This window comes from Setaria italica, chromosome VI (genome assembly GCF_000263155.2).
Source record: "Setaria italica strain Yugu1 chromosome VI, Setaria_italica_v2.0, whole genome shotgun sequence".
NCBI classification, from domain to species: domain Eukaryota; kingdom Viridiplantae; phylum Streptophyta; class Magnoliopsida; order Poales; family Poaceae; genus Setaria; species Setaria italica.
In genome coordinates, this window is record NC_028455.1 from 4,713,756 (window position 1) to 4,784,703 (window position 70,948).

Consider the following 70,948-nt stretch of genomic DNA (forward strand, 5'->3'; position numbering starts at 1 on the left):
TGTTATATTTCATGTATAATTCTATGGATGATCAGAATATCTTTGGTTCGGTAATACTCCATGTAGTACTTGTGTGGTTTTCTCAATCTGGCAGAAACCGCCATCCAGTTTCATTTGTTGTCCATGCAGAAATTGCAAAAATGAGAAGATTTACTCATCCAGAAAGACTATTCACGCTCACATATACAGTTCTGGATTCATGCATAACTATTTTGTTTGAACCAAGCACGAGGAAAGAGGAGTTATGATGGAAGATGATGGTGAAGAAGAAGATGACAATATTCCTGATTGGATTCAAGGAAGTGCCTTTGTAGATGCTCCAATGGGCGAGGCTAAAGAAGTGATGGGCGAGGCAGAAGGTCCTATCGATAAGCTAGGTCAAGTGTTGCGAGATGCAAAGGAAGACTGCGAGAATGTGAAAGATTCAAAATAGTTTGAGCGTATGTTAGATGATCATAAGAAATTATTGTACCCAGATTGCAAACAGGGGCACAAAAAGTTGGGTATCACACTAGAAATGCTGCAATTGAAGACAAAAATGGAGTTTCTAACAAAGGTTTTGATGAGTTAATGAAAACCATAAAGAACATGCTTCCCGAGGGGAACGAATTGCCGTTCTCAACGTACGAAGCAAAAAAGATTGTTTGCCCTCTAGGTTTGGAGGTACAAAAGATACATACATGTCCTAATGACCGTATCCTCTATCGCGATGAGGAATACGAGAAATTGGAGGCTTGTCCTGTGTGCGAAGCGCTACGTTATAAGAACAGGAGAGATGACCCCCGGTGATGTTAAGGGGCAGGCCAGCAAGAAGAAAGTTCCTGCGAAGGTAATGCGGTATTTCCCTATAGAACCACAATTGAAGCGTTTGTTCAGAAATAAGGCACATGCAAAGTTGATGCGTTGGCACAAAGAAGAACGTAAGCAAGATGAAATGATCAGACACCCCGCTGATGGGTCCCAGTGGAGAACAGTTGATAGAGAATTTCCTGAGTTTGAAAAGAATGTAAGGAACATACGGTTTGGTTTAAATACAGATGGATTCAATCCATTCGGTGAGTTAAGTAGTGGTCATAGCACTTGGCCTTTGACCTTATCTATGTTCAACCTTTCGCCCTGGATGTGCATGAAGCGAAAGTTCATTATGATGCCGGTAATTATCCAAGACCCAAAATAACCTGGCAACAACATTGATGTTTACCTAAGACTGTTGATTGATGAACTTTTATTATTATGGAAGGAAGAAGATGTACGTGTGTGGGATGAGGATAAAAAGGAGACTTTCAATCTACGAGCATTGTTGTTCATAATCATCAATGATCGGCTGGCACTTGATAATCGGTCCGGACAGACAAACAAGGGATATTGAGCCTACACGCACTATTTAGATAATACTTGCAGCATGTATTTGAAACACTTTAGGAAGGTCGTGTATACATGCCATCGTCGATTTCTTCCTGCTAAGCACCCGTTAAGAAAGAAAGGGAAGCATTTTGAAGGGGAGAAAGAAAAACATACTAAGCCCGTTCACCATAATGGTAAACGTGTGTTTTCTATGATAAAGGATGTGAGGGTAGTCTTTGGCAAGGGCTTTGGTAGCCAACCTGTTTCGAACAACGAGGATGGACATGGACCCATGTGGAAGAAGAATTCTATATTTTGGGAGTTACCTTATTGGAAAGTCCTTGAGATCCGTAATGCAATTGATGTGATGCACCTGATGAAAAATCTTTGCGTGAATGTGCTTGACTTCTTGGGTACATGTGAAAAGGCAAAGAATACAATTGAAGCATGTCAGGACCTGAAACGTATGAAACAACGAGATGGCCTACATCCGGAAAAGAGAGATAATGGACATTACTTGTATCCTGCCAGTTACACTCTCAGCAAGGAAGAGAAGGAAAGCATGCTTGAGTGTTTGAATAGTATCAAGGTTCCATCGGGCTACTTCTTGAATATACAGGGAATAATAAATTTTAAAAAGAAGAAATTCATAAATCTAAAGGCCCATGACTGCCATGTCCTGATGACACAATTGTTGCCTGTTGCATTAAGGGGTATTCTACCATAGAATGTGAGAATGTCAATCGTGAAGCTATTTGCATTCCTCAATATGATTTCTCAGAAAGCAATCCATCCAAACAATCTATTAAAGCTACAGAATGACATGGTGCAATGCCTTGTCAGCTTTGAGATGGTCTTTCCACCTTCCTTCTTTAATATCATGACCCACCTTCTAGTCCACCTTGTTGAAGAGATTTTTGTTCCCGGTCCTATATTTCTACACAAGATGTTCCCTTTCGAGAGGTTTATGACAGTTCTGAAGAAGTATGTTTATAATCGTGCCTGTCCAGAAGGAAGCATCGTAAAGGGATATGGAACAGATGAGGTCATGAAGTTTTGTGTTGACTTTATTGATGACCTAAGTTCGATTGGAGTCCCTGTATCACACCATGAGGGGAGACTCAAGCGAAAGGGCACACTAGGGAGGAAAGCTCAGATGGACATCGATGAGAGTACATTTCGTAAAGCACACTTCACGGTCTTGCAACAATCATCCCTGGTGGCTCCGCACTTGGAGGAGCACAAGACTATTGTACGGTCCTCAAACCAAGGGAAGACTGAGGTCTAGATTACACGTCATCACATTGACACTTTCACCTCTTGGTTATGGCGACGCCTGATGGGTGATGACACGATTGAAGAGCAACTAGCATGGTTGGCTAGGGGTCAATCTATCTCAGCATCGACATTCCAAGGATACGAGATAAATGGGTACACATTTTACACGATAGCCTAAGACCAAAAGAGCAGAAACCAAAAATAGTGGTGTCCGTCTAAATGCAATAGACAACAATGGAAAAAATGACAGATACTATGGTGTCCTTGAGGAGATATGGGAACTCGACTATGGACCTTTGAAAATCCCTCTGTTTCGGTGCCAATGGGTGAAACTTATTGGAGGAGGCGTAACGACAGACAATTATGGGATGACAATAATGGACCTCAACAAGATTGGATACAGAGATGAACTGTTCGTCCTAGCCAATGATGTGACTCAAGTTTTCTATGTGAAGGACATGTTAAGAAAATCAAAATAGAAGGGTGCTAATAAGTCAGATGACCAGCCAAAGCGCCACATAGTTCTTCCAGGGAAAAGAAAAATCGTTGGAGTTGAGGACAAAACTGACATTTCAGAAGATTGTGATCAGTTTGATGATCTTCCTCCATTTTCAGTTGAGGTTGACCCAAGCATCTTGTTAGCCAAAGAGGACGCTCTCCGTACTTACGCCGTGATCACAACCAAGGGACGTTCATCAAGAGGAAGGTTATTAACGTTCCATTAGATGATGTTGTGTAATGTATTAGAACCATTACACTATGTTTTGTGGTCAAGTGACAAATTAATGTAATAACGCATTGTAATGATATGTAATGTATTGTGGTCAAGTGACAAAGTTTTGTAGTCAAGTGACAAAGTAATATTATAACGTTCTATGGAGTTATTAAACAAGAACTAATTGTTGCATGGTTAAAATATTAATTATTTTGATTTTTTAGCACCATTAAATATTAAATAATAAATTTAGATACAATTAAACAAGTACATGACTAGGTCATGGTAAACATGTTAATAACACTAAAGGCACTATTTTTCTAGATTTTTGCATGGTCAAAATATTATGCTAATTTATAACCTATTACTAACTTAATATTACTAATTTTACTATGTTTAATATTTAACTGCATCTAATATTTTTATTGTGTAGATCTAATCAATATGAAGATAGCAAACTTATTTTTTGCAATTTTATGAACATTATTTGATTTACTATGCAATAAATAAATATAATACCAATTTTAAAAGAAAGGAAATAAAATATTTGTCTTGGCGGGAACTGAAATAGTGAGCTGCAACCCCTTTAGTACCGGGTGGTAGCTACACCCAGTACTAAAGGGGTGTGTTTTCGTTTCACACGCGGCGCACCCCCTTTAGTACCAGGTGGTAGCTACACCCGGTATTAAAGGGGTGGCCTTTAGTACCGGGTGTAACCATCACTCGGTACTAAAGGTCATTAGTACTGGGTGGGGGTCATGCCCGGTACTAGGGGGGGTTTAAAACCCCATCCCTTCCTCCCCAACACTTAGCCACGCGTGGATGACGGGGGGTTTAAAACCCCATCCCTTCCTCCCCAACACTTAGCCGCGCGTGATCGTCATCCGAATCCGCAACCACCCCTCGTCGCGCGTCGTCGCCCCCATCGTCCTCCTCGTCCGGCGCCGCCACCCCTCCTCGTCCGGCAGCCCCGTCGCCCTTCTCGTCCGGCGGCCCCGTCGCCCTCCTCGTCCGTCGTTGTCGCCACCCTCCTCGTCCGGCGGCCTCGTTGCCCTCCTCCCCCGACGCTTCCGCCACCCTCCTCGTCCGGTGGCCCTGTAGTGGATGCTGAGGTTAAAGCTCACTTTACACCAAAGCCTCCTGTAAAGAAGGATCCACCACTTGATAAGGTTAAACTTCAGGTTTTCATTAGAAGCATGGAGAAAAAGGAAGAGAAACCACCGCTATCTGACTACGACCGACAAATAACAAAGGCTTTTCAAAATAAGAAAAGTGGGTCAAGTATTCCACAGTTCGGAATCCAATCCAACCAATTGATTGCCCCGCTCCAGGTGCATGGAGGTTTTTTAAAAGAAGATGTATAAATTGCACCAATGGTACATGGAGGCTTCAGCCAATGGTTTACTCATGCTCGAAGTTCGGATTGAAGATCAACATTATTTCCGTGGGGAAGACATTATAAATGTGCCACTGGAGGAACTCTATTACCTTTACAATCAAGACGCACTTGACAAGTCACTCATCAGTTACTGGGTTCTGGAAGTCTTTAATTTTCTCTAACATCAAAATCCCCGCTCTAGTCATTGTGCGATGTCTTAACTCCTATTTGATTCTGTATCATGCAGGATGGAGATTCAAACATGCCGAAGGAAAGGATACTATGACATCGACTTCATGGACCCGAATATTATAAACGAATCAACTCTAAGAGATAGACCAAATCAGATGTTTAAGAACATATATAAGTTCCTAGACAACCAACATTACAAGAAGTACATACTTCTACCGTACAACTTCAAGTGAGCGTGTTTTCCAATCTCTTTTTTTCGAACTAGCAGTTAAATATAAGACTAACTAGATTTAGCTATGCATATATGTACAGCTTCCACTGGCTACTTCTTGTTGTCATGGTTGATCGAAGCGCGGTCTATGTCATGGACTGTTGAAGGAAACCAAGAGATCAATACAAAAACCTCATAGATATTCTAAACAAAACATGGGCTCGCTTTCGTCGATATCACGCAGGTGAATTCAAGGAGGAACTTGATTTCAAGCCTGAATTCCTAGTATGTGTTGAATTTCCACATCTCATGACACTTCCTTGAACACAACAAATATTTCATAATTTCTTTTGCCATATATATAGTGTTTGAGACAGGATCCGAGGAATAATTTATATGGATACTAAGTATGTGAGTTCATCCATGACTTTGTAGGTCCGAAGCGTGTGACCGACTATGAAATCAGAGTACGTAGATAAAATTCTTAACAATAAATTAAGTCTAATTGTGCAGACCTATTGATCTACTATATAATAACCTTTACCAATGACACAGATGTGAGATATGAAGGAAGCACTCCTCGATACGAAAAAAATTAGGACAATTCAAGAACAACTCAGTGGATTTCTTCTGGACAAGGTAGTAAATCCAGCGGAGGAGTTCCATAATGATGGATCAAATCTACATCAACGTCAGGACTCGGGTTCAGAATAGTTGATCCGAAATGTTGAACTTGGAAAATTGATGCAGTGTAATATTCTTCATATATGTGTATGCACAATATATCTATCTATATATAATATTATCTCAAATGTAATATTATAGATAAATAGAACTTTATATATATTAGCGTATTAGAACTAGTTTACATAAAGGAAACAAATATGAAATACTAATATAGCATAAAGAAACAGAAAAGAAAATGAGAAAAGAAACAGAAAAAATAAATAAATTAGTACCGGTAGGGGAGACGAACCGGTACTAAATTGGCCTCGGCCACGCGCGACGTGGCAGCCAATTTAGTACCGATTGATCTTCCAAACTGGTACTAAAGGACCCCCGTTAGTATCGGTTATTTCAACCGGTACTAAAGGCCCCCCTAGTACCAAACTAGCAATACCGGTTGCAAAACCAGTACTAAAGGGGGAGTTACGAACCGGTACTGATGGGGCTTTCCCCAGTAGTGGCACAAAGGAAAACAAGTAACATGCATTTGCTAAACTCCACTAACCTGAAAAGTAATAAATCTTGTAGGCTTTGACTTATTCCCATCATTTAGTCACTCTATTATTGAGGCCATGTCTCTGTGCATATGCACTGAATATCACAGTCACATGGATCCTCGCTTTTTAGGGGGGAGTTTCTTAACAAAATTTGGGTTGAAAAAGATTAAAAAAAAACAGATTCAAGGTTGTTCGCCAACTTTGTGACAAATATAAAAATAGACGTCCTAGAACCAACTCTGAACATGAGACCAGTTCTGGATAAATTTTGAGTTGAAAAGATATAAAAAATGAATTCAGTTCTTTTTCCGACTTTATGATAAACAAAAAAAATGTACTCAAACCAACTCCAAACATCACAAACTCACAGGAATCCACGTTTTTTAGGAGGGCTTTATGAAGTTTATAAATAAAATTTGAGTTTGAGAAGATACGGAAAGAAAATCGGTTCAGGGTTGTGTACCAGCCTAGTGATAAATAAGAATATAGACCCAAACCATCCATAAGAATATAAATACAAATACTGACTGAACCAACATCGTGATAAATAAACAATGGATCTACACTTAATCATGACTAACCAGAGTACATCATCAAAATACTGCTGAAAAATGTGATTTAGCGTGATCCCAGTTCGAACTTCGTGATTTCTTATCCCACAATATTTTTTTCTAGCAGTTTCATTTGTTGATGTGTACAGTTACAAGAACAACTTAAATACTTGATCCGTCTAAAATATAGGGTTATAAGTAACATGTGAGCTCAAACTGCAATCTTAAATAAAATAATCATCTAGAAGCACCTGAAACATATCAGTGCAGAAGCAAACAAAAAGATAAAAAAATTAAGGAGTAAAATAAAATGAGACAGCAACAAACTGTAGATGGTTACATGATAAGTGATCTCAACCCAAAATCATTACATGACAGAATTGGCATCTTTGTGCAGGTGTGCTATATATCACTAAAAGCCACCGTGCATTTCCACTCATGCCTTTGTCTTTTAGTGCTTGTTCTGTGGTAATTACACAATTGCAGTACAAAAGTCCATCATCTTTGTCCAAGATGCGACAGCCTTGATGTGCTTTTAACGCATAAAACCAGTTTGTGTCAACAGAAAGCCATAGGTAAAACGAGTCAAATTTGTAATAATGGTGTTGAGTTGGAACATATCCTACCCAGCAAAGTGAATTTGATAAACGGTGAAGCCTTTCAATGTATATGCAATATTACAGTTCCTCTATAAGAGGACAATAATTTGTTGAAGTGGTTTGCTTTGTCATCCATTGTGAGATGCACGAGAACATTCCATGGCTGTCTAATTGTTAAGGCAAAAATTAGTTGTTGTCAGACTTCATATATTTGTCAGGTATCCCGAGATCCAACTACAAGTTCCACAAATGTTGCATCTGAATTGTAAGGTACAGTTTCAGTAATTCCACAGATGCTGTAATTCTGGGGGGAAAAGAGTAATTTGGCTGCAATACAGAACATATTGTAATTCTGTTAGATTGAATTCCCTCATTCTGTTATACGCACTATTGTGGAAACTAGGATGAGGTCAAACTATCCCTTGTTCTAAAATGATGGAAACAAGGCTTCGGTCCTATACGGGAAAAATACCATCCCTGCTTTTTAGTATCCATGACAAATACTAAAAACTTCTTCGTTATTGTCTAGAGTAGCACATACTTATTATCATCCTGAAGTCTTTGAATGAAGGTAGAAGGTCTATTGGAGCATGGAGCATTTGGAAACACCGCGATGCTTGTGTTTTTGAGGGATCTACTCCTAGCATCCAGGGAGCTCTACAGGCCTTCAAGGATGAATCTCAATGGTGGCTATCAGCTGGAGCCAAGGGGCTGACAACCTTGGATCTTGGTAGGATTGTAGTCTAGTGGTTGGATCAGTTTTTTTTTTCTTGATCAGACCCTTTTAGTTCGTTTTTCTGTAAGATTTATCTTTCGGTTTAAAACTCACATCTCTCACTCTAGTCCAAGGTGAGGTGGTGTTATTGTAATTGGACTATTCTTTCTCTTAATACAAAGATACGCAGTTCTCCTGCGTGTTCGATAAAAAAAAGGTAGAAGGTCTATTGTAATTGTTCCCTAGTTATGTACAATATCCTAATCCACAATGGAAGATGAGCAGCTTATTGAAATTAAAAATAAAAAAGAAACAGTTAGAAGACTAATTCTTTCATTACTGAGGAGTGAGGACAGTCCCAGACAGCAAGTCTGCCAAGAACAGTTATCCCATACATTTAGCTTTGCCTCCAGTATCTGCTTTCCTTTCTGTCTATTATACAGGCCCAGGAATATGAGCAACAACAATGTCACAAACATAGTGAATCTTCTCCTGCCATTGGTTGTTGCCAAAATCAACTTGTGATGCTTGTCTGCCTCCTTGATTGTCTCAAATCCTTGGGAAAATATGCTATGCTAACTGGCCCGCGTTTTTTTTGCCCCATTCTGATGTCCTGTTGCGCACTTTGTGCAGGATTGGTTGATCACCTTGTATATTATCTAGTAGAACACAACAAATGCATAATGTTTAATTTTGATGGTTGCAACAAGTTGCATAAATATCTGATATCAACTACAACCAAGTGGATGATGTATATGCTTTAGGGCTCCAAATGTTAATGCGAAACCATCTCTGTTGTGCACTTTGTGCAGGGTTGGTTGATCACCCCTGTATTATTATCTTATCCAGTAGTATATTACAACACCAATATATGTAATTATTGGGTCGCATGTACCGACCAGTTCAACCTAAAAAACTTAAGCTGATAGGGAAATGATGGCAATTCACTTATACCTCAACTATAAAATGGCCCGCACTAAGTTTAAATTCAAACTATATCTTTTCTAGTTCTTGTTGCGACCGGTGGTAAGTTTTCAGTCATCTAAACATAACCAAGTGATTTTCTGTTTCTAATGAACTTATCTGAAACTTGGTATACTTTTTTTTCTCTGAGTAGTTTTTTTTTTGTCCATTCAGGGATTACCCATTTATTATTATTCTCATGCATACATTTAAAATTTTGTCTAGGAAGAAATTAGGGATAAATCCTCTTATTTTGACTATATATTTTTGTCAGAAAAATACTCATATAGCTACCATTGAAAATTCAAAATCCACTCATTTAGAATAACACTAAAGATCTAAGACCACCCTTTAAAGAGCATGTTGATCATTAGATAAGATTGCCCAAAAGAAAGGGTGTCATGGTGGCAATTGTCGTAGTCTGTTAGATAAATATGAAGCCACGATGCTTTGTAGTTATAATATGCGTGCTATTTGGTGTAGGCGAGATGTGACGAATTTTCTTTTGCCCTTTTTCTTATCCTATATATGCTGATGATAGTGCATGTGAATGTGATGGAGATCCCTCCTATTAAGCTTGTGACTTCCAAAGTACCCAATATGTTTGTTAATTAACCGCTATAGTTTACACCAATCGTGCAGAAGGAAAATCATAGAGTCTACATCCTATCTGGAAATGTGTCGGATAGGTTATCACACTACATAACAGAACGGCTACGAGTTAAAGAAATGTATGACGACTTACAAAATATTTTTTTCAGTTCGGAACTTGGAGGTAGCTGTTGATGCATTGCATCTTTAAACGCCTTCCAATGCCTCCATTTGCATCACCGCTTGGCACGTGCTTCTCAGTTTAAGAAGCCATGACACATCACAACTTTTGTACGAGAACAGCTAAGTTTCCGAGAATGAGAGCCAATCAAGTCCCCGTCTCTTGATTTCTTATTCACCATGCAGTTTGAATGTCAAGCTCTACTCTAGTAGTATAAGTGTACCTGAAAAATCTTCAGAAGAAACCTAATCCTGCACGCATACGATCCGAACAGTAGGTGAGAAATTCTTATGCAAACTCGCCACTTGCTTCTACACATTGGCACAATTGACTGATTGCGACTTTCCTTCGGAGTGCCCTTTTTTTTCAAGTAATGCCCATGAACTCTAGAGCTCACTTAAGGAGAAAATGGGCACCCAGGTTTGGGCCCTGGTGTCTGTTGTGCCTGTGGTGCTCAATGATACCATCTATGAACTGAGCAAAAGCTCAGACTCGGGACACTTTTTTTCTGTTGAAAGCGCATCCAGTGATTATCAGATAGAGCTTTAAAAGGAAAAGAGAAGATCTCAGAGGTAGTCATCAGATTTCTGAAGTTTCAGTGTTCGCAAATAGTGTATACCATTCACAACATGTTCTGTCACTACAGTTTTCTCAGATTCTTTGTATCTTTTCGTATCAGGTACGTGTCATGAGGACCAGTTCAATAATGCAGCATACCAACAGACATTGCCTACGATCTAGGCTCCTAATGAAAAGAACAACTTTGTACAGCATACCAACAGAAATAATGTAACTTTTATCATCGTACAGTTCTAGTTGTCTTGACCCTATCAAATGAAAAGAACAACTCTGTACACATTGTGAGCTAGCAATGCAGCCAGCTGCTACAAGTAACTATCATAATCTGACCTTATGTACTGTATAACTGTATATTCAGAAGAAGAAAAAAGCATTCAGTGGGTTGCAGGGTTTGAACATGATGTCAAGCCATTCACATGACACTTTGCGTGTGCATATGCAACTGGATCCTTATCCTGCAGGTCTAGAAAGGTTATTAGTTCCCTGCTGCTGTGTTCTGTTTCACTGAAATTCCAAAAGTCACCAGTGCATGAGTTCAATAATGCAGACTGTGACTGCAATTACAATTGCCCTGCACCTGCAGCCAGGCCACTGAAATGGACAGGAACTTATCCTGTGCTTTCTGAACCTTATGCACCCCATCCTATAAGGCCAACTGTTTTATTATCGACAGCTGCATCAGCTTGAGCCGGTCATTTAAATAGTAAGTTCAGGAGATAAGCTTACGTATTAGTAAACCGATCATTGTAAAAGCATGGTTTGCTTATAACTTCTAGAGATTAACTATAAGCATGATATCATCGTGCATGGTTCAGGAAAGTGATAGATGGCAGTCTTGTGGCCAGGACAGATCATTGTCAAGGGAATCAAAGGATAGGCACAATAATGCAGCAGGAAATTATCACTAGACAGCAAGTATATCATTTAAATTGTGGTTCACACATCATTTTTTACGTCCCCAGGACACTGCAACGTACAAAAGGACACGTAGGCTGCTGATCAGAACGTTTTTGTTGCCTAGTTTCCATAATTAATCTTGGGGAGTTCTTAATGGAAATATACCTGTCAATCTGTGACCAAATAGCATAGGTCTTCAAGTGGGAATTGTCATTGAGCCTATGCCATGTAGAGTGCCTGTACTAGAGGTATTGTTAAAGACGGAATCCTGTCAATGTGTTTATTCTTGCAGCATTATCCTCATTCTTGAGGAAGGAATATTATTAGATGGTGTGTGAAATTAAGCAATTGGTTATGGTCCTTCTAAGTCTCTGCAATATGATTGCCCCATGGGATTTGGTAAGATTTAAGGCCCACAATTTTCTCGTGATCAGCTATCTACCTACTAGATGGCATCTCCACGTAATGTTGTCGGGGTAAGGAAGCTGAGGCTTGAGAATGCATTGTTTCAGAGCTAATGACAGAGCATCCGACGCTCAGATTTTCTTTGAATCTGTAATACCGATTTCAGGCTTAAATGTAATTGCAATTTTTTTTTACAAATGATCCAACACAGGAGTTAAGTTTTGATCTCAGTACAGGAGTTAAGGAAAACGGTTTCAACAAACAATTGTGTTTTTCAGATTAATAATCCTGTTGAAACCGTTTTCCTTGCAAAAGGTAATACCAAGCAAGGATTCTTAAAAAGAAAAGAAAAGAGAGTCCAAGTATGTTTTAACTTGTAATGTTCAACTGTTCAATTTATAGATGTTCTTTTGCCCCCACAAAGCATTTTATTGGCCAAACTCCTCTGAAATATCACATAAACAAACAGAGGGGGTAGAGCATACTTCGCGAGACTATGGAACAGCTATGAAGATGCCCTTGCAGGCTTGCAGGAATCATTGTCTACGGAAAACAAAATTATAGAAAAAAATATTTATTTACTCTCTAAAACTAAGATGCTTTCTTACTAATCCTGAAACCATACCCTGTCTTGGTTCATGAGTACTGATCACTAGCTAGTAGAGTATGGAATCATTCTCCCGGCACAATATCGGTATTAGCTACTAGGTTTTAGCTAACTAAGATGAGTACTGTATCGTTTCATGTGTAGTAGTAGCACTAGCTGTACTGCCATGTAGTTTGCACAAGTAGTTTAGTTAGCTAAAACCTAGTAGCGGTTCTAGTGGCTGCCAACACAAGATTTGATTATATTCTCCATATTCCAAAAAGCAAGGGCTAAGAAAATGTCTCATATATTGATGATTTTTTTGAAGAAAAATGTCCGCAAAAATAAAGGGGCAAGTTCTCCTATTAAAAAACAAAAGGGGACTGATAACATTATATTTATATATTAGCAAAAAAAATGTAAAGATGGTTCTTGTCTAGTATATTTTTATGCAATGCTAAAGCCAACAATTCCCTCCAATGGAAGCAATAAGATAGAGAATTAGGCACACACAGTACGCCCAAATCAATATAATAAACTGGTACATCGACACTTAGGGAGGCTCCAATTGCTCCTTGGAGCATTTAAGAGATTGTGCAGTTTAACAAACTTCCAAAGAAACAGACAAGATAGAGATACCATCCATTGGATTTTTGGCCTAACATATAAAAATGTCTGTTGCTTTGCCTATCTTTTTCTCCCTAGAAGAATAAAGAGAAAAGGATGCATGTTTTAAAGCTGGCTTTTGGTGTTCCTTAGATATTTTAATCACGACCAAGTGATCCAAAGAGTAGCTGCATTAGCAGAGAGGAAGGACCATAGTTTTGTGATCAGTGTGGAACAGGAACAAATCAATGATGATCGTTCGATTTGAAACATTTGCAGTTATAGAAATATTGCACAGAATCTTTTGAAAAAAGGGGTGAACAATATGTATTGAATTCTTTTGCCAGGATAAATGCTACATTTGGAGCAACGTGGAGATGATAAAATGATTCCAATGCATTATCAAGGACCGTGTTGGTGGTAGTGCGGTCTATGGACATGAGCACAAACAACGGACACCTTCAGCTGAATAAATGTACGCGCAATATTTAATGAATTCATCCTCTTTGATACATTACCGGTAAGTTTCCGTTACATTTTGCTGCAATAATTTTATGTCCAGTCTAGTCCATTTTAATACATAAATAAATGTAATTGAGCATTGAAAAATGGTGAGTTATTCGAAAGGGAAAAATGTGTTTTTTTATCTTTTAATAAGTATTGTAAAGTGTGACTTTCATCCCCTATTTTCAATTGCTAAACCGTGCACTAATCATCCCCGCCTCAGCTTAACAATGGTTTAATGTCATCGGATAACGGCTTAGGCTACATAATCATCTAAAAAGTCATTGCTTAGCCATTTCATATGATGAGTCAAAAATATAAAGCTCACCAAAAAAATTCAGAAAAAAATCTTTAAACTGGTTTTCCTATAAAATTTAAGTTCCATGATAAAATCCTGTAAAATCGAAGCTGGTCGCACACGACCGAGGAGGCTACACCCTCTTAACTCTTAACCCATGCATGGGAAAGATGCATGGCAGTGGCATGACAGCAACGAATAACATGGCCCGGGTGACTCCCATCATCTTCAATCCAAAGCCATCATGGTCGCCAACAAAGTTGGCAAGGGTTTAGATACCGGCAATAAAGGGTAAAGTGAAAAAAATTATGAAAAAAATAATAAAACCGATTCGCACCGAGCTATATAGGAATTAGTCGACTCAGCATCGGTTTCTCATATCACCCATAAAAATCAACCAACGCCTTCAAAAAATTTTGAAAAATCTATGGAAAGCATAGAAGCATATATCCAAAGCGACAAGTAAAAAGGACTACAAAGAGGTTGTGTGACACATGTAGATATTGCTCCATTGATAGCAGCTGTGCACGTAAGTATCACCACGTGGTGTGCTCTAAGGTGTAAGGTTATGTGCACATTCTCGTATAGGCCAACACCAGGTTTGACTTTCCAATGCAAAGCTTACATTTGTCAAATTGACAAGTAAAACTTTGGTGCATTGATATGTTACTTCTACCAGCTAGTGGTGGCAATGACTCGTCTCTTTCCATTTCCGGTAATAATTGGTTATCAGGTCTGTAGATAGTCATCTTCTGGTCAACGTCAAGCCCCCACATGCGCAACATAACCCAAATTAAACAATTAGTAGTGCCACATTGACTGTTATCATCTGAAGCATGCGTTGACCTAAATCGTGTTGATGTGACATATCAAAGCAGGTAATTGCAGATAAACATGCTAACAGTATAATGCAACTTCATTGCCGATTTTGACATGGAGAAACTTAAACAAAAGGGATGCAGTATAGTGTATAGAATCATCTCTCTTTTGTTTATTACTTAACTGTAAAAACTACTTAATCATCAGTAAGTTTTTTTTTTTGCTTTGGAAAGAAAACCGAAACATATGAAGTCTATATGCTAGTGAATCTTGCAGAAAAAAGCTTTCCAATATCGGAATATTATGCACAAGGAACATTAGGAATAATTTTATCTCTTTTCTGCAACTATGTATGGATCCTACACAACTAGTAGACAAAGGAATGGCTGCCAGTTGTTGCTTGGAGAGAAGCAACACTTTGTTGTCTGGATCAAGCAGCTAGTAAACCCTGATTGGGATTCCAGTCTTGGGCTCCACTGTGGACCCCCTCCCCTAACCTAGCTAGGAATTTGAGCTCAAATGTACTATTCCTAGAGACTAAGATAGCCACTGGCTTGTCTCACGTCGATCGGCACTTTAGGCGCATGCAGGCACTTTCAAATGCAGATGGGATTGGTTCTCAATAGCTACAGCAGAAAACGACGCCTGATCTCATTCGTGTAAAACACGTCCGCTAGGGAATACGAACGAGGAATAATATGGGTAGCAAAAGTTAAACAAGGGAATATGGATTTTCATCCGCTAGGACAACCACGCAAACCTCATATTTCTTAAAGAGTAAGGATACGCACCAATGGATGGGTACTATGACCTAAATAGCGCAGCATGTATGTGTGCCACGTTAATGCTTCTTTTTACGGTTTTGTACTTTTCCTCGAGGAAATAAAATGGCTTAAAATTGCGAGGATCGTATATACCTTGTGCGCGTATATATGGATATCTCTTTCCCAAGTTGATGGAATTTGGCAACCTTTAATTTGGATGCTATCAAGGGAACAACCTTACGTGGCACATTTTGATGGCCAGTCCGCCTTTTCTAAGAACAGTTACGTGGAAACATCATCCTGTTCTCTATTAATTAATACAAATCCGGCAATCTCTGCCAGGTCCACAATTTTAAAAAAAAATGTGGGAACGTCATCACTTGCGTATCAAAAATCATCAGTCTGTCCTACATTTTGACCCTCTTTTTCCCCCCTGTTAGGAGTAACATTTGATGATCTCAAAAGCCATCATTAGTAATAACCTGCACGTATGTTCTACCACTCATGCATGGTCAAGAAGTCTCGTTTGTATCGTCCCCCCCTCTCTCTCTCTCTGTAAGGATCATCTATCTTTATGTGGCCATAGTGCTTTCAACTCTCACCTGCCACGGGTTAGGTGAGTGAATCGTTACTTCTTTTTTCACTTTGATTCTGTAGGGACTAGGGTGAACCAGATCATGAGTTTTAGGATCGGATGACCTCACTACAACTTGTCGTACCAAAAGACAAACCAAACATCCTGGAAAATTTCTGCACACGTGTTAGCTCCTCGCCACATTTGCTGACACATGACATCCATTTTACTTAGACTGTAACTGTCCCTCTGATTTCGAATAAGACATTTACACGGTATCTGATATAGCATTTTTGACTAATGCCTTCCTAATAGGAGCATCTGTGTTACTGAAGAATTTCTCTCTCACTCTCCCCTCAGTGTCTTTGCATTGTGCTCCTCCCCTTATCTTTTTTCCATTGTGCTAATGCGCATCCATGGACAATCCTTTTCTTTTAATCTTCTTTTTGATTTGAAAAAAAACAATAGGATGGACAGGAACAATGACATTCATTATTCATATTAGAAAGAGAGAATATACCTCTTTTAGTAAAAGCAGAGCTCTATCAGAAACCAATGGTGCTTATGGGAACTAGTTCTTTTATTCTTATTTTTTAAAAATTATTAAGTGTCCCTGGGACTATTCATTTGCCGCGCTAACCTTTATTCTTCGATAAGTTGTTCTTGTCGATGGTGAAGTTATGGTCAGGGTTAGGTGAAATTGTGACACCGGTTGCAGATTGAGGATGGGTTGCGAGCTGCGACGATGGCGCAGAGGAGGAGGAGGATGGGGCGTAAATATAATGGCCAAGGTGTGATAACAGTTGGTTGAGATTCCTAGATGGGCCGACGTGATTGGCAACCGTAATGACCTTAACACTTTGTGACCATTCATCTAATGAATTTGGTAAAGTACTTATGAAGGAGATTAACATGTATTTGGCAAGTATCTTGCAGCTGTTGATTTTTACTCGCTGTAACAACTAATTCGTTGAGCTCGAGCTTTGAGTCCAACCCAAGTATATGTTTTCTAGCTGGACCAACTGCAGAGCTCAAGGGAGTACTCCATAACATATGCCATGCATCACAAGCTACAACTTTGAATCACTTTATGCCAATTTATTTTAATTAAATTGCAAAAATAGTTTTCCCTGCTTTTAGCTGGTGGTTGAATTACAGCAAAGCTACGATTGATTAGCACATCCATCACTGAAATCGTTTTAGCGCCGTCTGCTTAAAAGCGAGGTAATCGTAGCATACAAGCTGTTAATATGATATTGTTTCTGATCAACTTTTGTTGGGATAGAACTTTCTTTTGTGCCATACAGTGTTCAAAAATGTCTATTATTCAAAATCACGAGGAAAAGGTTGAAGTGATATGCTTGTATTCTCGCCTAGAGAATTTTAGGAGAGAATCCTACAAAATGGAAGAATAATCTAGACAATAATTTTTACACTTGTCTATACTCCCTTTGGTATTAGTATCGATTGTGCTTCATAGGAAGATCAGTTTACATTGGTAACTTGTAATAAACGACCAATTACCACCAACTATGGCAGACTTCTTTACCTTCCTCTCTAGATGGATAGATGCTCCAGATCTTGCAGCAGATTGTCATCAGCATAGTGGGAGGTATACATTCGATAATCTACACTTATGTCAATGTCTTCTTTTTTACAAGTTCAAGTCAGAGACACACACCATATGCATCATGCATGTTCAAACAAACTCATGTGGATGCGCACTAGCACAAGTTCAAACACGGTTGGAATCTACACTCATCTAGTGTGGGCACACACACGCTCTACCAACATGTGCACTCAAATATTGTGGGCACAAGCTCTCTACCTACATGTGAGGAAAGGTGAGCACCAATACCAAGTTTGTGTCTCGAACCCAGGTGGAGAGGATCCATCGATCCATAAAGCTAGGATGCCAACTCATGTCAATGAAATTCATTGATGCATATAGGACTTTGCCTCCATAGAAGAAGTCTCATTCCTTGAAGGGTGTCTGAGATGGATTATTGGTACTTTTTTGGGGACCATTATTGGTACACTTTTTCTTGATTACCGTCGATGTCTAACATGTGTAAGCATGGCCGCCCCTTGTAGCTGAGTTGGTACAAGGTAACATGGTGCTTGCAAACCGGATATGGATGAAATATAAATCATACACTGATGATAAATGTAGCAGTCGTGGCCCCAGTGATGAAAATTTCGGCTGAAATTTCGTGAATTTCACAAATTTTCATTCTTTTCAGTGGCGACCGAAATCATTGTTCACCCAAAATTTCAGTACTGTTCACCCAAAGGCCACTTTTTAAATCCGAATTTCAGCTAAAATTTCACGAATCTCAGTGATTTCGATGAAGACCGAAAAAAGAGCAAAAATAGAATTGAGAACCCTGGTGGCTCTAATATATCTAGAGGAAGCAAAGGAAAGCACTGAAGTATCTAAACTTGTGGAAATCAATTAATACCAATCCACTGCTCAATCGCTGCTACTGCTAGACTGAAAAAAAATTGTGTTTGAATCTCGCAATTAGATTGATTTTGTTCTTGAAACCTCACCGATAGCTCTGGCTTTTTACTTTGAGAATTTTTTGAGAATTTTAGTAGCCTCAAAATATGTCGAGTAGTTTTTTTCCCGTGAAAAGGAGTAATTAACCGCTGTCTTATCTATGGTACTTCTTACTCCCTCGCTTTTGAAATAAGCGTACTTTTAGCATTCAAACTTTGTATCAGCTAGATGGGACCCATCTAATTAAACCAACACCCACACTAAAAAAATACCGTGAAGTGAAGAGAAGTGCCTGGCGCCAATCAAGCAGATAATTAGAGCATCTCCAGCGGTCTCCTTTTCCCCAATCCAACTATCGTACTGGGAGAGTTGATAATAAAATAGTGCTATAGCAGTCCCCCTTTAACTCTCCCTTTTCCCAATAATTACTAGGACAACCCAATAATGCACCCCAACTCTCCCTAAATAAAGGAGGAGTTGTGACTCTCCCAATACGATAGTTGGATTAGGATGAGATTTTTGGGAGACTGGAAAAGGAACTCTCCTAATAACGGCTAAAGTGATATTAGGATATCCCTATTACCTAGTTATTAGGAAATATTTATTGGGAGACGGCTGGAGATGCTCTTTAACTCTCCTCTCCTTTTATGATTCCACTACATACCCATTTATTTAGGATTTAGAGAACTGAACAAATAACACGGCTTTCAACCACAACTGCAAGTAATAAAGTAATAAATAAGGGGCCACAATATCATTTCTTAAGACTAGTGATCATCTAAAATTGCTAGAGGCGCGCTTATATCGGGACCGAGTGAGTATCTAGCTAGGAAGCTTAAAAAAAAGATGCATTATAATCTAAATAAACAAAATCGAAAACATACGATGGAGAGAAAAACACAAGTGAAGAAATGGCACCGTCAGCGATGTAGTATAAGATTCTGACAGCGAATGAAGGAAGTGGTAGGCATGAATTCTATTCACCTCTTTTTCTATAAAGTCGGATACTGTTCTGCTGCCATTTTCGAGCGAGGGAAAGGAGTTGGCTGTCGCTACTTGATAATCACCCCCCGGTATGTCAACTAACTATCTTATAGATATCTTGGTTCAATGGTACGTACCTTGTCCCTCTCGTCGGTATGTCGATTCATTTTCGTAGTTCAGTGACATGGGAAAGACATCCGTGTCCTGCGACGGCCGTCCACAACTCGTTCCCCATGCAGTCCCAGTTTATCCGCATACGCACTCCCGGATACGACGTGGGTGCGTGGCTGCACGTACGTGTCGCGGTGCACGTGTCAACACGCAGACGTGTTGTAAGTACCTCGTGCCCCCAAAAAAGAAAAAGAAAAGAAAGGCATAAAACCTTTTGATTTCATAGGCTTCTCGTGAAAAAACGTGGGTAAAAGAAGTGATCCGTGTGGGGCAGTAGTAGTAGTAGTGTTCCCAAACTCATCGACCGGCCCCGTACCTCCCGTTTGGCCAAGTGCCCTTATCGTCCCCGGCCCTCTTTCTTCCCGTTTCCAGGAGCCTGCCCTTATCTTCTACGACCCCTACGGATAAACGGGCAGCAAAGCGATTAGGATTAATCACCCCCAACCGCATGCCGTAATCGCCCTGGCCTTCATGTTATTGTTATCCTCTAATCTAATCCCCCCTCCATAATCAGTGGCCCCAACCCAACCAGGATTCTCCCCGGGAAACGGTTATATATACCGGCCGGCGCCCACCAGCCAACCCCGCAGCGAAGAGCACCGAGCAGCTAGCCTCCCCAGTCGATTACATTGAGATACCCCACCGTTCCTCCTCACAGATCCTCGCCGGCGAGGGAGAAGAAGAGAGGAGGAGGAGAAGATGGTGGGACTCCTGCCGGTGACCAATGCCGCGGCGGAGACCGACGTGCTCCTCGACGCCTGGGACTTCAAGGGCCGCCCCGCCCCACGCGCCTCCACCGGACGCTGGGGCGCCGCCGCCATGATCCTAGGTACGCCGCCGCGCATCTAGATGCCATCGAGTTTTTTTTTTCTTCTCTTTTTTTCTTTTATTTCCCGTTCGGTTCCGCCGCCGCCTCCGCCTGTCGCGTCAGCGCCGGCCGCGGCCACCGCGCCACGCTGGCAGCAGGCAGATCCGCGGCCCTGATTGGCCGGCCGGCCATTGCCGCCGCCGCTGACTGGATGCTGACCCCCATGGATGATGGTGTTGCAGTGGCGGAGCTGAACGAGCGGCTGACGACGCTGGGCATCGCGGTGAACCTGGTGACGTACCTGACGGCGACGATGCACCTGGGCAACGCGGAGTCGGCCAACGTCGTCACCAACTTCATGGGCACCTCCTTCATGCTCTGCCTCCTCGGCGGCTTCGTCGCCGACTCCTTCCTCGGCCGCTACCTCACCATCGCCATCTTCACCGCCGTCCAGGCGTCGGTCAGTCATCTTAGTCTTCACTCTCCTCCCTCCCATCTTCGTCTCCCAAAAGCTCGGGATTCCCTTTATATTCTTTTTCTCCCTCACCATTGGATCCCACTGCTCATCAACTCCTACCCCAATTTAGGATCAGTTTGGTAGGACTCTAGCTCCGATTTCTCTTGCGGCTCTAACTGAAGCCCTACCAAATAATTTGGTAAAAAATAGGATTACGTGAAAAAACCATAGAAAAAAAATTAGCTCCTCGGAGGAGCTGAGACCCTACCAAAACTAGCCTAAGGTGATCGACGGTTCATGTCGGTTGCTGGATGGACAAAAATATCTAGCTGTGTTCCCAATCCTGCTGCCACGGTAAAATCCAAATAAAAATTGGAGCTTTCGATCGAGAATATGCTCTTATTCTTGTGATGACAAGAACGGGCACCAGAAGAAGACTATTCAATTGCAATCATCATCATGGTCGTCATCTCCCTCACTCAGCTCTCCCCCTGGGACAGTTCCAAACAATTTCTATCTGCACACGCATGATCAATTAGTGCTAGTATAATCCAGATAAGATAAGATTATATCACAGCGCAATACAAATACAGGTTTACTAATTACCGGGGTAAAAATTTAATTTTGGCAGTCAGTCGATGCCCTCAAGATTTGTTTTTTTTTTCTGACAGTGATTCTTGGTTTCACAGGGGGTGACGATCCTGACGATCTCGACGGCGGCGCCGGGGCTCCGCCCGGCGACGTGCCCGTCCAACGACGCGTCGTGCTCGCGCGCGACGGGGCCGCAGCTGGGCGTCCTCTACATAGCCCTCTACCTGACGGCGCTAGGCACGGGGGGTCTCAAGTCCAGCGTCTCCGGCTTCGGCTCCGACCAGTTCGACGAGACGGACCGCGGCGAGAAGAACCAGATGATGCGCTTCTTCAACTGGTTCTTCTTCTTCATCTCGCTCGGCTCGCTGCTCGCCGTCACCGTCCTCGTCTACGTCCAGGACAACCTCGGCAGGCCCTGGGGCTACGGCGCCTGCGCCGCCTCCATCGCCGCCGGGCTCGTCATCTTCCTCGCCGGGACGAGGAGGTACCGGTTCAAGAAGCTGGCGGGGAGCCCGCTCACGCAAATCGCCGCCGTCGTCGTCGCCGCCTGGCGCAAGCGCCACCTCGAGCTCCCCGCCGACCCCGACATGCTCTACGACATCGACGTCGGCAAGGTCGCCGCCGCCGAGGAGGGGTCCACCAAGAAGAGCAAGCGCAAGGAGAAACTCCCCCACACCGACCAGTTCCGGTAAGCTGACCTGGCTTTGCCTACCACCTCATTACTACTGCTTACCAAACAAACATTTTTCACTGTTCCCTTTCCATCACATGAGCATGCTTTGCTTGATTGCTTGCTTAATACTTACCTTTCTTATTAGTTACTATAAATGCGTTAATCTCTATGCTAATACTAGTGGATTAGTACTAGTGACCAATGTTTTAAGTGAGGGCATCAGTCAATGAGTCAAACTAGGATGGACTCAAGCCAGATAGGGTTAGTCGCCTGACCATGGTTGTTGACCTCAGTTTTAAGTTTTAACCAGGGTCAGAGAGAGACAGCCAGACAAGAAGAGAATTTGCCAGCTAGGGTTCCTCCAATAGTCCAAACCTAATGCAAGTAGTAGATGCATGGATGGATGGATTGTGCAATCGAATGCACTGTTTGTCCCCTCCATCGTTTTTCTCCCAACTTGCATACTCACATGGTGTACCACGGATGAATTCAAGACAAATTCATAGTATAGGTCACTAGAGCTGGCAATTGTCCCTGCTAAAGTCCACACATCTTGTAGGGGCCCTAGGGGGGACGGCTTGTTCGTTCTGGCCGCCTTCTCTTCCGAGCATTTACAACCGTCCTTCCCGAGTCGGCCAAAACCCTTCGGCGATGAGTCACTGACAAATGGTCTTTTATCGTCTCGAGAGGTCAACCGCCATTGGAACTAACCTCCTCTTGCCCTGTCACCCATCCGCCGTACACGTCTTGCGTCCGTATATGCATAGCACCCCGCTTACTCTTTAGCATAGTCTTAGCGAACATCTTATGTTATGTTATGTCTCCGTGTAACGTATGATCTTTAGAGAAAGAGGATAAGAACCGGAGAGGCAACAAATGGCGAGTTTTGGCAGCATCCAATCCAATAATTGCCCTATTCTAATGCCTGGGAGGTGGGGGGTCACGGACTGTGCTCCCTTGCCCCTGTCCCCCGGCCATCCTTGGTGTCCTCCTCTGCCCGGTGCTCTGCACTGCAAGTCTTCCAACCGCATCCAGCACTACCTGATAAACACTGCACAAGGATTCAGAGCAGCATATCTGCACAAAAATACAGAGCAGCATTTATATATATACAGATAATAAATATCTAGATAGAACACCTGCTGAAATTCAGAGATGCAGAATACAATATAGTCCTAGTAGTACAGAACGGGAGGATGTGGAGAAACAGGGGTGAGGTCGGCAGGCGAGGCCAAAGGAGTTTCATCTTGCGTGTTGTCTAGTAGCAGTCTCAGCTTTGGCCTCGCTGTGAGCTTTGAGACTCTTGTGAGAAAGCTGTCCCTCACCTACCTGCCACTTTCTGAAGACTAGACTTGCTGCACCACTGATCTCTCAGTTTTTGGAATTCAGACTTTCCCAGATAAAGATGCATTAAAAATGTGCTGGTACAAAGTGTGCATTCTTGCAGTTGAATATTAAGCTAACAATAGGGCTGCAACATCAAACCTCCAATGGGATGTGGATAGGATTGTGTTTGTAGCAGAATGGGATCTTGAAGTGGGGTGAGAATCTGCATTCAGGCCTTTTAGTCTACAGGTGTCATCTCCCCTCCGGCATGTATTGGCATTAGTTCTGAAGAAGCTTCAACCTTTACCCATCTGGTTTCCATTGTACCCCTATATTGTCGTTTCCGTAGAAAAACGAGGTTTCTTGTTGGTGATTTGATCATGACATGAGTAGGGGATGACCAAGTTACAGCAAAAGGTAACCTACTTACTGTAGAAAATTCCAGTCTCAGCGCTGTCACCTTTGTTTTTCACCTGGAAGTCAAGGTCTAGTTGAATGAACCTTAAGGTCTGTCCATTTTCCTACATACATAGCCAGATAGCCTACTAGAAGTCTTGAGACTTTTGTCGTAAAATCACATCAAGAAAATGGGACAGATTTTCGAAGCGTTCGGACAGCTGCAGCTGCTGCAGCCGCCAGCGTTCAGGCTACTGTAGCTGCTGCTGCATGCCGGTGCTGTTCCATTGTCCTGCTTGCGCTGCAAATCAAAACAGCCGAGCGGCTTGCTTGCTGGCTGCTGCAACTGCAGCCAGCCGGAAGTAGCGCAGTCGAGCAAGTTGTTCATATCGAAATCAAATTGGGATTTAGGCAGCTTGGGTGATATTACATACACAGCATAATGTTCTAGATAAAATTACTTTCAACAACTTCACAGCACTTACCCAAGACTAATAAAAAGAAAATATTTGGTAAACACCAGTGAGTGACCACTGACAAATACACTTGTGCACCAAAATCATATTCCTTCATATGAACTCCAGAGTGGTCCATGACACTAGAAAGCTAAATTGAATCCCCAAAAGAAAACTATATTCCCTCAATTATACGCTCACTGTTTCTGAACACGACTGAGACGTGTGCACGCCGAAAGGCCGTCAAAAGCCATAGGGAAGCTCTTGCATGATTGTTGTCCTGTCCTTGGAGCTGGAAAAGCTGTGGAGATCACTGGAGGGATCATCTATCTCATGGACCAAACGCAAAGATAAAGCAGCCTGCAGGCATGTGATCTTGCCGTGTGGTCGCCATCCCATCCGTGGCCTCTTCGTTGCCATGCCATTTGCCTGATCGCCGGTGAGGGTGATGGCCGGGGGATCTCGTGGAGGCCATCAATCCTCCCTATTTTACCCAGCCTTATTTGTCACTTTTGATGGCCATTAACCCTCTTTAGTTATCTTATCGACAAGGTATCGCATCGCATCGCTGAGCCTGACCTCAAATTGTTGTTTAGTCTCTTCAGAGGTTGTCGCCGATGATATGCTAGCCGTTGTCTCAGCTCTATCTGGGGATGACTTCACCTGCTGCAGTATCATTGCATATTTGCATTTGCGTGAACAGGTGTTTCTTTCCAGGTTCTGATTGGGTCTCAGCAGTTGAGCATGTGGGATTGGGGAAGAATATTGCCACCCCTGACGCCCTGAACTTGCTTACCTTGTTTAATCCCAGCGTGTTTCATGGCATGACCCTGACAGACAGCCTGATATAGATCACCTGTTTAAAAGATAAAACCCTGAAAGACTTATTAGGTGTCGATGATGATTCTCGGACTGATTATTGAGATGGCGATTGCGTCTCTCTTTTTTTTTGTTTAAGAAATTGTACGTAGATGCCCTTGCTTGACGCATCGTAGGCCGGCCACCTGCTTAGCCGAATTGTTTAGGTGCTTGATTGGGTTCGTGTCTCCATCTCGTGCAGAATCTTGCGCCTGTGACCACTGCTTTAGCTTGTGCACGGTCTCTTTGGTTGCTTATGAAAGTTGAAAAAAACTTTGCATGCTCTCTGTTTCCGCTAAAGCGATCCGCGCGCTGACAGCAACTTGAATAACTAATTTCAGGAAACATTTGAAGAAATAACTTTAAGCAACTTATTCTCTTACTGCTTTGTTGGGGGAAAAAATCTGATAACTTTATTGTATTTCTTACTCTGAATTTTTACCAAGAACTAATCAAGATGCCTTTCAAAGTTCATTAGCTTAATTATAATTCTGTGCTAATTAAAATGATAAAATTGGAAATTATTAGACTGATTCTTCCTGCATGTAAACTTTTTCAAATCTGACAGTGTTTTGTTTCCCGCGCTGTTGTCGCTGCAGGTTCCTTGACCACGCGGCGATCAACGAGGACCCGGCGGCGGAGCCGAGCAAGTGGCGCCTGGCGACGCGGACGGACGTGGAGGAGGTGAAGACGGTGGTGCGGATGCTCCCCATCTGGGCGACGACCATCATGTTCTGGACGGTGTACGCGCAGATGACCACCTTCTCGGTGTCCCAGGCGACCACCATGGACCGCCGCATCGGCCCGTCCTTCCAGATCCCGGCGGGCTCCCTCACCGTCTTCTTCGTCGGCTCCATCCTCCTCACCGTCCCCATCTACGACCGCATCGTGGTGCCCGTGGCGCGCCGCCTCAACGGCAACCCGCACGGGCTCACCCCGCTGCAGCGCATCGGCGTGGGGCTCGTGCTCTCCGTCATCGCCATGGCCGGCGCCGCGGCCACCGAGATCCGCCGCCTCCGCGTGGCCCGCGACGCCGCGGTCCCCGCCGGCGGCGTCGTGCCCATGTCCGTGTTCTGGCTCATCCCGCAGTTCTTCCTCGTCGGCGCCGGCGAGGCCTTCACCTACATCGGCCAGCTCGACTTCTTCCTCCGCGAGTGCCCCAAGGGGATGAAGACCATGAGCACGGGCCTCTTCCTCAGCACCCTCTCGCTGGGGTTCTTCGTCAGCTCGGCGCTCGTCACCTGCGTGCACAAGGTGACCGGCGACCGCCACGCCTGGATCGCCGACGACCTCAACAAGGGCAGGCTCGACAACTTCTACTGGCTGCTCGCCGTCATCTGCCTCGTCAACCTGCTCGTCTACCTCGTCGCCGCCAGGTGGTACAAGTACAAGGCCGGCCGCCCCGGCGCCGACGGCAGCATCAACGCCGACGAGCCCATGCTCCACTGATCGACGGGGACGCGACGGGGCCCACATATATCCGGGCCGTCCGTCGGCCGCCGATCCAACGGCGCCGATTGCTCCGACGTGTGTTGCGCTAAGAGGTGGTCGTGTCATTCGGCCATGTATACCTACATGCACGTGTGTATCTATTAAGTACAAAGTACGCAGCAGCCAGCGAGTGGCGCTACGCGTACGGCGTATAGTATAAAGTAATAATTTTTTTCTTAGGATGGGGGGGGGGGGGTGATTGTAAAACCGCAAGGTGGTGGGGACTGGGTGTCAGTGGCTCAGTGTTGCTGCATTTTGCAAGGGGGGAGGGAGGGGGTGACTGGTGAGTGTGTCGCGGTGGAAAGAAAGAAAGAAAAAAAACCTCCACTGCATTGTTTAAAATCATGCAAAAGAGAGGGTGAAAAAAAATGAAGGATGTGTGGTTTTTCGTTGATTGGCCTACAAAATTTGAAATGCTATTGCGATGACAAGTTTTCTTGTGCCTAAATTTTCAATGCCTAGTGTCAAAAAACTCTCTCTTAGTGTCGAACTATCTCGGCACTGCCTAATAAATTGAAACGGGTAAACTAAACCTAACTTAGGTAGAGGACTTAAGTTAATTTGACTCTTGGATCAGATGGTGGCTCCTAGCTCTGAGAGAGCTTTAGGAGCTAACATAGTAGAGCATCGGATTTTTCCCCCCTATTTTTTCATAGCTTAACTAAGAAGACATACCCAACAATACCTAGTGACTCCTTTATTTGCAATGTCGTAGATAGAAAAACTGAGAAAGTTCATCAGTCCAGCAAAACAAGAAACACAAACGCAGAAGAAACAAAGTTTTATGGTTTTACAGTGAATAATACCTACCGCAACTGTAAAAATATTTGGCGAAAAATACGAGGTTACCATATATAGGCCCTACTTGAGAGAAAAAGTTCAATCAACACGCCCGTTGCAACTAAACAAAATACTTGCCACTACTGCTTAAGCTTGGTTGCCCAAGATAGGTGTAGCGAAATTGCAAGCTTGACAAGTCACAAAAATTTTCTACCGCGGGGGTTAATTATTTGTAACCTCACGCAGATATAAAAACTAAGAAGGTTCATCAGTCGAGCAGGAGTTCCAATAACATAGAAAAGCAGAGGAACTCACGTTCACCCCCGGCCCTTTCTCCAAGTTTCGCAGAAAACAGCACAAATTTCATGTAAATTTCACACAAAAGTTTTCAGGTGCCATCGCTTACCGTACTATTTTAGGAACAATTCTCATATGGTAACTTCGTGGATGCTCCTACGCATCTCGGCGAGCGGTTGGCGATCCGACGGGCCACGTCGCGTCTCTCCAGGGACCGGCTCGATCCGACGGCGCGGAACCAGCCACCGAACCGGCGCGTTCCGTACGGGCCCAAGCGTATATCAACAGCACATCGCAGGTCACGGGACGTAGCAGCGAACAACGAAGCCTTTTGTTTCTGTTCTCTACATGCGTGAAGGATGGAGGAGGAGGCCAGCGGCGACGCGTCCGGGAGCGGCGGCCAGGCGGCGCAGCAGGACAGCGTGCAGAGCGTCTCCGGCGTGACGGAGGCGGGCACCAGCGGCAATGCGGCGGCGGCGGCTGGGGAGAAGGCGCGGCGGCACGGCGGCGAGGACGACGGGCCGCTGACGGTGGTGGAGAAAGCGGTGGACGACGACGGCGACGTCGACTGGGAGGTGACCACGGCTGCCGGCCGCGACGATGCGGTGGCTTCCTCGCCGGTGAGGCGCACGGCGGCGAGGCTCGGGTGGCTGCTGCTAGGGTTTCTCGCCGGCGCTGCCGTGGCCGCCGCGGTGCTCTTCATGATGCGTCACGAGTCCCAGGTGACGTGCACGGTGGTCCCAACCTGAAGATGTACGACGTGTACCTTCAGGTGTGCTAACCTTGTTGATTGCTTAGTGGCAATTAAACACCAAAACATGTATGATGTTGTGATCAAATTCGAAACTGTTTTACTAGATGCCTTTTTGCATGCTCAGTGATTTTACTTTGTGGGTCAGATGCATCCTTGTGTGAATTTGCTGCGCTTGAAACTAGAACATGCAAACATTTGTCAAATTCATCAGACTGGCAACAGGTTGACAATTGTCAATGGGTAGGAAACACCCCAGTAAAATGTGAGATCATCAGAAAGAATAAAGGTTATGGTAAACGTGACAAGAGTCGCAGCAGTTAGGCTTAAAAGCAAGTCTACCAAATCCAAAAAAAAAATCTCAGAGAAAGTATGAACCACCATAATGTACACAAATCAAAGCTTCTAGGAGGGGGGCTGCTGTTGTTACACGTTAGAACAGGCGCTCCGTTTAGGAGCGAAAACACAAGGGGCGGTATGCATATACCGCGTGTAGGTATTCTCTCATGGGAGTATAGCTCTGCTTACTGCTGGAGACTGCTGCACCCTACTATGTCCTCTTGAGGATGTAGCCGACGACGATGCCCAGCAGGCCCACGACGAGCAAGAAGGTGATGGAGAAACCGCCGCTGTTCTTGCTGCTCTCTTTCCGTAGAAGCTCCTGATTCAGAAACAGAATTTTACGAGTATGAGAAGACCAGATGATTAAGTTACCACACAAAATATGGTTAGTTATATTTCTTGTCTTTATGGCAGGGAATTTCTTGTTATCAGTGTAGTATTTTCTACGAATGCGAAACAAGTCATTCATTCAGATAACAGTAGATGTGTAGTTGCATGAATATTGGATCAGAGATATATTCCCTCCATAGCAGGGCCTTCCAAATTTTTATAGTCATCGCATGTTATTAAAGCACAAAATAATTAACCGACCAGAATAACAGATCACACACGGCTCAACACAGACCACTATAACTCACTGGATCTGCTTGATAAAATTATAAAATTCCCCCTCAAACGCAAATGGGCAATAGTAAGTCCCAGAGTTCTAAGAGTGCAGATCTTAGTTTCTTGAATCAAAATTGAGTAAATATCTAACAGGAGCATTCAGCTCAGCTTGCACAAAAAACTGGTGATATTGGCAATGTTCAGTTTTTAGGAACAAGAAAGATTTCACTTCAATAGTTTTCGATGTTTTTTCTTGTATGACATTGATGATTAGAGAAGCAAATGAAAACTATGCGATGGTAGCTGCAATGGACAATGCCACCTCAAGTAATCTTCGTCATGTAAGTGGAAACACAATAATGACAAGCTTAAAAAATTGTCACAAACTGCAATACTAATTCAGGACCACACATGTCTGGAGAACTTACCAGCTCTTGCCGTAACTTCTGGTTTTGCTGAATAGCAGACATCTTCTCCTCAGTTAACTTGGAGATCACAGAAGTTGCCTAGCAATCACGAACCAGAGTGAATTCGTCAAACCACAAATTTTCACAAAGTATGTTACAACTTAGAAACAAACTAACAGACAAATTAGGTACTGTATTTTCGCTTCTGCTGTCAGGAATCAAGAGACTAGACATGAAGAAGCAAAGACTGTTGAGATCAGACACGTTACATCTTCCGACTTGTTACTAATAAGATGAAGCAAATCATGTCAAAGAGCAACGATCATACACAGCAAGATGGTTCATGTGAATAAGGAATCATGAAGGTGTCGGGTTTTGAAAACTAGCATAGGATGCATTGCATAGCCTACCTACCGTTAGACTAGAGCTATTTAGTTCCTGACTTCCTAAAAGTACAGAGTTCAGTGATAATGATGCTTATTATTTTCAACTATTCAAATTGGATACAAGAAAATCTCAGAAAACCATAAATTCGTTTTGGTTAGAAAATGTGATATAAATTTCATCTAATACTGCATTATTTAAGACCAAATCGCACGAGCAGCGGTGCAGGTAGTGTTTATGGTCCTAGATCTAAACATCAGAACAAGATCTAGTGGCCATGGCCACCTAATGAAACAAATAGGTTTCTTATAGTATCAGTGATATTGATGTTCATCAGGCATAATTCATAATCATTTGCAATTTGCAAGACAATATATGCCTCCAAATTTCAAAGGATCATCAACTACAGAGATTCATCATGGATGTGTAGATCAGTTCTGTAGATGACTTCATCTCCAATCTTTCTTTCTAATTAAATCATGAATTGTATGTATTAACTGGTTACTGGTTAGTCAGGGCAAGACTAAGAAGAGCATATCATATAACGTAAATACTATTGATGTGCAATTAACCAGATGATCTTGCAAGTTGCAAGCTTTTTAATTTAATAGCAGTGATTGTCAACACTGTTTTAAAGGCGACAAGGCAACCTTGGAAATCTTTGCACGCCTTATCGCCTAGGCGAAAAGGCGGACCGGTTTCCCAAGGCGAGCTGGGTCCGCCTGGACACCTAGGCGACGCCTTTAAAACACTGATTGTCAAATAAAGAGGCAACCATAAAGGTCAGGGAAAAGCTACCTCAGAGGACTTCTCCTTGGTTGTGTCAGCGGGTGATCTAGATACCTAAAATTTGCAAACTGATTAGAAATAGCAATTCACTAAACCATCAAATGAAAACCCTCAAAAGGCTGACAAAAAATCTGGATTAAACAAAAAATTGAGATAGATCAGTGTCTTACAGATTGTGACATCGCGGAATGATTGATTCCATTTTCGTGTGCAAATGAATGAGCAGAACTCCCTAGTTCAGAGTCTTCAGGGATTGGACTGGGCGTAGTTGTTGGCACATAGACCACACGCAGCTTGAATTCATCGACAACTTTCCCTGGCTCCTTATTGAACTGTTGTCATGAAAGCACATAGACATAAGACAACACGAGCAAGAAATGTATGCATGCAGCAACCTGGTGGAAATAAAACCAACCAAGAGTGCTAGAGTGCTTACCATTGCCGCATTAATGTCTTGTGCTGTTACTCCATTCTCAGCTGCAACACTTTGAACTAGGAACTTATCCTTGCACTGCATGTCTGGAGGAGGCTCCTTCTGCGCTTGCATTGTCACTAACAAGTAACAATGAACAAAATGTTAAGTACACACATACAAGTATAAATTTGAGTTAAGGTAAGCGGACCTCCTAGTACGAGGCTATTGTTTCATGATGCTATGGATTGGGAGCTACCTGTAACATCACAAGTCGACCCTGGTGATACAACACCGATATTAGGGCGCACACAGTACTGCTTTGGGTTGGTTGTTTTGACCTGCAAGTCATAGATGAGAAGTAAGTTTTACATTCTAATAGGGCAACCTATATGAGCGATCAAACAGTGACATTTGACAATAAATTACCTTGAATGCTACATAATGGTCAGTCTTATTGGTGAGTTGCATGGAGCATGAGCTCTGCTTCATTATTTCAACTGCATGTACAGGAAAGTTCAGGCACATCAAGAGTGGAATACATACTACCAGTTTAATCAGCAAAAATTCAATAGAAAGACACATCAAGAAGAATAAATACTAGCAGTGTAATCAGCAAAATATTCAATAGAAAGACCTAAGATGAACAGACTGAACAGACAAAACCACAGCTCCAGCAAGTGCTAAATTAACACATTGTGACGCAGTTCAAGCTCATAAGCAAGAACACACACATTTTCTTTACCGAAACGAACAACCACCAGATTGTTCAATCCAAAGCACTGAAAGCAGTGCCAAGATATGCAGGCAAATTTCATTTGACGCGACTGCATGAAAACAAACAGAACACGCCGATACGGTTACAAAGCAAGCCTTTTTGCAAGATCCCAAGCTCCCCGGAGCCAAAAGGCCCAAAACGATGGCTCACATACACAATGCGCATTGGAAGCGTGATTCAGGAAACGAACAAAATCTAACCCACTCAAACCCCAGTAGAGGAACAGATCGGTACACTAATAACCCCCAACCGCATGAGGAGCCTACTTGAAAGAAGACACTCTCCTCTTCTTCACAATTCTAAGCCCGAAGGCCACTCGACCAATCAAGCCGATCAGAACCAAAAGCCCATCCACGAAGCATCATGGAGCTCGTTTCCGTCCCCAGGATCCCAGCTTTCAACAAGATCCATAAGAAACAAACAGTCGCAGCAACTTCCCGACATGATCCAGACGACTCGATCTGGAGGCGAGATCTAGGAGGACTTACAGGGGAATGCGAGCTCGGAGGGCTGGATCTCGAGGAAACTCCCGCTCCCGCCGCTCATGGCTGCCTCCTTGCTTGCTCCCTGATCCAAGGATCCCTCCTCCTCTCCAAGGAACCGACCGAGCAAATCAAGAACTCGGCCACGAATCCGACCCTAAAAATGCTTTCTTTGGCTTCCCACGGAATCAAATGGGAGAAAGCCAAGAGTAATTCGGCGGCCGCTGATCGAGGGGAACGAGGGGAAACGAAATCCCCAAGAAATGAGCGAAAAGATGGGAGATTTCGGCCGCCCTCTCCTGTTTCGCTGCAGTCCGGGGCATAAAAAGGTTGCACGAGAAATGCGTTTAGAAATGGGATCGTGCTCCCTGGATGAACTGGCCTGCAAATGACGGTTGTAACCTCGGTTGGTGGCAGCAGTCTGGGTGATGGTGAGTGTGCGAAGGGGAGGGTATAGATGTCAATGCGGCTGAGCTGGGCGAATCCGTGACGTGGTGGTTTTATGGCGTGCGCAGATGGCTGCCCAATGTGCAGGTACAGGTAGGAACAGGCATTTGCTTCACTGTGCTGCCTTCAATTGCATATGCATCATCATTTCATTTTGCTGTCTCGTTTCCAACCAATAGCAAATCACCTGATGCACGACTAGGTTCTTCTTTTTTTTTATAGCTTCTACCTTGAGCTATTAAATCTAGATGAAAATAGTGGATTATTGCAGTATGGAACTTGTTTGTTTCAACTAGCGGATTGTAACAGAATATACAAACAACAATTCGCAATTATTAAGCTAAAACAAACAAGCTCTGTAATTGAGCATTTTATCCGAATAAAGAAAATATTGTTAAAAGATTCAATAAAGTTTATATAGCTTTTAGAAGCTAAGGCTGCCGTGGTTTGGGATCCCACCACTATCTCAATGGGCATGGTGCCTCTGGTGTTTGACACGTGACCTCCGTCCCAAATTATGCGTCATTTCGATATTTTAAAGTTTATTGATTTTGTTATGCACCTATACATATTATATATCTGAACTTAGAAAAAATAAATAATCTATAATTTAGGAGTGCAGAAAAATTGGTTCGAAGGAAACCCACATAGATAGCATTCTATGATGTGAAAATGATTTGTTTGGAGCTTAATTATGCCTATATATACTAACTAATAAAAGTTAGTACTTGGTCTATTCCTTCGTACTAAAATGGTCGATGAATGGTTTGTAGGATCATTCTTCACAATACGGATAAGAAAAGCGAGCTCGGATCACTCTTTATAGTCTGAGGCTCAAAATACTCTTTAATATGACAGCCACTTTTTATGCATCGCGATTCCAAACCCTATAGACAGGAGGATAGATTCTTTCTCGGGTGAATAAAGTGTTGTTTATATTACCAATATAATACATGCTCAGAATATGTACGATAAGAACAACAACCAATTTTGTATAGAGAAGTTATAAAAAGAAAATTGTAACTTCAACGTGAATGCAAACTCGAGCAACACGCATTTAGTAAAACCCATTTAGCGGATTGCTCGAGTTCGCATTCAGGTTACTCAATTTTTAGCATTGGTGGGTACACTCGGAAGCTCCTATGTAACTTGTGGAAGCTGGTTAAGCTTCCTAACTTTAAAACCCATTAGGTCCAACTAAAAGTCTAAATATTTTATAGTATAGATTCAACATTTTTTGAAAACTAGATCAACATTTTCAAATGGTAGATTCAACATTTTCTAAAATACTTATCAACATTTTGTAAAAATATATACTACATTCAACATTTTTCACCTTCTATTTCAACATCCCAAAAGAACAGTTTCAACATTTTCCAAATCAATGATCAACATTTTCGAATTTTTATGTTTTGCTTCTTCCTCCTCATCTCCGGCGACAGCGGCGCAAGCCAGCAACACCATCGGACCGCACGCCGGTGAAGCACGTCGGCGGGCCTGCGGGCGGAGCATGGCGGTGGGACGGCACGAGCAGCGCCAGCGCTGAGGCACTAGGCGCGTGGAGCTCAGGCGACAAATGGCGCTTGGAGCCCATGCTGCACATGGCGTGTGGGAGCGGCGGTGCCCGGGCAGCAATAGTAGCTTACGCTCGACGACGGTGGCACGGTAGCGCACGGGGCCGATGGGGAGTCGGGGTAGTGCGGGCGTGCGCAGGTGCCGAGCCGGCGGTGGTGGCCAGGCATGGGGCGGAGGTGTGCACTGGAGGAAGTTAGGGTTAAGAAGGTGTGGAGATACATCCAACGGATGATATTACGGGCACGAATCTCAACCAATGGAAGCCATACAGGTTTCCCGGGTACACTCAGCCCATATCCAAATCGCAAATCACACGCACGAAAAGACAAATGGCCCAGCTGTGCAAGCCCATCTCGGCCCACCTGCGCTGCTATTAAATCGAGGAGCCCCAACTGCATCCCCAACCCCGCCGCCGCCGCCGGAGAAGCTCGAAGCTGAGCCGCTAGGGTTTATCGCCGCCGGCCAGATCACACGCCTAGGGTTTTGCCGGCACCGTTTGCGCGAGAGAGGAGAGGAGGAGAGCGAGGATGATACGGCGGACCCAGCGGACGCGGCGGGAGTACCTGTACACCAAGAGCCTCGAGGGCGCCGACCGTGTGCAGTTCGAGAAGAAGCGCCGCATCCGACAGGCGCTCGAGGAAGGCAAGCCCATCCCCACCGAGCTCCGCAACGAGGAGCACGAGCTGCGGAGGCAGATCGACCTCGAGGACCAGGAGCGTCAAGGTGCGTTGTTGTTCCCGTATCCCCCATCCCTTCCATGCCATTCCCACTCGAGCGAGTGGAATGCAGTGTTCCAGTTCGTTTGCTTGTAGGGAGATTTGTAGTCTTTTGTGTCTAGCTAGCTAATGATGCTGTTCCTCTGTTGTTTGTGGTTGGTGATTGGGTGCTGCAGTTCCGAAGAGCATCGTTGATAATGAGTACGCTACTGCCAACATCCGGGAGCCGAAGATAATGTTAACCACGTCTCGCAATCCCAGCTCGCCCCTGATTCAGTTTGTCAAGGTATGTTTTGTGTTACTGGATACAGATACTCTCTGGGACTTGAAAACTGTGCATTGCATTCAATTAATCGACCTTTTTGGTTCTATTTTTAGGAGCTGAAGGTTGTCTTTCCCAACTCACAAAGAATAAACCGTGGTGGTCAGGTATAGTAGTGTGGCATCAGCTACCAATTTGCCATGATATCTTTCTTTTGTTCATCCATGTGCTTGTCATGCATTCTTTGCAAGAAGATATTCTTGTTGTCCATGGTGTTTAGTAGTGGTTACTAGTGAACAATTGAACATATTGCGTGCAGAATTCATTCGTTGTACTGTATAGTACTGTCTAGTTTTTGTTGTCTTAGTTATTGTTCTTTGCTTCTTAGTGTGCTGTTCATTCTTTTGGCAGGTTATATCAGAAATTGTTGAGTCTTGCCGATCACATGATATTACTGATCTTATTTTGGTCCATGAGCATCGTGGTAAACCTGATGGGTTGATCGTCTCTCATCTACCACATGGTCCAACTGCTTACTTTGGATTACTCAATGTGGTAAGTGTGCTTATCCTTTTTAGAGTTGTATGTTGAGCTGGTGTGGTGGTGCTAGTGGCTAGTGCAAGGTGCACAAATGAGTGACACACTTGGTTGTATCCTGAAGCTTTGTTTTTGTGTGCAGGTGACTCGGCATGACATTAAGGACAGGAAGGCAATGGGTAAAATGTCAGAAGCTTACCCCCATTTAGTACTGGACAACTTCTCAACCAAGGTATATACATTGTTTCATGTTAACAGTTATTATTTTGCCTTTATCATGGTGAGCTCTTCACTATGTGTGCTTGAAAAGTTAAACCAGCATTTCAGAGCAAGGTAAGCGACTTAAATAGCTAGGAAGTAGGATGAAAATGCTTAAGTGGGGGGCTACGACGGTGTTTTCTGTTGCATCTTATTTATTCTTATTGGCATGGATCCATGTCCATTACGGGGCATCCATACAGGAACTGGAGGCTGCCATGATGATACTTTCCAACCTGAGAACTTTTTCATCCCCCCCCCCTGCCCCCCCCCCCCTGCCCCCCCCGTCCTCTCTCTCTCTCTCTCTGGGGATATATCGCTCTCATGCACGCGCGCACACACACACACACACTCAGTACTCAATTGTGCTAGCATTGACAGCTTCTTGTTAAGTGTTCAGTGCTAGTATGATGATGTTGTTGTTGTAGTTGATGATATTCATTTGAATAATAAGATGCTGAGCTCCTCCAGTTCCATAGTCTACTGCTATTTCGTTTTTCCCTTGGACATGTTTTGCTGCTGTTCCCAAGCAAGTTTGCTGCTTTGTTTCATTTGGCTTTGTTGCACATTGGTTAATTTAACAATAGTTTCAGTCCAATATGTTGCTGCTCAAATAATGTTGAGCGCTACAGTTTTTGGTTTCCTTACTACTTTGTGTGGCTGCAATGATGGACTTCTCGTTAACCTGAGACATACTATGAGGATAGCATCTATCCATTCAAAACTATAACTGAGCAGCATCGATATTATTCAAATATACAGCATGCAGAACATTTTTGTAACCTCCTTTTTGTTCAATATGGGCCTTGCATCCTGGCATGTGCATGCGTATGTATAGTGTTGGAGGTTTCAATGATGTCTTTCTCGTTAACCTGAGCCATGTTCTTTCCATGAAAGACACTTGAATCCATTCATAACTCAAGACTGAGACCTCCACTCTCAATAGTTTGCTCTGTTTCCCTATTGTTATTATTTGGTCTTTTTTGGTGACTACAATGTTAGTTTCAGTTTTAAATCAAACACAATTGCTTGTGAATCTCCAAACAAGGTTGCAATGATGTTTGTCTGTTAACCTGAGATTGCATGATATTCGTTCTCGTTACAATGTTGGAGGTTGCAATGATGTCTTTCTCGTTAACCTGAGACATTTATTCCATGAAAGACATTTAAATCCATAACTCAAGGCTGAGAACCTCCACTTTCGCGTTCCCCTTTTCCTTTCTTTTTTGGGTGGGGATGTGATTTGTTTTCTCCGTTCCGTTTCTTTCAGTTCAAGGTTTGACAAGATTCAATGTATAATTTGTGTAGAAGTTGGAGGTTGTGATGATGTTTTTCTCGTTAACCTGAGCTGTAGTGCTGTACTTACTATTGTGAAGATAGTCTTATTCCATTCAAACCTAATAAACTGAGCACCTCCACCTCCATTTGTTTCTTGATTTAGCTCGAAATGCTTAGCGTGATTTTATCGTTACTTTCTGCCTTCTTGGAAGCGCATGCAGAAATATCATATTTGACTCGTGAGCTTGAGTCATTCTGGATCCTGGTTCATTGCTACGCTAGGTACTACCTCTGTTCTCAAGTATATGTATGTTTAGGCGAAGATAGCTAGTTCATTTCTGAACTATATAACTTGTCCTAAATGTCATATATTTAAGAATGGAGGGAGTACTAGATTGGATGTAGGAAAAGTGGCTTGTTTTTCTGCACTTACGTCTTTCTGTTCTATGTCTAGCATTGCATGCCGTGCCTGCCTGCCATCTAACAGTTTGATAACCTGCTTTTTTTGGCAGATTGGTGAAAGGACTGCTACTATTCTGAAGCACCTCTTTCCTGTGCCAAAGCCAGATTCAAAGCGAATAATTACTTTTGCTAATAGAGATGACTACATTTCTTTCAGGTCCATATTTCACTAGTTTGATATAGAGTACTACTTAGTGGTGTGCTGTGCTTCATCAGAATGTTTTATGCACAAGACTGACAGAGCTCTTGCTATGTTATAATGCAAGGCATCATGTCTACGAGAAACCAGGTGGTCCCAAATCGATCGACCTGAAGGAGGTTGGCCCCCGATTTGAGCTGCGGCTGTACCAGGTGACAAACACATCTCCATCCAGTCATTACCAAGGCTTTCATCGGCATAATAATTTTTGCTGGTGCTAACATGTTTCTCTTGTCTGACAGATCAAACTAGGTACTGTGGAACAAGATGAAGCGCAGAGCGAGTTTGTGCTGCGGCCTTACATCAACACTGCCAAGAAGCAAAAGACGCTTGGCTCGTGAATTGAATTGAGCGTGGTTTAGTTGATAACCTGCACCGCACCTCAGTACAGCAATTTTTTGTTTTTGGCCCTTCAACCTTTACTGTAATAGTAACATCAATGCGTAGGATCATGTGTCCTGTGTTCTTCCCCCGATTTGGGCCCCCAGCGACTATAGCATCCAGTGAAGTATTCAAGATGAGTTGTTGGGTGAGATAAGTGAAATTCCCTGGAATCACTCGTAGTCGTTATTAATAGTTGGGCTTATAATCTCTGACCTTGTTTTGTTGAGCGGTTATAGCCGTTTGCCCAAGTTACGCTCTTCCGTTGCCGCCATAGCAACTACGCTTTTTTTTTTTCCTTTCGCTGCCGCCTGGCTCGTTGGCCGTTGCTATTGCTACCACCATTGAGATAGTTTGTTACCGTAGCCTATGTTGGTTGGCATAATGGTATCTCACCAGAAAACTGGTTGTCGTCAGCAACGAAGCATGTGAGCCCAACGGCAACTGCCGGGATTCTGCCGACAAACTGGTTGTTCCGTCTAGGTGCATAAGAGCACTCACAATGCAGACTTCATCGTGGAGTCTATCCCTATTAATTGCACTGCCATGTAAGCATTTGGATGATGTGGCAAGTAATTTAACGAGGAGAGAGGAGCAAAAACGGAGAAACGACGTCTTATTTAGACGCCGAGTCTTCGATTCGTTCGAGGCTGGAAGACTCCACCAGTCTCCGCATTGGGGGAGGGGAAGGTCGAGTCTACGGATCCAGTACGCCATGCCGCCGCCGCCGAAATTCCTCCCGCTTCTCCCGCGCGCCATCTCCCGCGCGCGAGCCGGAGCCCGCCGATTCCTGCGTGCAAGGTCTCCCGTGCGCGCGCTCTCCAGCTCGTCCCCCGCGCTCTCCAGCTCGTCGCCGCTGTACAAAAGGAACCCAGTTCCAAATCAAGGTACGCCCAATCCATCCCCAAATCTTCTCCCCAACTGATCTCCTCCCCAACAAGCTTTAACCCAAATCCATACACAAATCTCGAATTAGGGATGAATCGATTGACGAAGCCTAGTTCCCGGCGGGGCAGTGGTGGCCGTGGAACCCGACCTCCGGCCATCCGTGCTCCTGGGACCTGTGTTCCGGCCGCAGGTGCTTCTGCAACTCGGAGCCTTCCCGCTGGCAGCGCTGCAACAGCAGGTGTTGCTGCTCCCGTCACCAGTTCTCCAATCAGTGCTTCCCCCTTTGGTGGATGGTGGCCAACATCTTCTCCTAGTGAAGGGTATGTCAACAGAAATACGTTTCTATGGATCACAGATTGTCTATGCACATTGTAGTTACAGATTTTATATATAGTCACAGCTTTCTGTGTTAACTAGATGAATTGCGTGGATGGCATGCCGTGGTGTTATAGATTTTGGTCACAGCTTCTTTGTAGTTATAGATTATAGATTGTAGTTATAGATTTTAGATTTTAGTTACAGATGTGAAAAATGTATATATGCATAAATGACATGCCGTGGTGTTGCTAGGCATGCCAATTTCATAGCAATTATTTTTCCTATATGTTGTTCTCAATTTGCCATGTCGGTGTGTTGCTCTTGAAGTGTTTTATGGCATGCATTCTGTGGATTTTAGTAATTTAGTATATATATATATATATTTCATGGATAATAGTTTGAATGCCTTTTGCCAATACTGTTCCTCTCATTTTGAAGAGATTAGGTGACTGCTAATATCACCTCTTCCTTTTTGGTTACGATTGAGCCACTATATATTGTTGCTTTCAGTTTTCTCTGAAGTTACGATAATAACAGACAACCTTACCACACAACAAACAATATGGTTGCAGGTTATACCCACAAGGAGGGTTCTCAAATCTTCTGCATTCCAACCCATTTCTTAACCATCCTAATGGAACCAATCTTCCAGAGAATTTCCACTTTGTTGGTGCTGCAATGAATCGGTCTTCAGTGTCTCCAATTGACCTGGGTGCTACAAGAACTCATTCTCCAGCAGAAGAAGAAGATGGTCTATCTCATGATGCAGTGAAAGATGTAGGTGTAGAAGAAGATGAATCAATTAATGTTGATGACGATGCTAGAACCGACAAGCGTTTGAACTGGACCGTTGAAGAAGATAAACGATTGGCCAGTGCCTGGTTGCGTAATTCAAAGGACCCAGTCGATGGAAATGGCAAGAAGGTAGAGCGGTATTGGGAAGATGTGACTACAGAATACAACAAGAACACAGAAACTAGCCGTAAGAGGAACAGAAACCAACTGAAAATACGTTGGGATCGCTCTAGGAAACCATTAACTGATTTTCATGGTGTTTGGGTAAATGCCGATAGAGTATGGCAAAGTGGGATGAGTGATGACCAGTTGACTGACAAAGCATTAGAGATGTGGGCTGGCCAGAATAGTGGTAAGGCATTCCATCTGTTGCATATGTGGAAGGTAGTACGTGGTCAGCAGAAATGGTCAGCATATATTGCTAGGTTAAAGAAGGAAAAGGAAAAGAGTACAAAGGCTAACAGTAACCTATCTGCAGTGGTGAATTTGGACTTAGATGGAGAAAAGCGACCAATGGGAATCATTGAAGTATATGGTGAAGAGTACTTGAGACACCCCACAGTACAAGATGTTGAACGACTGTTGGAGATCGGTGAGCGTCGTGGTTTTCCTGGCATGTTAGGGAGCATTGACTGTATGCATTGGCATTGGGAAAAATGTCTCAATGCATGGAAGGGACAATATACTCGTGGTGATCATGGTGTACCAACCATCATTCTAGAGGCTGTTGCTTCGCATGACCGATGGATATGGCATGCTTTCTTTGGAGTGGCGGGATCCAACAATGACATCAATGTGCTGAGTCATTCTGATTTGTTCGTCAAGGAATTAAGAGGAGAAGCTCCACAGGTGCAGTACTTTGTGAATGGAAGGCAATATACCAAAGGTTATTATCTTGCAGATGGAATATACCCAGACTGGGCTGTTTTTGTCAAATCCATACGCGCACCACAATCAGCTGAGCACAAGCTGTATTCAGAACATCAAGAGGGGGAAAGAAAGGATGTTGAATGTGCATTTGGCATTTTACAATCTCGTTTTTGCATTTTGCGTCGGCCGGCACGTCTATATGATCAAGGGGATCTTGAGAATATCATGTTAGCTTGTATAATACTTCACAACATGATAATCGAGGACGAGAAGGATATAGAGGATGATTCGTTTGACCTGAACGAGGAAGGAACCACGTCTACTGTTCAGGCGTCTACAATCGCTCATGGATATGATCCGGTGATGGAGGAGGTAATACAGAGAAGTGCCGAGATTCGTGATCGTGAAGCTCACAGGCAACTACAATCTGATTTGATTGATCACATTTGGCAAAAGTTTGGGAATCGAACTAATTAGGTAGAGTTATGCATTTAAATATATATATATACACACATTAGCCTTCATGTTCAAAAATCATTGATATTTGTTTTTTTACTGAACCATTGAGATTTTGTTAAATCAACCACCTGTACAATTTTGTTAATTTACTAACCCATTCTTATTTTTTAACAGTTCTGCTTGGAGTGGCTGGAGGATGATGGACATGGAGTTCTGTATGCAGGATGATGATGGATGGCTTAATATTATCTAAATATTAGTATTATCTATTCAGTTTGCAATTCATATCTTAGTTTCCATTGCTATATATTGTAATGGATGACTCATTGCTACTATCTAAACTTTCATCGAAGTTCTGTGGAGTTTGTTTGCCATTCAGTGTATACTGTAGGCATTGTGTTTGCCAGTATGGGTTGTGCTTCTGGTGATATATATCCTATATGCGTTTGCTGATATATCTTGTATGTGTTAAAGTATGTGTTGTGCTTCTGGTGATATATATCCTGTATGCGTCAGTTCAATTGCCGTTTGATCACAACACCGTATTTCTGGATGCCTCTGTTCAGTTGCCGATTAATCATGTCGTATATGGTTGTTGCAAGCTGTTGAGGTGCAGGGTGGATCACATGGTAAGATGCCACAACTGATCAGCTTTCTTTGTGTTGCATAATAAAAATTTTTATCCATAGAAACTATTGTTACAAACTTTGCATTATGAAGCATAGTTTCTTGTGATAGAGTCTTCGACGTATAGACTCTATGGATAGAGTCTGGACTGTGAGTGCCCTAAAAAACGGAGGAGTCACTGTATACTGGCCGTGGTAATTGGGAGCCTGAGGGCCGGTCTACGGAGACTAGGAGACTGCCGGTCGGTCGCCGGAGACTTGGGACACTAATGGTTTGTCGGTCGTCATCGGAGACCTTTGTTTCTCCGACGGGCCGTAGAGCCTGAAAAAACAAGGCGACTTAAGTAGTTGTGGGCCTGTGGGCTGAGCGGCAGCTTGAGACACGGCTCTACTGGTGGCCACGGTGAGTACCAGCGGTGGTGCTGGTACATGCCATTTTATTGCTGTCTGCAAAACATGTAAATGATCCCACGTCATCTATGCACGAGAGTTTACTAGATTGGATCATACGAACTTAAAACTCGAGTTTGCTACTTTACTTTACTAGGGAGAGTAGATCTTGTTTTTCTACCCGTAGATTAGCCATCTTTCTATTCCGCCTTTGCAGAGCATTGCAACCTCTGTCTGCCTCTGCCATCTACAGAGCAGTCTGATAACCTGCTGTTTATTGCCAAAGACTGATTCAAAGCGAATGATTACTTTTGCTAATAGAGATAACTACATTTCTTTCAGGTCCATATTCCACTATGTAGTATTCCATGACTAGAAGATGTAGGGCGCTACTCTGCTGATGTGCTCTGCTTCAACAGAAGCTTTTATGCAAAAGACTGACGCAGCTGTTGCTATTTCTTAATGCAATGCATCATGTCTATGAGAAACCAAGTGGCCCCGATTTGAGCTGCTGCTGTACCAGGTGACACACACCTCCATCTGTCATGATCAACAACGCTAAATAATTTTTGCTACTGCTAATACGTTGCTCTTGTCTGACAGATCAAACTACGAACCCTGTGGAAAGAAACGAAGCGCAAAGCGAGTTTGTGTTGTGCAGCCTTACATCAACACTTCCAAGAAGGACGACTAGAGACTCTTGGCGCGTGAATTTGAATTGAAGTGGTTTGGTTGATAACCTGCACTGCACCGCAGTATATCTTTTTTTTGGGGCCAGCTGTTATAGCATCCTGTGAAGTTTATAAACTGTTTAGAGTTGAAGACTTATTTGGGTGAGGGATGTGAAGTTTCTGAACTAGAGATTTATGATTTTGTAAATTTGTGAAATAAATCATTTGTATTCGTGATGAATTGATTGTTTAATACACATTAAAATAGGGGATAGCTTTGGCCAGGTTGAGTCGCTGTAGTAGCGGCATGCCGTAGGCCAGATTGGTGGGTATCTCACCAGAAAATAGGAGGTTCTCAGCACTCAAGTGCAAGAGCGCAAAGGCTACGGTTGGAATTCTGCCCCCAAACTGGTTGTTCCTCCATTTCTTCGGCCGCGGTGGAGGCGGGAATAGAGTGCTGTGTCCTTGACGAGCTGTCTAAAGTAAACAAGTTTGGGATCGGTCATTTTCAGTTTGCGAGACTGATGGTCTCTGTCGCCAGAGACAGGAACGCTGCAACTTACCACATGTGTCTTGTATGAGCAATTTGTCTCCACCCTAGTTAAACTAAAAGCCACAAGCGTAAGCCTTGGAACTCTTGAATCTGAGCCGAAGTTGGGAAGGGATCAACAATCCTTGATATCACATCCGAGGAGGGATGAGACAGTTCAGAGAGCCTCAGGCGCCTCAGGGGGACTAGCCCAGTTAGAATCTGATTAGGAGAAGAAAGAGATAGAGTTGGTTTAGGTCTTTATTTGGCCAGGGAGTAATCAGTTATGATTTGGGTGATATATAAACCTAATTGTACTAGGGGATTAATCAAGCAATAATATCGAAAGGGTATTGTTGCCCAGCTCTCCTCTCTCCCTCTCGCCTCCCAGCTAACGCCGTGCGACAGCACAGCGCCTCCCCGTCGCCCCTATTTCAAGCAGAGAACTCCTGTCTCTCATCGCTACTTCCTGCACAATAGGCCACGCTCTACCAATCAGGTATCAGTGATGCCAGGCGCCGATTCCTTTGAAGGGGACAGCACCGCCGCTTCCGCCAGTACCCAGCCAGATGGGGGCGACTCCATCCTGCTCGCCATTCAGCGCCAATTGGCTGACATCTCCAAATAGCTAACCGCCCAACATCTTCGCATCGCTGAGGTGGACAACCGCCTCACCGATTCTACCTCTCTTCAGATTGCTCGCCCGTTTGGCATGCCCAATGACGGCAGTCTGCCGCCGCCCACTCTCACCACTGCCGCTTCCGCTGTCGCTCCCACAAGTTATGTGCCTCCACCTACGCGTTCCCAGCAAGCCTCCATCTTGAACATCCAGTTTCCCCCCTCATCATCACCTATGCCACACTTGCTGCCGCTGCCACTGCCTTCCACCGTCAATCACCTTCCTATCCTAGGTCCATCGGTCGCCGAGCCGACCGTTCCTTGCTTCCACAAGCTGGAGTTTCCCACCTTTGACAGCAAGGAAGATCCGTTTGGCTGGCTCAGTCGCTGCGAGCAGTTTTTTCACGGCCAACGCGCCTTGGAGGAGGATAAAGTCTGGCTGGCATCATATCACATGACGGGGATGGCCCAGACTTGGTAATTCATGTTGGAACGCGACTTTGGGCCTCCGTTGTGGTTGGATTTCAAGGAGTCGTGCAATCAACGCTTTGGTCCACCTCTCCGGAGCAATCCCTTGGGTGAGTTGGCGCGGCTGTAGTTCCGCTCCATGGTGGCTGAGTACCAGGAGTGCTTCCTCGCTCTTCTGTGCCACGCTGATCGTCTGGCGCTTCGTCAACAGGTGCAGCTCGTCACGGCTGGCCTTCCAGAGCGGATTCGCATCGATGTTGAGCTCCAGAACCCCCGGGATCTGCAAGTGGCCATGTCCTTGGTCCGGGCTTATGAGTGTCGTTCCCTCGCACTGGAGGATTCTACACCGAGCCAGCCACCTCGCTCGTCAGGCTGGCCTTCCTTTCCCGCCCCAGCGGCTTCGCACAGCACTGCCCTGACATCTACACCAGCAGCGTTGTCTCCTCCGCCGTAGGATGCCTCTGCCTCACCGCGCCCATTCCATCGGTTGTCCCCGGCCGAGCTCCTAGAATGCCGCAAGTAGGGCCTCTGCTATAACTGCGTGCCTCTTCTACATAGAGGTTGCAGACTACGACGACGAGGGAGGGATGGAGTTCCCTGATTAGGACACAGATGACGCCACGCCGATCATCTCCCTCCATGCATTCACGGGCATCTGGACCGAGGATACGATGCAACTCCACATCGAGTACAAGGGCACGGTCTTGCGCGCCCTTCTCGACTCCGGCGCCACCCACAACTTTGTCAACAGTGCCATCGCTTGTCACCTGGGCATGCCCATTCGTACATACGGGTCTGTGCGTTGGCATGGCTAACGGCGACAAGATTGCCTGTGAAGGCCGCGCCTAGGACGTTCCTATCACCATCGGCATGGAAGCCTTCTTCATCAGCTACTACGCCATTCCATTGGGCTCCTTTGATGTGATTTTGGGAGTGGAATATCTCCGCACTTTGGGCCCGATCTTGTCGGACTTTGATGATCTATGTATGTCTTTCTGGCGTGGTGACCATCAGGTGTTTTGGAAAGGAATTGAATTTGCTCGGGATGACATTCAGGAGCCCGCGGTGCGTGCCGTCAGTGGCGTTGGTGCTGATTTGATGGATCCCCTGCTACTGGAATTTGGCAACGTGTTTAATGAACCGTCGGGACTGCCTCCGACACGCGCCTATGATCATCATATCCACTTGTTTCCTGGCACAACTCCGGTGGCAGTCCGGCCTTGCAGATACCCACAGCTTCAGAAGGATGAGTTAGAGAAGCAGTGTCAGATGATGTTGGAACAGGGCATTATCCGCCCGAGCACCTCAGCATTTTTAGCGCCTGTTTTGCTTGTGAAGAAGCCCGATGGCACTTGGCGTTTTTGTGTGGATTATCGGACAATTAATTCAGTGCCTGTCAAGGACAAGTTTCCTATTCCGGTGGTGGATGAGTTACTGTATGAGCTGCGAGGTGCCCGTTTCTTCACCAAGCTGGACCTCCGTTCGGGCTATCATCAAGTCCGTGTCCATCGGACGACATTGAGAAGACGATGTTCCGTACACACCATGGTTACTTTGCATTCTTGGTGATGCTGTTCAGTTTGACCAACGCACCAGCGACCTTCCAAAGTCTCATGAATGAGGTGCTTCGGCCGTTTCTTCGCCACTTTGTTCTTGTGTTCTTTCACGACATCTTAATCTACAGTAATACTTGGGTGGAGCATTCACAACATGTTCGTGCCGTCCTCGCCGCGCTCCGCGCCAACTTCCTATTTGCAAAGCGCTCAAAGTGTTCATTTGGAGCTACGTCCGTCACCTACCTTGGCCATGTCATCTCGAGGGACGGTGTGGCCATGGATGCGGACAAGGTGGCAGCCGTAACGACTTGGCCGACCCCACGGTCGGCTTGTGGCCTCCGTGTGTTCCTCGGCCTCGTGGGATATTATCGCAAATTCATCAAAGATTTTGGGATCATTGCCAAGCCAATGACTAAGCTGCTGCCCAAGGAGGGTTTTCTATGGTCAAATGAGGCCGAAACAGCCATGTCCGCATTGAAGAAGGCGTTGTCCACATCTCCTATTTTGCAACTGCCTGCATTTGACAAGGAGTTCCTGGTGGATTGTGATGCTTCAGGGTCTGGGTTTGGTGCTGTTTTGCACAGGGGGCTGGGCCTATTGCATTTTTCAGCCGGCCGTTTGCTGCTCTTCACTTGAAAATTGCAGCATATGAGCGAGAATTGATTGGGTTGGTCCAAGCTGTGCGCCAACATTGGAGGCCTTATCTTTGGGGCCGCCGCTTCACCATCTGCACCGACCATTACAGCCTCAAATACATGTTGGACCAGCGCCTCTCTACTATCCCTCAGCACCAATGGATCAGCAAACTGTTTGGTTATGATTTTGCCATCGAGTACCGCCCAGGCCGTCTGAACACTGTGGCTGATGCATTGTCCGACCGGGATGCCCCAGAAACAGCGGTACAGGTGATTTTTGATCTGTCCTTTTAATTATTGGCTGACATCAAGTACGATACCGAAAAATTAGAGGAGTTGCATACAACCCGCGAGGACATACTTGTTGGCCGGCTAGGTGATCTTTGGAGTGTACAGGATGGATTGGTTCTGTATGGTGGCCGCATCTTTCTTCCTAATGGGTCCGAGTATGCCCTCATGGTCATGAAGGGGTTCACAAGACTCTCCAGCGGCTGCGCACTGATTTCCATATTCCCCATGACCGCCGCTTGGTCCGGGAGTTTGTTCGGTCCTGCTCCACTTGTCAACGAAACAAGATAGAAATATTACAGCCAGCAGGGCTATTGCAGCCACTAAAGGTCCCCTCGCGTGTTTGGGCCGACATTGCCATGGATTTCGTCGAGGGGCTGCCCAAGGTGCACGGGAAGTCTGTCATCCTTACTATTGTGGACAGATTCTCCAAATATGCACATTTCATCACCCTAAGCCACCCATATACTGCTGCCTAGGTGGCCAAGGCATTTTTTGAGGAGATTGTCCGGCTGCATGGTTTCCGGAGTCCATCGTCAGTGATCGTGATCCTATTTTCACAAGTGCTATGCGGAGGGAATTGTTCAGATTGGCCGGTGTGAAATTGAAGATGAGCATGGCATTTCATCCACAAACCGATAGGCAGTCCGAGGTGGTCAACAAGACGATTGCTATGTATCTTTGGTGCATCACCGGTGATCATCCTCGGGCATGGGTTGCTGGCTGCCTTGGGCAGAATACTGTTACAACACGTCATTCCATTCAGCCCTTCGGACATCCCCGTTTCATGTGGTGTACGGTCGACCACCTCTGGTCATGGTACCGTATTCGCCAGGTACAACAGCGCTACCCGCGGTGGAGGAATTGCTGCAGGAACGCGACATATTCATAGCTGAAGTCCATGATCGCTTGTTGCAAGTACAGGAATACTCCAAGCGCTACTACAATGACCATCACAGGGAGTTGGAGTTTGTTGTTGCTGATTGGGTATGGTTGCACCTTCTTCACCGCCAAGCCCTATCCTTGGTTGATCGCCCGAAAGGCAAGTTGGGGCCCCAATATGCAGGGCCATTCCAGATTGTGGAGCGCATTGGAGAGGTTGCCTATCGGCTGCACCTTCCTGCTGGTGCCCAAATCCATGATGTGTTCCATGTCGGCCTCCTCAAGCGGTTCCATGGGGATCTGTCAGTACAGACGCCTCCACTTCCTGCGTTGGAGAATGGCCATTTCCTCCCCCTGCCGGCAAAGGTCCTCCAGGCTCGGGTTCGGCACGACATTTGGGATGTTCGTGTTCAGTGGGCTAGCATGGATGAGAGTCAGGCTACTTGGAAACCACTGGCGCAATTCAAGGAGTCCTACTCGGAGTTTCAGCTCGAGGACAAGCTATTTGCCGAGGTGGGGAGAGATGTTATGGTCGGCATCCCCTACAGGAGGTGCATGCAGCAGCCCGAGGCGCCTTAGGGGGACTAGCTCAGTTAGAATTTGATTAGGATAAGAAAGAGATAGAGTTGGTTTAGGCTTTTGTTTGGCCGAGGAGTAATCAGTTAGGATTTTCCTGTTATGGGTGATATATAAACCCAATTGTACTAGGGGATTAATAAAGCAATAATATCGAAAGGGTATTGTTGCCCAGCTCTCCTCTCTCCCTCTCGCCTCCTAGTTGACGCCGTGCGACAGCACAACGCCTCCCCGTCACCCCTGTTTCAAGCAGAGACCTCCTGTCTCTCATCACTACTTCCTGCGCAATAGGCCACACTCTACCATATTTCATGGTGGATAATGAAACTAAGGGGACTAAAATTTAGTCTTGTCACATCAAATGTTTAGGCACTAATTAGGAATATTAAATATAGGTTAATTATAAAATCAATTGCACAGATGGAGGCTAATTCGCGAGACGAATCTATTAAGCCTAATTAATCTATGATTAGCACACATTTACTTAGCATCACATTGTCAAATCATGGACTAATTAGGCTTAATAGATTCATCTCGCGAATTAGCCTCTATATGTGCAATTGGTTTTATAATTAGTCTATGTTTAATACTCTTAATTAGTATCTAAACATTCGATGTGATATGGAGTCCGTGGAACCAATCACCCTGTAGATGTTATTTTTTTAATAAAATTTATTAAAGTTAGATAAGTTTAACCAATAATTCGGAAAAGATGAAGTATAATAATGTTATAGACACCGCTGATATTACATCCAAAATATCACAACTTTATAAACCATTTTAGTACGTAAGCTTTAAAGTTTGTGCTTGACTCTGCCGGTCGATCAAGGAAATTTGACGATTGAGTTCACATTTTGGTCGGGATAATTTTTCCAATGGGCACAAGACTGAAACACGGCGACTAGACCAGTGGGAGACCTGATCGGCCAGTGCGTTCCAGCTAACTTGCACTCGCAGCTCAGGACCTGCCTTTTGAGTTGGATATCACATAGGAGTGCATGCTGTACCATATGCGTCTGAATGTTTCTATCTTAGACCCTCCATTTCAAATCGTAGGTCGTTTTGGATTTTCTAGGTGCATAGATGTTTGTATGCACCTAAACATCTATGAACCTTGAAAAGTCAAAACGACCTACAATTTAGTAGGATGGAGGGAGTAATTGCAACCATGCCAAACATGCTCAATAAGACAATAACCCATGATATTGCTTCCAAGGAATGATGGTTTAAGAGATTCTCAAGAAGAGCGTCAGAATGGAAAACCAGAGGAAATTGAGATGTTGGGATCTAGTAGTGATTACTTAGGAGTCTGATTTGCCACTGTTAAGACGACACAGGAAATGACATTGAGTCAGTTGCACAACCGTAAGATGCATGTAATTGATCAAGAATGCAAAGGGAAATTCACCAGATCGGGATGAAAGGAATTTATTTGCTAAGCTATGTCAGGTTCCTGTAAGTTTTCTGCCTTTTTTCTCTCTCTCTACAGAAGGTTCCTTTTTTCCAGTCCCGGCTGCAATTAGCAAAAACATTACATGGGCAGGCAGAATTTTGCCTAGCCGAGCAAGCAAATCTCTTCCATGAGGAAATGAAGGCCGGGTAGCCTGCTCAACAACAACAGATCCATGTTCAACACAAGTTACCAAAGAATGAAGATCAACATCCTTATTTGCATCGGGTCTATACTATACTAACAGGCTGGCAATGCCTCCATGGCCATCCATATCTGATACCATTCAGTTCATGATGACAATGCCGCCTTCTCCGATGCTCTATTCCTCGTGCAGTGCTCCCCTTTTCTTCTTTAACAAGAGGATGTGCTCCACAGCGAAGATGGTAGTGCCCCATCATTTATAAATGGCGTGTCCAGATGGGTGCTGGCTGCTTGAACCTCTGCTACTGCAAGAACAGGCTGCTCATGTTTCAGTAAATTCCCCGAATATGTCAGGGCAACCGTCCCAGCGTCCCTTCTCTCTTGTTTCCCAGTATCCGCCTTTGTAGCGGTACGTCCCATCCTCGCTGTCTTGCTCGAACCACTGGGGCTTCCATCCATTGTCTTGAAGTTTCGTGGACTGCAACAGGAGGGCAAGTGATTTACGCAATTGGACAGACTTCTGTGAAATTTACTATGCAAGACCCTAACTGTGCCAAATTTTACAGCGAGAGGAGACATGTATGATACCATTCTTTGACGCCGTTCCAACCTCAACTTCTCAGCATTCGCCTTCTCATATTCGCCATTCTCTAGGTGGCGCTGATCTGGTCTCAACCGTGAATCAGTAGGTGGAAGTTTTTCCTATATCCAGGAATGGCCAAGCAATTAGGGAAAAAAACTTAATTATGGGACACTTGTATGACAATCACATTTATATCCATACCTGCAGCCCTGGAGTTAACTCATTCAATGTGACCGCGAATGAAGACAGATTGTATCGCGTCGGATTAGGAGCAGGTTTGTTCTTTTCCCACAATAGTGAGGCACCTTTCAGTTGATCAGCGCTTCTCACCTTGAAAGTATCAGAATTACTATAATACATGCTTTCATCCCACTTCCCGATTAAATACGAAGCTCTGTTCCCACCATTATCCTCTACAAAGCCTTGTACCTGTGGACAAAGTGCATGCAAAAGATAAACATAAATGCAGAGTGTATGAAAGACACAAACATAATACTAAAAGCAATTATGTCAGACATTAAAGAGGAGGATATAAGTCTATGTAACCTAAGTACATAACGAAATTTACTTCTGTGCAATGGCCAAACCCCCAGAAAATGTACAACCAGCAAAAGAACAAACCACTTGAGAAGATTGATGCCATGTTCTTAACATAAAGTCAAATGGATGCCAACTCCAACAACTGATATTGAGACCTCAGACAAGGAGTTTGAATTCTTGCAATAAAAACAGAAGTTTCTACAGTCACACTAGAGATTCTTCTTCACAACTATGCCTTTTGTTAAAGGTATAAAAAAAATTGAAACCTAAAAACACAAGTGTGTATTTCCCTCAGTTTCTTTGGCAGATGTTAAGAACATGGCAATCATCCAGACTCTTTTTATGTAAATGCCAAAAGTACAAAAATGGTAATCAGTGAACCACATATTGGTCATAACTCATAAGGTAATGTACTGAAGAGGAAAACATGTGGGTTCCAGTTAACAGTAGTAATACTTGAGTTAACACTTAACAGTACAAAAGAAAGGAGTTAAGTGAAACATACTAGGTGAGGATTCCGGTCAAGAAGTGATGGCTCTTTGAATTTAAGTTTACATGAATACTGACGATTCCCTTTTATGTGCATGGTTCCATGGTGGCTGCAGTACAACTTCCCTAGAATGAGGTTGTGAATAGTTGTTGTAACCTGAAAAGACATTAGTATGTGAAAACAGAATTTAGTTATGGGAATAAATATATAACATCAATAAAAGATTTTGGCGTCCCTAGTTGTGCTACACACCTTGTTCCATTGGAAGATTTCACCATCGTCAAATTCTACAGTCAAAATGCCAACTGGTTCAACTTGAATTGACTGCCCCCAAAACTTGGATTTGAGATTGCTGTCGCCCCAGAATTTCCAACCCTTGCCTTCACAGTGGCAGGCAATCAGCATTGGATGATGACTAACCTATTGGTGGAAATGTTGAACAGCAACGTGATGAAATTAAAAGCCTCCAGTGCAAAGTATCACATAATAAGATGGATGATCAATACAAGGTAAACAGTAGCTTTTATTAGAGATCACATGACTTTGGATATGCATATATCAGCTTTCCATGATATGAACATAAAGAAAAAAAAAGGTGATAAAAACATCACTTTCTTTGTAACTATGAAAAAAGTTTCTCACTATTCCTTCCCTCAGAGACCGAGACACCTTGTTGAATAAGAAGAACAAAGAGTCCTTAACTAACCTTTTCTGCAAAAAACCGAACTCCTCTATCAGGGTAATCAGCTTCGTACGTCTCTCCTAACAATGGATTGAATGGTTTGCAAGGTCTTGCAACAGATGAAGCATAGCCAGAGACCGCAAAAGCAGCTACTTTGAGAATTCTCATGAGGCTGTTCCCCTAGATTTCAAATATATAAGATATAAATGAGCAAGATCCTTATAAGATAGTAACATACACAATATTAGAAGCATGACATATATTGATACACAGAACTGCAGCATTTCCCAAACTCACAAGTGATACTGAATTACTGATACATCATAACTGAACAAAACTAACATGTATCAAACTATAATACTGTGAAAACACCTTTCACTTTTGGAAGAGTATGATGCATCAAGAAGCCTTATATGATATACCAGGCAGAAAATTTTTTATGGGTTCGGGCAGATATAACACATCTAGTTTTAGCATTCCTCACAATCACATTTGCAGATTGGATTTGTTGATTTGAACTGTGATGCGGTACTGAGCAAGTAAAGGGAAACAGATGAATGTCCTAGACATGCAATACCAAAGAAATGAAAGTGATCTTACCATTTTTCCGTATTGATAGGCCTGATCCAAGAGGTATGAATATTCCAAATCTTCAAAGCACTTTTGAAGGGATGAGAGAGGTTCATTGAAGTAGACTGGAAGGCAAACTCGTGTCAAATCCTTTCCAACACTATCTTTAATAATGGACCACAGGCTGATCCCTTTCTCTTTCTCAGTAGGCTCTGGTAGTCTAGTCCTTCGTCTAATTTGTGGTAACCTGTCACTAGAATCTTGTGTTTGGGTATCCACAACTTCCTGATCACTTAGCATGGTTGAAGATCTGTTGCCTGATTCTATGAAGTAGTCTACAGAATCAAAGAATGTAGATTCTTCTTCACAGATCAATTCACCTCCGTCGTTCTTTTCAAACTCATCAGATTCCGTTGTGCTATATTCTGGGAAAGAACAACCATTGTATCATTAACAAAATGCTAATTCTTAGGAAATAATGGTTGGAGTTCAAAATTACTCAGGATACTTGAAACAAAAACATGAGAAGATTGAAAGACAGGCACCAGTATGTGCTAAAATCATACCGCTAAAATTTCCGTGCCGAGAACTAGAAAAGTCATTCCTTGTCAACGCCTCCTGTGCTATACTTCCATCTTTACCTTCCTGCACAAATATGTGTGTAATACACTATGTAAAATTCCTGCAGGAAAAAGAGAGTAACCATTCAAGGAGTAACCTTTGCAAAATTGCGTAACTATTTCAACATGAGATCTACTCATTTGCAGGAATTTAACAACCCACAACATAAAAACTGTATTTTTACTTTCAGGCATTAAGTTGGTTCCTGCTACTTGTCACTTTTATACAAAGTCATGAACACATACAAAGAACATATGCAGCTGCTCTTACCTCAAAATGGTGTCTGCAGGACCCGAACAAGCTTAAGTAATCCTCATAACGTCGCTTCAGTTGCTTCCGGTAGCTTGAGAACTCAGAAAGTACAATCTGTTCACATTCCTGTATAAGATTCTCGTTCAGATCCTCCTGATGCATTCGATCTCGAAGCCTTGCAGTAGAAATCGAAACATCGCACTGCACGAAAGTTACTCTCCCACTGAGTGACCCGAGAGAGTAAACACTTCTTGCCAGGATCAATGCTTCAATCCAGGCAACACGGTCATCTTTTGAATCCGTCTTCAAGTGAAGCGTCTTTGTGGGGGAAAATATGTAGAATCTCCTATCGTCAGACTTACTCTCTCGAAATGCTGACACCTAGAAACATAGTAACTCATTAGCTGCCATATATTTGAAACTGGGTAGCCTTGCACATGAAAATGTCTAGGACTTTCCATGTGCAACATTATCCACCGGCATATGAAAAGCATACGCATACACAGATTAATATCCATAATATTAACAAGTAAGGCCCCAAAAAAAGAGAGGAAAAGACGAAAAAACATACTGGAATCTGTTCAAAAAAAGAGAGATTTAAGAACCTGGAATGATATTCCCCAAAAATTTCATCCAAATGAGTTCGTCCCTTCAATTTCAACTGAAGGGTCAGGGGAAAGGCAACAAAAATGAAATCTACCAATAGAAAATAAGGGGGCAAAGAAGGATCTCAAGAAACCAAGAAAACAGAGCCAAACTAAAACCTACCTCAATCAAACAACCTATGCTGTTGTTGCAGATCCACAGACCCCCATGATTCAATCTGACATAGACCACAGGCCCTCCGTTTTATTCCCTCTCCTAGGCTCCCTCTCTCTATGTGGCCACTTGGATGGACTGTACATGCTTTAATTCTTGGGACCCATGGGCAAAGGCCATGAAAAGACCCAGTGATAGTACTAACACTGGGAGTTCAACAGCTAGTAAAAGCCTTGTGGAAAAGCAACCCCTGGAGCAGTACAAATCAATAATGCAAATTCCAAAAGTATCCTCAGAGCATATCCTATCCTGTAATCACATTAAATAATTCAGCTTATCACATAGCATAGATCACGTACACATCCATATGGATGAATCCTATCATACAGCGTTTTTTGGGTTAAAAAAGTGTGCACAGTAATAAGACAGCGACTAACTGATAAACTTGGTTGTCCTAATCGATCTTGATCAATAGAATGGCAACAGAGTCCCCATCCTTTTCAGAAATGACAACAAGGTTTGGAATTTAGACAAAATCTGCCAAAGGATCAGGGCTTTACGTGCAAAGATGTGCCTGACCGCGTGACAGAGAAGGGTACGGCCCTTTTGGAAATACTAGTATCAGGCGATAAAAAGGAGGCCATTTGTTCGTTTATAGCTAAACTACTAGATTCTGCTAAATTTAGACAAGAAACGGTCTTAGGACCACTAATCAGGTGGTTAATCAGTTGATTAATTAACCCAGCCTGTTAATGCTAGCACCATTGAATGGATTAGAGGAGATGATGATCTGAGCAACAAAATGGACAGGATTGAATGATTTGTCACGGCAATGCACAGACAAGGAGAAGGATGGAATGGAATGAATGCGAGTATCCTGGCAAAAGGAAAATAGAAAAGAGAGGTCACGTCATTTCGATCCAGCAATGTGACGATGTCTCCCACCTACCATTCCATCATCATGAGGCAGAACTCGATTCCCCATGAAGGCAACGAGATGAATTCCCCATGAACATATTCAGAAATCACAACACGGGAAGAAGAAGAAAGCGCACAAATTCAACGGGAGTAATCGCGGTGAAAGGTTAAAGTTAGCCATGAATTGCATTCACCGAACGAGCACTCGCAAATGTGCGGAGGAAACTGTTGAGAAAAGAGAGGACGAAATCGAGAAACGGAATCCGCCCCACCGGAAGGCCCGGATCACAAGAACCGGACGAGAGGGGGAGAGGGCGAGCACGGACCTTGAGGCTTACGACGCCGGCGGGCTTCTCGGTGCGGCGCGCGCCGCCGATCCTGGAGCCGATCAGCCTGACCTCCCCGTCCCCCTCCGCGGCGCCTGCGCCCGCGTCGGCCCGAATCTTGGAGTAGGACAGGACGCCGTCGCGGAGGGAGAACCAGCGCTCCCGCCACCCGCGGCCGTAGTTGGTCCACTTGTGCAGCACCCCCTCGACCGCCACCGCCGCCCCCGAAGCCGCGGCGGCGGCCGCGGCGGGGTCCGGCGCCAGCGGCAGCGTCGGCGTGGCGTCCCCCGGCAGCGGCGGCGCGGCGGAGAGGCAGCACAGCGCGCTGTAGTGGTTGTGGTGGATTCCGTACCCGCGGCCGCTCCCGCCGCGGCTGCTCATGCTCTGCGTCATCCCGCTACCGGCGCTCGACGGCGGCGGCGGCGGCGACGGCGAGGGGACGGCGGGGCGTGGGGGAGGGAAGGGACGCGGGGGAGAGACGCGAGTTTCGCTCGCCTCGCCACGCTTTATTTTTAGGAGCGGTTGGTCGCTATTTATCTGTGGGGCCCACTTCCCCCTGGGTGCTCTCCCTCTCCTGGTTACAAACAGACCGGGCTTTATTTGGGATCTTTTTGGGGTTTTTTTCCGGTTCTTTGTTCTGGCCTGGCCTCTGTCTACAAAACTGCAACGACCACCACATTGGCCCTTTAATCCACTAACTGATCCAGTCTGTCTGGGCTGATAAAAGGGTTAGTTTGTCATCTCATCACATCTCTTTGCATGATAAAGATTTTTTTTTTGCAAATCACATTGCATGATAAAGATTAGGAATTGTCTATATCAATATATGGTACAATGGATAGTGATTTATATATTTCAATCAGACATTAGATAATGTTAGGTTGGTGTGAGATCGTTGCACATGTTTATTTGGAAAAAAAAATAGGTGACAATGAGATATTTTTTTGCAAATAATCGTTTTTAAACTATTTTTCAATATGTAGAATGTTTTGACAACAAATTAAATATAATCATCATGAGAGCTTGCTAATATAGGCCACCTAGTAATAGATATTTTATAAATTTACATACAAGGTATTCGCCACGACATCATGTAGATGTTTACATGTTTTGTGGATGTAAAGTGAGTTCTTTGCAATTATATTTGATTGGTTTTCTTGGAACCTAGTGTAAACATCTAATGGAGATTTAGTAGGTTGCGTGCACGTATAAATTTATTATTGTTGCTTTGTTTTTCATGACGCTTTGCTATCATATATGAATAGTTTTGCGACCTTTAGGTGAACTTTCTAGAGATAGGTCCACATAGCATCACAAACTTCACAGCTTCACACTCCCTATTTGCTTCCACTGACTTATTTTTAGCACCCATCACATCGAATGTTTAGATACTAATTAGGAGTATTAAACGTAGACTATTTACAAAACCCATTACATAAGTGGAGGCTAAACGGCGAGACGAATCTATTAAGCCTAATTAGTCCATGATTTGACAATATGCTGCTACAGTAAACATTTGCTAATGATGGATTAATTAGGCTTAATAGATTCGTCTCGCTGTTTAGCTTCCACTTATGTAATGGGTTTTCTAAATAGTCTACGTTTAATACTCCTAATTAGTATTTAAACATTCGATGTGACACGTGCTAAAAATAAGTCAGTGGAAGCAAACGCCCCGAACTTGAACTAAAAGTTTCTTCCTTTATTAGCTAGTGACACCCTCGAGCTGTAAAACCCCTTTCTTCAAAAAAAAAACATAAACTGATTCAAGCATGGTCGTTTGAACAATGAGGACAAAAAGGACTATAGGTTCTTTACTCAGATATTAATACATTTCTATGTATTATGTAGTGTTTGTAATTTTATTGTTCATACAAGATAGAGGTAGACATTAAAATATGTTTTGTTTTGGACAATTTTAGTTTTATCATAACTTTATTTGTGGAAATGTTGGTTCTGAATACCGTGGTGCTATGGTTATATTATGTTTATAAGGTATGGTATGACTTGGCACGGTCTTCCAAATAACACTTTGACCATTTATTTATATTATATTATATTATTTATGGTTATAAACTTATAATCATTGTAAAGTATATTTGATTATGAATCCAACCATTTACATTATAAATAAAAAATTAATAGTCAAGTTATTGGTCAAAGATTGCAAAGTTTGAATCTTGATATGCGTGTGCGCTTTATAAATAAAAATGGAGGGAGTATGTGCTATTTTGCCTATTTATGGGTCACAGTGCAGATCTTATTTTTCTTGGGAAATTTTGTCTTGTATACTTTTTTTTCCTTGCAATGTACTTTCATTGGTATATCTTCTTACAACTAATACTTTAGAAAGGAGGCAAAAACAAAGGGAGTAGAAGTTATGTGTAAAGACATGAACCCTGTTTACCAGATGTAGGAGCACATGATGATGTCATAGGGATCAGGAGTGATTCACATGCTATGACTAGATTTAGTGGGCCTTAATGCATAGTTAAAGTGTACTGGTAGTGATTTAAAAAAGAAGAAGGATGTACCAGCTGATAGTCTATAGGCAGTAGCTAGTGGTGAGAGCAGCTTCCACTTAACCCTTTGGGTTTGTTTTGTGGTTGCAAGAAAGACAGTTGCTTCACTCCAGACGTGTGCTACCTAGGACACCATGTAGTGCCCACTTGCTAAACCATACATTATAATACATGTGAGCTCTAACAAAGTTAGCTACAGCTAAACTTGGAATTGAGAGGACCAATAGTATTATAATCAATAAAGTTAGGGGGTGTTGATACTAGGTGCTAAACTTTAGCAGTGTCACATCGGATGTTCGGATGCTAATTAGGAGGACTAAACATGATCTAATTATAAAACTAATTGCAGAACCCCTATGCTATTTCGTGAGACGAATCTATTAAGCCTAATTAATCCATCATTAGCAAATGGTTACTGTAGCGCTACATTATGAAATCATGGACTAATTAGGCTTAATAGATTCGTCTCGTGAATTAGACTCCATCTGTGCAATTAGTTTTGTAATTAGCATATGTTTAATACTCCTAATTAGTATCCAAACATCCGATTGACATGTGCTAAACTTTAGCATGGGGTATCCAAACACCCCTTTAGCTGCAGCTTAGGATTATATATGAAATCCAAGACAAAAAAAAAAGAAAATGTTTCGCATATGAAACAAGGTTGAGTTTTTTATTGCTTCAAAATCTAGTTGTACTTCCTTAGAAGCCAAATATCCACTTTTGAAGGGCTTTAGTATAAATTGTGAAACAAGGCAACACACACCACTCAGTTTCTAATTCTGTTTCTTAGGTGTTGTTAGAAAATGAAGTCTTTGGTAGTTTTGCTTAGAAGATATCTTTTCGCTTTTCATCGGTCAAATCAAAATGTCAGGTCCACTAGCGGTGGCACGTGTGCGTGTCTGGTGTGCCCCGCTTGACCAGCAAGCCTCCTCTTCTAGGCTTAGGTGCCAGCAGGTACCCGTGCTTAGGAAACTATATATCTCTCACTGACAATGCGGACCCATGCTTGGGGGTCCCAATTGTTGGTGTCAGCTCAAGTTCTTGGTGATGGAGCAGTCAGTACTGTACATGGAAAATGCCCCGGTACACTTGGAATAGTTATACCACACCTTTAAAAGAAAAGAATAATCTAATACTAATAGTGATGTGGTATAGTCCACCTCATAATCTTATGAGTGATTGTCTCGTAAGAGAATACTAGTCTCTTTCCAATAACAAGGCTTATACGGACCAATGTAACTGGCGTTAGATTTGAATTCACAAGAACTCCCTGCTGTAATATATTTTTGCAGCGAATAAGCCCAAGTTTAAAACTCAAAAAGTGGAAGGAGAGAGTAGACATGGGAAAAATATGCAAATGAAGCGTCCACCCTTGTGCATTTACTGTAGGCTCTAGCTTGTTTCACATTACCATTTTCTTTACAATATAAAAAACAATTTGCAAAAATGCACTCTGAGGAGGTGTTTGTTTCCTTAGTCCCTCCTAAAATTTCTGTCACATCGAAGTTTAGATACTAATTAGGAGTGTTAAATATAGACTAATTACAAAACCAATTGTACAGATGGAGACTAATTTGCGAGACGAATCTATTAAGCCTAATTAGTCCATGATTTGACAATGTGATGCTACAGTAAACATGTGCTAATGATGAATTAATTAGACTTAATAGATTCGTCTCGTGAATTAGCCTCCATCTGTGTAATTAGTTTTATAATTAGCTCATATTTAGTCCTCCTAATTAACCTCCAAGTATTCGATGTGATATAAATTTTAGTCTGGACTAAAGATCCAAACACCCCAGCATGCTAATCAGTCTACCTAGGAAACAGTTGAGTCGGACCTGTCTCCCCATTCGCATCACTTCAACCATAGTACACATTGCCTTTGGTTTGCAAGACGCGTGAACGTAGCACTATGACTGATTGGACGGCTGACAGTACTGCCACGTCACATGCACACGAGATCCCATCGGGGCGGTGTGTGGATCCCACGCTTGACTGCAGTTCCGAAGTGTCAATCTTTTTTTTTTTCCGAATCACTCCCGTATACGCTCTCGTCCCTGCAAATTCACGTACGCAATTCTACCCTACAAGCACATTCGAACGATCGAGCTGGCAAATCCTAGAGATTGACGAAATCACCACTTGCACCTCCTTGAGATTGAGGAAGTCATCATTAGCACCTCGCTGTCGACGGGCACGTCGCCTACCACTGAAAGAATAGCGCCGGTTAAATTCTGAAATAAATCTATAAAAATGAAAACACCCGTACCGAGTCGAGGACTCAAACCCTTGTGAGCAGGTTCCACTACAAGGTACGCTCAGTTCGCTCCAAAGTATCAATCTTGACAAGCCAAGCAATGTATAATAAATCTTACCGATGAATCTCTCAAATTGTACCATTTAAAAAACCATTATATTATGTTAATGTTTAATAGTTGTTCATAAACAATTTTTTTTATTATGAGTCATTATTTCAGAAAAAAGTGAGTCTCTGGTAATATATGACGTTTAGGAGAGCCAAAGTTCAATCATCACATATTTAGGTCCTCTTTGGCATGGCTCCAACTCCGGGTGGAGCTGCTCCACTCCAGAACTCCACATGGAGCCAGCTCCGCTCCAAAACTCCAGAACAAAAATGGGGTGTTTGGCTAGATGGGTGCTCTTAGCTCCAAAAAAGATCGATTTCAGTGTGGATTGCCGTTGTTGCCCCCCAATTAAGGCCCCACTTGTCATCCTCTCTATCCTATCTTCTTCTTCCCCTTTTTCCACTGCACTGTGCCGCACACGGGAGACCCTCCACGGGCAGCGGGGTGGGCGGCGACGGGCGGTGACGGGCGATGGGCGGCGGGGCTGGCCGGCCACGGGGGCGGCGACGGGCGGCGATGGGCGGCGGGGCTGGCTGGCCACGGGGGCGGCGACGGGCGGGGCTCTGGAGGCGAGTGGGGCTCGGGAGAATAGACGGGCGGCGGGCGGCGACGGGCGACAGGCGCAGCGGGCGGCGACGGGCGACGGGCGCGGCGGGCGGGCGGCGACGGGCGACGGGCGGCGCCGGGCGGCGATGGGCGACGGGCGGCGGGTGGCGACGGGTGTCGCCGAGCGGCGGGGCCGGCCAGCCACGGGGGCGGCGACGGGCGGGGCTCTGGCGGCGAGTGGGGCTCAGGAGAATAGAAGGGAGAATAGAATGAAACGTTTTTTTTGTAACCAGTGGCATTGGTGGGTAATTACCCACCAACTCCACGAGGAGGTTCAAAAGAGAGGTTTCTGGAGTAGCAAAAGAGGTGCTCCAAAACTCCACCTCCATTTGCACTACAACTCCATGGAGTTTTGGAGTTGGGGTGTTTGGCTGAATTTTTTGATGGAGTTGCTGGAGTTTAGGAGTGGAGCCGTGCCAAACAGGACCTAAGTATTAATTTAGCCATTGTAATATAGAAGTAACTTGCCGTAGTTAGGTGATTAAATATTTTATAATTACTATACGGGACATGGCCGTGCTACACATAAAAACTGTTCACTATTTGTGAGTGAATGGAGCGCAGTGTACAAATTACGAACTGATTAATGCTCTACAGGAGAATAGTTTTCGTCTTTACCTGCTTACAATATGAGAGAGTGATGAGTTTATTCTTATTTTATTCGGTCTTGGATCCAATCACAGCTTACATAATTAATTGGAGGATGGTACGGGTAACCAACCATTGAATTGGTGAACACGGAGTTAAGTAGTAGTCCTTGGCCCACGTGTCAAGAACATAAAATAAGTAGACAGGTAAATGTCAATTATTCACTTTAATGTTCTCTTTTTTCATGCATGTCTATGATCTCGCGAGTATATGTTTCGAAATGTGTCAAGTACCGATTCATAGAAAGAAAAAAAGAAGAAATTTGATGAGTACTCACTCCGTCCTAAATTACAATTCGTTTTGACTTTATATATTTAGATGTATTTGGAAAGGTAAAAAAAAGTAATTTGGAAGTAGGAAGTACCTACTATGAGAACTGAGAAGCGAGTGACAAACAATTCCCGCTATAGTGAGTCAAACGACACTCATGTTTTTCCAGCAATTTCACCGGTGGCTCCTAACTTGTGTGGAGTTCTAATTAAGATCCACATACTATAAACTTACACAGTTAATTACAGATAGAGGAAGGCTGATTTAAACTAATTTGAACCTATTTGAAAACATGAGATGAGTTCCCAATAGAGTTTATGCATTTAAATGAGAATCCGAGACGAATCCGAGACAATCACCCATGAAATCAACCAGAGTACATTTTTTTTACAAACTCCTCTGCTGGTAGTGTTTCTTATGATGCAATCTGCCCACTTGGATTTGAATTCTCGATTTGATATGGGTGCTTACTTAATCTGCGTTATTTTTAGTCGGAAGGTTGTGTGCGTGTATTTAGGTGTCATGTGAACATTCGTGCCCTTATTGTGTTTTGTAAAAGAAAAGGAATAATTTTCTTCTTTCATTCAAATAAAAAGGTGTGTAAAATGGGGCCCGCTGGGGAGACAATGTGTGGGTGGCTGTGTTGGAAGCCTATCATGTCACCTTGGATCGACGCACCAGATGTTCCCTCCGCCCACATCAGCTCGGGGCACCGCGGCGCTTCGAGTCGAGCGATAAAGCCCCGCCATGGTACGGACTCCATCATTTTACTTGAATTTGTTACGTATTTGTTTATTTTCTCCATAGGATCCGAAGACTTCTCAAACATTTACCTACCCATCGTGTCTCAGAGTCTCACGTTCTCTTACCTTTAGCAAATCTTGCGTGCACTGTAGACGAGGTTCATATTGCAAGAAAGATGAGATAGATAATTCCTGGCAGTGACCCAGACATGCTCAATTTTTTTTTCTAAGGAACTACTTCCACATCTCGAGGTGAATGACCATAATGTAGGATTATAGTATATACTAAGATACGTACTGGAGTAATTAATGTGAAAAAGTATCCATTCAAATAGAGTAATTATATGAAAGAACATGGATTGAGGTATGAATCCAGATGAAAATTACATGGCTGCAAGGAAATTGAAAAGGTTGAGGGACCGAGCGGAGTTCTAAAAACCAAGGCGTTCCGGTGGTGGTGGTGGCTGGTGAGCTAGAGACAAAGGCCCTATTTGTTTCAGCTTTTTCGAGTAGCGATTTTCTGAAAATCTAGGCTCTGAAAAGCTGTTGTTCACAAAATCTGCTGGAAAGAGAAGCAGAGTGTTTGACAACCTGATTCTATATTAGAAGATTATCTGTGCTGAGTGTGTCGTGACTTGTATGCCCCTGAGGGTGATAATACCTTGTTTAGTTGCTAAAAAAGCAGAGAATGCAATAACTACATTAATGCTTGACATTACAGGTTCATTAATTTTTAATGAAGGCATCAATAGTCATTACTAGAGCCTATTATACTCCCTCCTCATATGTCCAAAATAACAAAAGCAACTACATGAGCAATCATGCTACCAAAGCCGCAGCAATGGAATCTCGCAAAACACCCATGTCATTGTCATCCGGCAAGGGCCGAGGTGGCGTCAGGCGGCGGAGGCCGAGGCTACACCGGCCACAAGGCCAGGCGGTGTCAGGAGGCCGAGGCCGCGTCGGCCAAGGGCCCTGGCGGTGCGCCGGCGCACGGGCCTCAAGGGGCAACGGCGAGGAGCGGGCTCAAGGGGGTGAAAGCGGCGGAATGGAGGAGCCGCTCATCCCTAGGGTGTGAGCGAACCCTATCCGGGTATTTATATGATGACAGTTTTCGTGTAAATACGTGTGAACTTCAAAGGAAAATTGGTAATTGATCCCGCAGAATCGGCGGGATTTTTTCCCGAGCGACGAGGCGGACGATTCCGCGGCCACAGTGTTTCGCTCGATGCTGAGGGAATCGATTCCCGTAGAAGCGAACCAAAATCAGATCATTTAGGATGGTTTGCTAGATTAAAATGACTAGAATCGCTCTAGAATCCTATCAAACACGCTCAAAATGTGGTCACAACGAATGTTTAGATTCTTACGGAATCCCTCTAGAATTGAGAAGAAACCTGTTTCCATCTTGTGAAATTCCTTCACCTATCAGAGAATACCAATCCATTCATATGGAACTGAGAATCAATCCAGAAGATCCTGTTTGGCAAAGCTTATTTATCTGCCTCTCCACAATAGCTGCCAAAAAAGTGAAGGTTCTGCCTTAGAAGTCAGAACAAACAAAATATATTCTTCACCAGTTTTCCAGCTTTTCCAATAAAATGGATTCTGCATCATCACAGAATGCGCCAAACAGGACCTTATGCTTTTTCACCCCTTTTTTCTTCCACTTTATTACGTGGATATTTTCTAATTCCTGTGATATAAGTTCCTGCGTTCCAAACATCCATTTCTATCAATTTTCTATGTTTTTCCTATCCTCTATTTTGCTACCACACTCACATTCCATTCCTACCTTTCTTCCCATTCCTATATTTTCTAATCCTTCGTTCCAAATAGGCCCTAAGCTGCCAAAAGTGAAGATTCTTCCTCAGAAGTCAGAACAAGCAAAATATATTCTTCAGCACCTTATCAGCTTTTTCCAATAAAATGGATTCTGCATCACCACAGAACGCGCCAAACAGGTTAAGCTTTTTCAACCCTTTTTTTTTCCCTCCCACTTCAGATCCTCCGTGGACCGTAGTGGTGGACTGATGGTACGGATGGCGCAGGTCTCAAGTCAAGTCTCAAGTACTCAACCTGTGCAGTTCTCTCGATGCACACAAAAGCATCGGCACTACGCATTCCAGTTGTTAATCCCTCTCGGACAGTCTCAGGGATGCATCAGCGCATGATGACGCATAAAAATGCAGGATTAGAGTACAAGACACCGTTGTTAGTTGCTGCTGGTGGAGTACTTAACTATAATTCGTGCGATATCATATCATATTTGTATCCTGCAGCACCAGCCGGGCGTGCACGTGAGGACGGACGGTAGCGCCGCTCGAGACTTGGAGCTATCCGGTGGTTTTCGCCGCAAGGCGCGGCCTTTGTCCGGCCGGCCGCCGGCAATCTCAAGGGTCAAGGGCCAAACAATGTTGCCGGGAGTAGCCTGGCACCCAAGATTCGCAAAGCTAACCAGCCGATCCAACAAGTTCTTCGAGCAAAGCCTGATTAACAAGCACAAACCAACCTCTAAACAGCTTTGATTAGCAAGCGCAAAGCAACATCTTCTAAATTCTAAACCCACTCACCTTCCACCAGTGGCGTCGCTTTAATCCCCTGGGCTAATCAATCACCCAGCACCACCGATCACCGACCGGTCCAGTCAATCAACAACGCATGCCATTGAGATAGAAAAACATGGGCGAAACATCACAGCTAATCCAGTGGGGGGCCGGTTCGGTCAAACAGCATCATTGATAGCAACCCACAAGGAACACGCAGGTCACCCGACCTGGAATGTCTGTCACCGCAAAGTACCGGGGAGACGGCCAGTCAGCATGTGTCCTAATAACACCAGGATGGATTACATGTTTCGCAGGTCGGATCAGGGCTCCTGTCGGGGGAGAAGCAGATGAGGGGGCGGTTGTGGGGGAGCGTGTCGATGATCAGCCTCCGCGCGCCTCCCTCCTGGTTGCGTCGTGGAGGATGTCGATGTCCACGCCGTCCTGCGGGAGCAACACGTACCGCACCACCGAGCCCCTGATGAAGCAGTTCCGCACCGATAGCTGCCAGAAGGAAAACGAACAACCTTAACAGCATGATCAGCATCAATAATTTCCAGTACTACTTTCTACTACTAGATGTTTCCAAGAGATTGGTTGATCAATCGCAAGGGGCACACCAAACAGGTCACCACAAGAATTATATTCAACAGACAATAAGTTGTATGCTACCAGCAGAACATGGTATAGGATAGGAATATCTTAGTGTTGCTTAGCTTTGGAAATACTTCAGGCATATTCTATAGATGAAAGGCACACCTCAGCAATACAGTATACTACAAGTATACAACAAAAGAATACAGTTCCCAATATACACCCATCTGCAGAGATAAAACTGAGTTGAGTTCTGCATTCCACAAGCCAACACACCCTACGTTCCTATAACAGTGCCAACTGATAGATCCAACATAACAGACCCATGAGTTTGCATGCCAAAAAGAAAAGCCAGGACATATATCAACTTCACAGTGTTAGTTTAGCAACCACAAGCTGATTGAGCAGCAACCCACATGAGCATGGTTCTCATATAACAATATGCAGTTTTATCAGTAGCTTGCATTTGCAATTAAATGGCTGACAAAATTCAAATGCAGGGCCACACTAATAAGACCTGAACTATCATGATGTAAAGGAGTCAAACCACTGCATCTCATATTCATTTCACACATGCAACTACATGAAGGGAACATTATTAATATAACTTACATGTATATGCATAAGACTTCATCACTAAGTTACTCGACAGGATGTGAGTTTTTACACAAGATAAGTCCAGTGAACATGAATGCTCCATTTTCTTCCATGTGCTGCATTTATGGCGCTATTATGTATGTCTGAATGTGGACACCATCCCTTACCCATGTACTGAGTTCCAACAGTAAAATTTCAAGGTCAGACTGCTACAGAGTCAAGAGCTTGTAACTACTAGTGCAAGGCTACCACAACAATGCTAGATCAGCACAAATTGATCAGATCGATCTACTCACATGAGAAAAGGAAAAGTCAAACGTATCAACCTTTTTTCTTTTTTTTGATACCTTAATATTACTTGTATTACCACGAAGAATAGAAAGGTATAGTCTATATCTTGTACTGGTGACTGTTCTATCTATATCTTACAGGGGAATTAAAAGGTTTTAGAATCTCATGTGCAAGCATTAGCAAACATTGCGAGAACATATTAACTTGTTTGCATGTCCATTGGCGAAGGGTTCATTGATCATTACATTCAGAATCAAGTGGATAGCCTTAGAGGATGAATTCAGAAGTTTAGACAACCAGAAATAGATGAGTCACCGACACAGCTAGCATGCCCCCACAATCTTCCTTCTATCTATCTTAACAACATTCAACAGAACTGAATTCATCGTATATATGATTATACGAGTACAGGCATTGCCATTGGATCTATCATACATATTTTCAATTCTGCAACTATTGGACTATAGTTTAGGACAGAACCTTTATATACAAACTAACAGAGTTTCGTAAATTTACAATGCAAAACAAGTAGACACATGCTAGACTAAATCATTCTACATATGAGGATATGAAGGTCCTGTACACAATGCAAAAGTTAACTATATATGAATTCTTCCATGGATTCGTGTTGATGTTATGTATGCATTAAATGCATGGACACTGAACACCACTATATTACCCAAGCAGAGTTCTGACGGTCAATAAAGGTAAGTCTTCTACAAGTCAACAGCAAAGCTATGCTATTAGACTAAGGCTGCCACAAGAATGCTAGATTAGAAATATGATGGTCTTGTACGCAGTACAACAGTTAAATAGATATGAATTCTTCCATGGACAAATTTGTGGTGTTGTTCTGTATGTCTGGAACCTGCAAACCATCAAATTACCCAAGCACTAAGCGTGCGTTTGGTTCCAGGGACGAAGTGGGACGGGACGGGACGATCCCACTTCGTCCCGCGTTTGGTTTGGAAACAGGTGGGACGGGGACATCCCTACGAGGGAATATACCCTCCAGATGCGGGATGCCCCCGTCCCACCAAAACGAGCGGACGGGGGCATCCCACTTCGCCCCCGTCACATGTCGTCTGCCGCCGTCCGCCGGTATGCGTCGGACAAGACCAGCAGAGCTCCCCATCGTAGACCGGCGGCCACCGGCGGAGCTCGGGCGAGCCACCAGCGAAGGCGAGCCTGAGCTCCACAACCACCGAAGCTCCGCGGCGGCCGCGGGCCAGCTCCCCCACGGCCGGCACGCGCGAGCTGGAGAGTTGGAGCTACGCGGCCACCGCGGGGGCGAGCATGGGTGGCGGCCACAAGAGAGCGGAGGGGGCGAGCTTGGGTGGCGGCCACCGGAGGGCAGAGGGGGCGAGCTTGGGCGGCACGGGAGGCGGCCACCGAAGGGCGGAGGGGGCGAGCTTGGGTGGCGGGGAGGCGGCCACCGGATGGCGGAGGGGGTGAGTTTAGGTGGCGGCCACCGGAGGGTGGAGGGGGCGAGCTTGGGCGGCAGGGAGGCGCGGGAGCTTGACCGACAGAAGAAGAGATAAAGCCGTGTGGGGAAGAAGTAAAAATGAGAATGACATGTGGGAGTCCCACAACCGACAGGTGGGTCCCATACAATATTGTGCCTAACGGTGTGAAATGAGCATCCATACCATCCCTTTCGATCCCTCGTACTAAACAAAAAATTGGGATGATTCCATCCCTCTCAACCAAACACGAAACGTGACTGTTGGATCCCTAAAAACAGGGACGGGATCGTCTCATCCCACGTTGTCTCCAAACCAAACGCACCCTAAGTCATGCACAGTCAACCTTTAAGGTAAGTCTGTAAAGTCATGTGCACAACTATGCAATTAGTGTAAGGTTGCCACAAGAATGCTAAATTAACATCAAAACATCCCTTCTACCCTTTATTTGTACAACATAGGAACCTTCCACCACACTACCGAAGATGCTGGAAAAGTGTAAGAAACTGCTACTGCTATGGCCTTTGCCTGCAGTTCCCAATTCCCCTTAAGTCGATATTGGATGGCATAACCAACCAAGGAAAGAGCAGCAATCGAGTAGACTACAAACTCTAACCGATAAAATCAAGCTGAAAGGCATGAACCTGTACTAAGTACTGACATAGTATCAACTAGACACATCAGCAGGGCATACCATATGGGGATATTTGCCCTGGTCAACAACTCGAGTGTTCTCAAGTTTGATGTTGAGGTACTACCGTACTGTCAGCTGAGTGGAGCGCCCTGCGAATCACCAGGTTGTTTGGATGCCCTGACAACCTTCCATCTATCTATCTAAACATCGTTCTACTGATTTCGTCGTATATTAAATAGAGGCAATGCAATTGGATCCATCATATTTATTTCACTTATGCAATTTCTGGACCATGATTTAGGAACAGAACATTTATATATATATAAATGAGTTATGTAAAATTATGATACAAAGTTCATCGCAAAAACAGTCAGGCATATGCTAGAAGGGCTCATTAAGACTAAATCACTGAACATATGAGACTGAATATGTGAAGGTCTTGTACACAATGCAAAAGTCAATTAGAACGAATTCTCCATGGTAAATTCGTGGACACTGAACACCATCAAATTACCCAAGCACTGAGATCTACTCCCTCCATCCCAAAATATAAGGCGTGGTCAAACTTGGTACAGTCTCCAAAACTAACATTTGACTCTTAATATCTCCCATAATATAATATTTATAGTAACGAAATTATAGCCATATTACAGTACTTTTAAATATAAATTTAATGATATTATTTTTGTAAGACAGTTTTCATTATACAAGATTAATTGTTGGTAAGTTTGAATCTTAAATTACGCCTTGTATTTTGTGATGGAGGGAGTAACAGTCAATACCAAGGTAAGCATTCTACAAGTCAACAGCACGGCAATGCAATTAGACTATGGTTGCCACAAAAATTCTCAACTAGAAATATGAAGGTCCTATACCCAATACAGCAGTCAGTTAGATATTATTCCATGGACAATTTTGCAGTGTTGTTC

At 43.8% G+C, this 70,948-nt stretch overlaps 5 protein-coding genes across 5 annotated transcripts in view; 2 read left to right on the forward strand and 3 right to left on the reverse strand.

Moving 5' to 3' along the window:
* The first annotated feature begins 20,046 nt into the window (after window positions 1-20,046).
* Window positions 20,047-27,131, forward strand: LOC101770740 (protein NRT1/ PTR FAMILY 6.3). The gene is made up of 4 exons (XM_004972754.4): window positions 20,047-20,460; window positions 20,682-20,899; window positions 21,586-22,175; window positions 25,795-27,131. The coding sequence occupies exons 1-4, from the start codon at window positions 20,331-20,333 to the stop codon at window positions 26,642-26,644; spliced, it is 1,788 nt and encodes a 595-aa protein (XP_004972811.1). The 5' UTR covers window positions 20,047-20,330; the 3' UTR covers window positions 26,645-27,131.
* A 1,609-nt stretch (window positions 27,132-28,740) lies between these two features.
* On the reverse strand, window positions 28,741-33,057 carry LOC101771391 (vesicle-associated protein 1-3). The gene is made up of 8 exons (XM_004972756.3): window positions 32,721-33,057; window positions 31,884-31,954; window positions 31,714-31,795; window positions 31,479-31,594; window positions 31,213-31,374; window positions 31,052-31,096; window positions 29,891-29,968; window positions 28,741-29,175 (listed from the first exon to the last, which is right to left on the reverse strand). Exons 1-8 carry the CDS (start codon window positions 32,776-32,778, stop codon window positions 29,065-29,067), a joined length of 723 nt encoding a protein of 240 aa, XP_004972813.1. The 5' UTR covers window positions 32,779-33,057; the 3' UTR covers window positions 28,741-29,064.
* A 2,073-nt stretch (window positions 33,058-35,130) lies between these two features.
* LOC101771787 (U3 small nucleolar ribonucleoprotein protein IMP4) lies at window positions 35,131-39,042 on the forward strand. The gene is made up of 8 exons (XM_004972757.3): window positions 35,131-35,459; window positions 35,629-35,738; window positions 35,831-35,881; window positions 36,126-36,269; window positions 36,394-36,483; window positions 38,300-38,406; window positions 38,516-38,600; window positions 38,691-39,042. The coding sequence occupies exons 1-8, from the start codon at window positions 35,264-35,266 to the stop codon at window positions 38,787-38,789; spliced, it is 882 nt and encodes a 293-aa protein (XP_004972814.1). The 5' UTR covers window positions 35,131-35,263; the 3' UTR covers window positions 38,790-39,042.
* An 11,751-nt stretch (window positions 39,043-50,793) lies between these two features.
* LOC101772194 (oxysterol-binding protein-related protein 2A) lies at window positions 50,794-57,206 on the reverse strand. The gene is made up of 10 exons (XM_004972758.4): window positions 56,734-57,206; window positions 54,749-55,111; window positions 54,424-54,502; window positions 53,888-54,282; window positions 53,312-53,467; window positions 52,858-53,025; window positions 52,621-52,761; window positions 51,777-52,004; window positions 51,581-51,694; window positions 50,794-51,470 (listed from the first exon to the last, which is right to left on the reverse strand). Exons 1-10 carry the CDS (start codon window positions 57,124-57,126, stop codon window positions 51,315-51,317), a joined length of 2,193 nt encoding a protein of 730 aa, XP_004972815.1. The 5' UTR covers window positions 57,127-57,206; the 3' UTR covers window positions 50,794-51,314.
* A 9,350-nt stretch (window positions 57,207-66,556) lies between these two features.
* Window positions 66,557-70,948, reverse strand: part of LOC101772598 (sm-like protein LSM2) — a 5,610-nt gene continuing 1,218 nt past the window's right edge. The window contains exon 4 of the mRNA XM_004972760.3: window positions 66,557-66,944. Within this exon, the coding sequence (XP_004972817.1) occupies window positions 66,825-66,944 (120 nt within the window). The 3' untranslated portion in view covers window positions 66,557-66,824. The remainder of the gene's footprint in view (window positions 66,945-70,948) is intronic.

What these genes read in the sequence shown, in the direction of transcription:
- LOC101770740 (XM_004972754.4), top strand. Translation starts at nt 20,331, where the DNA reads ATGGTGGGACTCCTGCCGGTGACCAATGCCGCGGCGGAGACCGACGTG. An exon ending in CGCCGCCGCCATGATCCTAG is followed by an intron (nt 20,461 to 20,681) that starts GTACGCCGCCGC and finishes ATGGTGTTGCAG; the next exon opens with TGGCGGAGCTGAACGAGCGG. An exon ending in CCCCACACCGACCAGTTCCG is followed by an intron (nt 22,176 to 25,794) that starts GTAAGCTGACCT and finishes TTGTCGCTGCAG; the next exon opens with GTTCCTTGACCACGCGGCGA.
- LOC101771391 (XM_004972756.3), bottom strand. Translation starts at nt 32,778, where the DNA reads ATGAGCGGCGGGAGCGGGAGTTTCCTCGAGATCCAGCCCTCCGAGCTC. An exon ending in ACCATTATGTAGCATTCAAG is followed by an intron (nt 31,796 to 31,883) that starts GTAATTTATTGT and finishes TATGACTTGCAG; the next exon opens with GTCAAAACAACCAACCCAAA. An exon ending in AAGACATTAATGCGGCAATG is followed by an intron (nt 31,375 to 31,478) that starts GTAAGCACTCTA and finishes TCATGACAACAG; the next exon opens with TTCAATAAGGAGCCAGGGAA.
- LOC101771787 (XM_004972757.3), top strand. Translation starts at nt 35,264, where the DNA reads ATGATACGGCGGACCCAGCGGACGCGGCGGGAGTACCTGTACACCAAG. An exon ending in GATGACTACATTTCTTTCAG is followed by an intron (nt 38,407 to 38,515) that starts GTCCATATTTCA and finishes TTATAATGCAAG; the next exon opens with GCATCATGTCTACGAGAAAC. An exon ending in TTGAGCTGCGGCTGTACCAG is followed by an intron (nt 38,601 to 38,690) that starts GTGACAAACACA and finishes CTTGTCTGACAG; the next exon opens with ATCAAACTAGGTACTGTGGA.
- LOC101772194 (XM_004972758.4), bottom strand. Translation starts at nt 57,126, where the DNA reads ATGACGCAGAGCATGAGCAGCCGCGGCGGGAGCGGCCGCGGGTACGGA. An exon ending in CCTATCAATACGGAAAAATG is followed by an intron (nt 53,468 to 53,887) that starts GTAAGATCACTT and finishes TTTGAAATCTAG; the next exon opens with GGGAACAGCCTCATGAGAAT. An exon ending in TTCGGTTTTTTGCAGAAAAG is followed by an intron (nt 53,026 to 53,311) that starts GTTAGTTAAGGA and finishes TTCCACCAATAG; the next exon opens with GTTAGTCATCATCCAATGCT.